Source organism: Brachyistius frenatus, unplaced genomic scaffold (genome assembly GCF_029030835.1).
Source record: "Brachyistius frenatus isolate BFR_SWC_R1_liver_20210118 unplaced genomic scaffold, ASM2903083v1 Contig_273, whole genome shotgun sequence".
In the NCBI taxonomy this organism is placed as follows: domain Eukaryota; kingdom Metazoa; phylum Chordata; class Actinopteri; family Embiotocidae; genus Brachyistius; species Brachyistius frenatus.
In genome coordinates this window covers 169239-241130 of record NW_027210872.1, presented here as the reverse complement: position 1 = coordinate 241130, position 71892 = coordinate 169239, and the positions used below count along the sequence as shown (strand labels likewise).

The window sequence follows — 71892 nt, the reverse complement described above, 5'->3', positions numbered from 1 at the left end:
AAGCTTCTCGATAGAAACCGTCGTCGTCGGAACGAGAGTTTAAGGAGCGCGCCGCCGCTCCGACTCCACCGAGCCCATCCTGGGAAAGAGTGAAGGGATGTTGTTCATTGTCACATGACATTAGATAGAAACTACTCCGCCTCCTCCGACCCCCCCTCCCCCATCACCCCCCCTCCACAACCCCGTATGCGCACATCTTGCCTGCAGATGTGGTGAAACCGCAAACACTTCAAAGTGCCTCCCTTCAGACCAACAGCGTTCCCTGACGCCAACTGTAAATGTCCTGGACACCGTGCATGGAAAATATTAAACCCCCTAACTCGCAGTGAGCAGCGGGGCTGGAGGAGGCGAGGGGGTGGGGGGGAGGGGGGAGGCCTCCTTAAAAACACTTAATGACTCATCATTCTGCAGCGCAACAACAAGGGAGAGTCATCTCTGCCAGAAACACGGCAACACAGCAGCTTCTGCTGCCGCCGGTCACATCTGCAGCTCAGTCATCGGGCGTCAGATGCTCACCTGGCGTCGCACGGAGGTGTGTCATCCCAACATGCAATAGGAGGGAGGAGGGGGGGAAGAGATGGGGGGGGGTGTGTGCAGGGAAAGGAGTGGGAGGAGAGCAAGAAAGAGCCGTGTTGATGAATGTTCGTGAGACGGCGTTCACAAAGAAGGAAAAAAAGGTCTCAAGGCCGCTTCTCGGCCAACTCGGTTAAGATAATGATGTAATTGGCCCCGGGCCCCTAAAGAGGTCCATCTCTCACACACACACACACACACACACACACACACACACACACACACACACACACACACACACACACACACACACACACACACACACACACACACACACACACACACACACACACACACACACACACACACAAAATCTGTGTTTTTGTAAAGTTGTGTCTCTGTAGATTTGGTCATTATTCTTATTGTATGAAAACATGTTAACGGCAGCTTCATGATCAAAAGTCTAATTTAACACCATTAAACACACACGGCTGATGAAACCTTCCAAACGCAGGCGGACACGAGATCATTTCATCCAGAACTGTCGGGATGTAACGAGGTCGGATCTGGTTCCTGCCATGAATGTTGTGCACGGCTGTGATTGACAGTTCTTAGTCCTGAGCTTCCGGTTAAAGTTTTTAAATTTAAATGCTTAGTTGAGTGTTTTTCTCTGAAGCTGAGGAGTAAAATAAAAAAAAGATCTAATTAACATTGTAAAAAATATGTTCCTTATTCCGTGTTTATCCGTGTGTGTGTGTGTGTGTGTGTGTGTGTGTGTGTGTGTGTGTGTGTGTGTGTGTGTGTGTGTGTGTGTGTGTGTGTGTGTGTGTGTGTGTGTGTGTGTGTGTGTGTGTGTGTGTGTGTGTGTGTGTGTGAAATCCTCTGCAGCAGCAACATGTGCTCGTATCCAAGCGCTGGGATGGCGTGTGTTCACGGACGTCTGCAGACCCACGCCGCCTTTTCTCATGGAAGATGAAATGTGCTGCTCGGATCTCCCGGAGGGGCTTCTGGGAAGGTTTTTGAAAAACGAGTGAGGGGGATGAGAGGGGGGGGGGCAGCGTCTCCTCTGATTCCACATCCCAGAGAACTTTGACCTCCAGCAGAGAAACCAAAATAAAAATCCCCTTCTTGCCGCCAAGCCAGCACAACAGGAAGATGGGGTCGTGGAGGAGAGGTGGAGGGGGAGGAGGAGGGAGGAAGGGGGAGGAGGGGGAGGAGGACAATGAAGCCTCTCTTTTTTGGGCTCCAGATGGGCGCTTTCTGACAGCTCAAAGCTTTTGTTCTGCTGAAATAAGCGGGCACCGCTGTGCTTTGCGAGGTTGCCAGACATTGTAGGTTTCTGGTGATGATGCACCACCGAGGTTTTAATATCCTCGAGAAGAAGATCCGCCGCAGAGGAACCGACCAACTCCCCACGGCGTGATGTATCACCGCTTCACTCCACGCCGGCACGCGATGCACGCCGACGTACGAACGTCGCTCACGTGTTCGGTTCAGGCGCTCCGTCGGATCAAACACTTCCTGAGATGATCTCCGATTGGTTTGGTTTGTTGTCGGACTTTTTGGATTGAAGGTAAAGTGACTGTTTTTGTTAAAGCAGTCTGGTGGCTTTGGAGAGAGCGATTAAAACCGAACCAAGTGTTCCTGAGCCCATGCAGTGATTTCCACTCTAGAATGGCGGCTGGAGCTTCACTCGGTACAAAATGTAGAAATCATCAACAGAGACCAGTGAAATGCTTCAGAAAGTCTACGGCGATGAAGCGACGAGCCGGGCGAGGTGTTTCTGAGTGATGGAGGGGGCGGAGCTTCACTGTCCAAGACCGAAAAAGACGCGTCAATGGGATGTTTCAATGCGTTGAAAACGGGCGGATTTCTTACCCTCAACGACTTTTGGATTGCACCTGTGCGATATTGTGGGAACTGTGTGTTGGAACAAGATTAAGGGACAATATCATAAAATGAAAATTTCATGTTTTATTAATGTTTTCATGCACTTGTTACCGTCTTCTTTTCTTCGCTGTACAAACTGTTAAAAAAAACCAAACTCGGACGTATTCCTGAACAGGCCTGTGAAGAGAGCACTTGTGTTGGTGAGTGTGTGTGTGTGTGTGTGTGTGTGTGTGTGTGTGTGTGTGTGTGTGTGTGTGTGTGTGTGTGTGTGTGTGTGTGTGTGTGTGTGTGTGTGTGTGTGTGTGTGTGTGTGGCAGCCGTCCAGCAGCAGAATGGATGGATGAGGTGCGATGTTGGCTTTATTCTCCCGTGACAGAGAACCAGCCAAGACATAGCGGGCAGCGACTCGCACGCCTCCATCTCACATGATCCTTCAGTCGGACTTCAGAGTGGAGGAGACACGCACTGACTTAACCTCATTACGGCGCCCAACAAAAAAAATACTACGCGGATTTGTTTTCAATTACAGCGTAATTTGGAAACCTACACACACACACACACACACACACACACACACACACACACACACACACACACACACACACACACACACACACACACACACACACACACACACACACACATCAACGTCCACTTTTCTCACACTGGAAATGAAATATCTGAGCAATCATAAATATTTTACAACACAAATGGGATCTGATTATGGCTTCAGAGTGTGTGTGGGTGTGTGTTTTGTGTGTGTGTGTGTGTGTGTGTGTGGGTGGGTGGGTGTTTTGTGTGTGTGTGTGTATGTGTGTGTGTGTGTGTGTGTGTGTGTGTGTGTGTGTGTGTGTGTGTGTGTGTGTGTGTGTGTGTGTGTGTGTGTGTGTTTGTGTGTGTCATGACCTTGGACATCGACAGGCCAACAGATCCTCCATTTATGAATCAAAGTGTCTCCATGTGTTTTTGTTTTGCCTCGTCCTCATAAAGCACATCACACATCTCGCTGGATGCTGTAATCTCCGTTGCAACTCGTTCCTTCCTGTGACGGCTTAATGTGTGCGTGTCTGTTTTCATTAAGCTAAATTCTTGTAATAATCTGCCTTCTGCAGGCCAGAAGTTTGAGTCAGCTTGTTGTACAGAAAGCTCGGCGGCGACGGTGGGAAATGGTTTCTCTCTCTCCCATAAGTCAGGCCGTGCTCAGTAACAGACGTGAATGTTAACAGGTGTCGAAGTTTGGTGTAATCGTTACTTCAATCATCGACGACCTTGTGGCAGCTTTCCGTGTCCATATGTATGTGTTTGTTTTTGTGTGTGTGCGTGTTGACGGGAGAAATATTGGACTGTTTGCTGAAGGAGCCTCGCGGGAAAACTTCTTTTTATATTGTGTCTTTGCTTCCTGATTCTCACGAAGCCAAGCGGCGTTCCAGGAGGACCGGACGCTCCTTCAGGTGCTCCTCTGGTCAGATGCCAGCAGCCCATTGGTCGGCAGATGCTCCCTGAGTTCAGTCTAAGTTCGACCCAAATGCCCCCTTTGATTGACCCGAGTGCCCGTCTGAATGGTCCCGGTGTCTCATTGGTTGACCGGACCACCCTCATTGACCCAGAAGTCCCCTAAATGGAAAAACATGACCGGTACACCTTCACTTGGCCTGAAGTTTGGTTTACACAGATGCCCCTCTGTTCTGCACTAGTGGCCCTCTAATTATCCCGAGTGGCCCTTCAACTGGAACAAGCACCCAGTAATCTCCGTTTCCACTGCCGGTACCAGTTTAGCCGGACTCTATTCATTTCATCAGTTTCTTATAATGCAGATAATGGCCCAGAGTCCGATAGGTGTCGTCTCCACTGCCAGCACCGGCTCTACTTGACTGCTCACTTTGTCTTTGTGCAAAAGATGTGGATAATAATCAGGTACTACTTTTGGTATCACTTCCGTTGAGGTTCCAGGCTGGCGGCGCCAACTCACGGAGACGATGTGAAAACACTGCAGAACACTTGGAGAGGATCGTAAACACTCGCTGGGACTCAGGACGTCCTGCACAAACTCACTGGACGACTCAAACACTGGCAACACACCAAACTGCTTGGTTTCCTACCAGATCATCCATTGTTCCTGTATATGTATGTCGTGTTGAAGACTGTCAGAGTTTCATGTAACGACGCAGCATTGGCGGCACGAAAACTAAATCCAGAGTCGTACTTCTCCGGTGACCAAGCAGCAACCAACTGTGAGTCAGATTTCGGTTTGTGAATTTTAAAGCCTCCAGTTTTGGCATTTCGTCCAGCACCATTTTATTATTTTGGAGCCAGAAGTCACCATATTTGGACAAGCTTGGGAGGAGCCAGGCGTTTGATCTGATTGGGAACCCGAGGACACTATGCCCCGCCCACCTATAACAGAAATCTGACTGCATCAATCAAACAGACACGCCCCCAAATATTAGCTGTTTGAAGCCTTAATATCTAGTTCAAGATAGAATTGTTTTCAGAGCTTATAAGGAAGTACTTAAGCAAATTACAGAGAAGTTGAATGGGAGTCTATGGAGCCAGAGTGTTTCAGGACGTCAATCCCTGGTGGCCCTCGGTGGTATTGCAGGTTAAGGCACTTCTCCATTGGCCTCACTCGTCAGCTACGTCCACTCTCTGCTGGTTCCACTCTGAATGAACCTTCCCTGTAACCTTGACCCAGAGTGTCTATAAGAGGTGGCCCTTCTCTTATTTCTGCCCTCTGGCCCTCAGAGGGACTGAACACACCTCTGCTGGCACAAGCACACACACACACACACACACACACACACACACACACACACACACACACACACACACACACACACACACACACACACACACACACACACACACACACACACACGGACCCGGTGATTGTCAGCCGTATCTATTACCAGTTCCATGGCCGTGGGTTTGATTTGCAGCAATAAGACAGTACGTGTAATGACAGCATTAAGGCTTGTTCTGCATATATAGAGTTTCAAGGAAAACGAAGACAGATGCCTCTCCCTCGCGGCTCTTACACATCAACAGAAATAAGGAAAAAAAAAACACATTCCTGGTGGCTGCGCTGGCTGAGAGCAGTGCCGGCTGTGTGTGTTCTGCCCCGGCACTTGAAGGGCCCAAATAACAGGCGATGCTGGATGTCTTGACTCGGAGCCGAGGCTTCTTGCCATCGTCAGCCGGTAACGTGAGTAATGAGCTCTGTCAGACGCTGGCGGCCGACTGATGTTTTCCACCGCAGACGAACCTCCCTGCGAGCTGACGGCCGCGTGCGAACGGCGGCGGTACGCGACCGGCCTCGGCAGAGGAAGGTGATGAGATGATCGGCGCGATACGCCCACTCGCTTCTCGGCTCTTTGGGGTCGTGACCCGGCGGAGCGCCGAGATCTGGTACAGTGTGTTCTTTGGTTGGGATTACAACACGGGGGAGCGAGGACGCCTCGAGGACAAGCAGCGAACACCGCAAGTTCACAGACTCGCTTTTTACCCAGAAGGCTTTCTGCGTCTGAACTTCTTCAACGGTTTTGTAAAATTTGATCCGTCAGACCCGGTTGTCACATCAATATGTGTTAATGGGACTTGAGTGCTTTGGAATGGCGTTTCGGGGGAAACCGAACCAGCTCAGAGGGAGAACGGTAGTGTTTCTGAACAATTTTAAGTCAAGAAAATGGGACCTGTTTATGTCCAATTACTTGACAAGAGAAGGAGCCTCGGTTTGATTCGTACACACCGAGTCCAGCATGTTTCCAATCTGTCGGTGAGGCTCTGAATTTCTCGCATTCACGAGTCGTCTTTCGGCATCTTCTGTTGAAACTAGTAAACGTCATCTCCCAGCCGGCTGCGACCCAAACCCTTTTCTGTTCCTGTCATGTGGTGAGCTGTCTGACACGAGACTAATGGGCCAGTTTCATCCTCACTTTAAGAAGTAATGACACAATAGAGGGGTAAAAATATGGCCTGGTTCACCCTGATGTTTCTGAATCGTTTTCTTTTTGACGGACAGCTCGGGTTTTAGAAAATTAAAAAGTGAAAAGAAAAAAAGAAAAGTGCTTCCCTGTTTGCTTTACGGTGAGTGATTGTTTCCCTTGTCGGGTTGCTGGAAATTTAAAGGGAAGAAACCAAACAAACAAAAAGAGCATTAAAGACCTCTGCTTTACAGGACACACCCTTTGTGTTTCTAACACATTAAGGAAACCTCGAGGCCACTCGTAAAATAAAACAACATCTTTCTCTCTCGCCCATAAAATAAAACAAGATTGGCTGCCTCCGCAAAAAAACACACAGGCAGCACTTTTCTCCCTGTTTTCCTCTGAGAAGAATGATTGTAAATGTGTAATTAAATTAATAAAATAGTCCGGGTAGTAAATCACTGCCCCCGAGGATTGCCTGATTGCGCAGCTGTGTGTGCGAGTGTGTTTGTGCATGGATGCATTTTTTTGCGTGAGGTGGGTGCGTGCAGGAGTGTGTGGTTTAGGGTGAGCATATTAAAAACAAAATGGCAACACAGACTTTTAAATGTTCCCCAACCCTGCGGGCAGGGCGCTCACTCAGCGTTACCTCTGGCGGTTAGTTAGCGAGCCGAGGTGGGGGCGGCGTGGCGTTCGGCCTCGGTACGCCGTGCCAGTTTCTGCCATAATAAAGGCATTAAAAAGCTTCTCATTAAACTATTTTGGGCGCTGAGGGTTTGGCGTGGCGGGGCGCCGAGGGTTGGGGGAGGGGGGAGGTGGGGGAGGGAGGGGGCGTAAACATGAAGGTAGAGTCGGTGGCTGCCAGGGAGTCGGTGCCAGGGCACCTCTGTGTCACCGGTGGCTGCAGGGATGTAATTACAAACACATGCTTATTAACGGGGCTCCGGAGGACCGGAGGGGCGACGGAGACTCGACTTTAAGGGTGTGAAGGAGAAAAAAATACAAATAAGGTTCACACGCCTGCAGATAAATGGAGGAACAAAGGTGTTTTTTTGGCCTCGCATCAACGCGAAGTCCAACACGGGCACACGATTAATCGTAATACTGCTTCAAAGGTTTAATAAGAGCTGATTGTTTTCATGTCGAGTGATTCGTTATATTAAAAGCAGAGAATCACCTTTCTGTTGTCCACAGTTGGCATGCAGGTATAATGACGAGTTCTGCCCGCGCGTTGAGAATGACATGCACCGCAGGACCGCGCACAGCTGAAGGGAAAACTACGGACATCGTAATAAATATCCTGCTGTTTAAATACGATGGAATCTTCGATGTCAGGTTCATCTATGGTGATAAATCAGCTGACGTCTGTCGTTTTTTTTTTTTTTTACATTTTGAGTCATCAGTAATTGCAAAGATTAACATCACAACACCCTGCTCCAATTATGATGACGCGAATTAACCACGAAGTGACAGATTTTTGTCGAGGGACATCAAACTTCTTTGGCACGCTCAGATGTTCTCAGTCCAACAGGTGTTCAGGTGGATTTCTCCACTTTGAGGTCGGAACTTTTTAACTTCCCAGTCGCTTATGAACGCACCACGACTCGACCGATGGCAACCAAAGATTTGCTAAATCCTCGTGTTCGTTGTTTTCTGATGGACTTTCAAAAACAAAACCCAAAGAAGTGATCAAATGAAGTGTTTCAATGACACAACACGTTGGATGAAGTTAAATGTGAGTTTGTGTCGAAGTGTGGACGCAGAAAACTGAGCTTTTACGATTGTCAACCGCAGACTTATCGGACACTTTTTGAGAACACTTTCTAAGTAGATGAACCTGCCGCATAAGAGGAAGAAAAATGGATGGATGGATGAAGAGTCGAAAGACACAGAATAAAGCTTCTTGATCCTGCTGAGAGACCAAGAAGAATAAACGGACGGCGGTGGTTGATGCTGGTAGAAGCTGAGGAGATTTAACTGCTTTTCAGATTCCGAGAAAACAATCTGAAAGTGTGGAAAACACATAAAAGACATCTTTAAATGTGTCAGTACTCACCATCTCTGCTGAGTCAGCGGGCACCGAGTTGAACATGATAACAGCAGAAGCAGCTTGGCGTTCGGGGGATTTTTTTGGTGTCTCCTGGATTTCAGAGTGTTGTTTCAGGAGGATCTGATGGACGTGAATAATGAGTGATGGTTGTGGAGCTCTGGCAGCAGCAGCGGTGGAAAAGTAGAGCGCGGTGGTGCCCGACGACGACGACGATGATGATGATAGGAAAGGAAAAACAAAAAAAGAAAAGGGCACGAACGGGCGGCCCTGCCAGCCTCCCCATGGCAACCACGGGTGTTTACGTTAAATGTGGGGCATGTGACGGCGGCGGGACTCTGATGTGGTGGCGTGGTAACCGTGTCACCAACAGACAGACAGACAGACAGACGGTGGGCGAAGCTCTGTGAGAAATGATCAACACCAACGAGAGCGCTGATGAAAGAGCTCGGCCGCAGATTCAAACGGCTCGTTTCATGAATAAATTTAGACGGGCGTGAAGACAAACCGCTGCGGTGGCGACAGCACATACATTTATGAGGCTGTAACTCCAATTAGATAAACAAACGGCGGTAATCACATGACTCAGCAGTCTATTGTGCTCGAAATGCTGATGTGTTTAAAGGTGATCACCATCACTTGTTGGCTTTTTGATTTCTGAAATGATAACTGAACAAGAGCTTAAAACTAATGCACACGAGAAGTCAAAAAATGTACCAATAAAATGATCAAAAATAGACCAAAAACCAATGAAACAGACTGAAGCTGTTTTTGTGTCTTCAATTTTTTTTATTCTGTTCATTATTTGTTGTTCTTTGGGAAAAGCCAGAGAACATGAGATTTCATGAAACCTGAAACTGAAGCAGAGACACTCAGATTTTGGGTCAAATTTTTGGGAAACAGAAAATGTTCAACACACCCTCAATACAGCCAAGTGTTCCTGAGCCCATGCAGTGATTTCCACTACATAATCATGGTTGTTTTTGAAGCAGTGGGCCCGAAGATCACAGACATCCAATAATGGTTTTCGCCCTTGTCTACTGCATCCTAAGTTTAGTAAAAGTTTTGAGGAGCAGGTGGTGTTTCAGTGAATGTTTTCCCCTCAGAAGGTTCCAGTGAAACTCGGTATTGACAGTCTGACTCTGGGGGACGAATTCACGGTGACACAAAGAAAACCCACCTGGTGTCTCCTGACCTGATGTTGATGAAGAGACGACACTCTGAATACTTCCTAGACATCTGAATACTTCCTAGATATCTGAATACTTCCTAGATATCTGAATACTTCCTAGATATCTGAATACTTCCTAGACATCTGAATACTTCCTAGACATCTGAATACTTCCTAGATATCTGAATATTTCCTAGATACTACTTTCGTATCCCTGACAAAAACATTTTTGTCACTAATTCACTAATTTCTACCATTTTATATCCAGTGAGCAAAAAAACTATTCGGACACATAAGACACAAAACTATTTGACAGATTTCACTTGACTTTAATTGTTAAGTTTCAATTAAATTAAAATTATCATTCCAAACTAGTACAGCTTTCCAGTTCATGTGCAGAAATACACCAGATAAACACATACCGAGCGCCTGCTGCAGTGTGTGTGTGTGTGTGTGTGTGTGTGTGTGTGTGTATTGTGTGCGGTATACATGTGTGTGTATTGTGTGCGGTATAAATGTGTGTATTGTGTGCTGTATACATGTGTGTATTGTGTGCTGTATAAATGTGTGTATTGTGTGCGGTATACATGTGTGTATTGTGTGCTGTATACATGTGTGTATTGTGTGCTGTATACATGTGTGTATTGTGTGCTGTATACATGTGTGTATTGTGTGCTGTATACATGTGTGTATTGTGTGTGCTGTATACATGTGTGTATTGTGTGCGGTATACATGTGTGTGTATTGTGTGCGGTATACATGTGTGTATTGTGTGCTGTATACATGTGTGTGTATTGTGTGCTGTATACATGTGTGTATTGTGTGCTGTATACATGTGTGTATTGTGTGCGGTATACATGTGTGTGTATTGTGTGCGGTATACATGTGTGTATTGTGTGCTGTATACATGTGTGTGTATTGTGTGCGGTATGTGTTGTGTGTGTGTGTGTGTATACATGTGTGTATTGTGTGCTGTATGTGTGTGTGTATTGTGTGCGGTATGTGTGTGTGTGTGTATTGTGTGCTGTATACATGTGTGTGTATTGTGTGCTGTATACATGTGTGTATATTGTGTGTGTGTTGTGTGCTGTGTGTGTATACATGTGTGTGTGTTGTGTGCGGTATACATGTGTGTATTGTGTGCGGTATACATGTGTGTGTGTATTGTGTGCAGTGTGTGTAAATGTGTGTGTATTGTGTATTGTGTGTGTATTGTGTGCGGTGTGTATACATGTGTGTATTGTGTGCTGTATACATGTGTGTATTGTGTGCTGTATACATGTGTGTATTGTGTGCGGTATACATGTGTGTGTATTGTGTGCGGTATACATGTGTGTATTGTGTGCTGTATACATGTGTGTATTGTGTGCTGTATACATGTGTGTATTGTGTGCGGTATACATGTGTGTGTATTGTGTGCGGTATACATGTGTGTGTATTGTGTGCTGTATACATGTGTGTATATTGTGTGCAGTATAAATGTGTGTGCTTTGTATCTGTGTAACTGGTTCCCATGGTGTCGCACCACCACGTTCCCAGTCTCCCAGTATCAGCTGGCCTGTTGTGGTTCCAGGATGCAGCTCAGGAATCTGTCAAGCGGAGCGAAATGCATCGTGATGTTTAGAATCAGGCCCACAAAATACGGAGGTGGTTTCTGAGGGGAAGAGCTTGGCGGCTCGGGTCCCTGGATCCCATTAACTGAGTGTTTGTGGGAGGATATCTTGATCAGCGTCTCAGTTCAGCATCTCCTCAGAGAGCCTTTTCTGGGTTTGTTCAGCAAGTGAAGCTCCAAGGAGCAACATGGCTGTAAAAGGAATTAAAAATACACTGTTGAACTTCTGTAAAAAAAAAAAAAAAAAAATGCAGCAGTAAAATGCACTAAAAATAAAATTACTTGTGAAAAATAAATTGCATGAAAGCACAACCTCCAGGATTTCATGGAGTTTCTTTCGTGATTGTTGCGATCAAAATTGTTTGATTTTTGCAGCAGATTTTCTCGAAAATTGCGATTGTAATTTGTACAATTTTAAGTGAGTTTTAAATGTAAAAAAACTAAAGTAAAGTTGCAGAAATTTGCAAAAAATGCGACTTTATGCTGGAATAGTTTCAGCGAAGCTTCTGTTCACCTGAATTTGGCAAAATATTTAAGAATTGAAATGAAAGAAGGGAATTGTTTTACCATGTAAACATCTTGAGGACTTTTATTGTAAAAGGTTTTAACATGCGAGGAAGTGAAGATGTTCTGGAAACGTACGGACTCAATGAAAATATCTCTGAAAGAAAAGATGGAAAGTTCAAAGAATCTTAAATTTTTGTGACTTTTTAAACGGAAATGGAAACGACCAGAACATTTAGGGACAAAGTTGGAAAAGTGGAGGTACGTTAGGAAATGAGGACATTTGGAGAACATGAGGACAAAGTGAGCAGAAAGTTTTGGAAAGTAAAGACTCATTATTGGTTTAAAGTTTTGACTCAGATTCAATAAAGGGCGAAGATCTGATCCAGGTTTTTACGGTTTATTAACATCTGTAAATCCATTCAGGTTTTTAATTTCCATCCACTCTGAGCTTCTCTCTAACGATGACATTTAAAGATCCAATCTGTCCTTGATTTGTGTTTCACAAACTCCTGTCCGTGACCTCACGAACTCACAAATCAGATCGAACAAGTGTAAAAAACCCTCTTTTTAAGCTTCAGTTCTTTTTACCAAATATTCCACCAACAATAAACAGAATTATTTTAATAATCTCATTATTGTTAATATTATTTCTAACAAGACAAAACTGGCTCTTTCATCCCAAGGATGTTTTTTGGAGAACAGCTGGATAACATTTCAGGAAAAGTGAGTTGAATTATTTTTGGGGACACTTTGAGGATATTTTGGGGAAGTAATGATGTTTTTTTGGAAAGCAGGGATAAAATATATTTTGGAAAATGTCAGAAAAGTATTTATGGAATGTGACAAGATTTTTTTTTTTCCCCGTGTTAAGGTTAACGTGGACGTTAGGTTAACTTCAGGGAATGCATTGTGTGTGTGTGACGGTGGTTGTGGTTTTGGTCGCGGTGGTGTCGGTGGGGGGTGGGGTGGGGGTGTGGGTGGGGGGGTTTAGAGTTCATCGCCGTTAAAAACGTGTCATTCTTTGGACTCGGTTCACGCCGTCGCCTCATCCTTTATTCGCAGTTCTGACGCTCTTTACGAGAAATCAACACAAGTTTAAATCAAATCACGGCAGATGTTCGAGAAACAAAACAGCTCCAGAGAATATTTACCGACCGGCTGCTACTTTTAATAAAAGTCTATTTGCAGGAATGCTTTTCTCTTCGTCTGCTTGGTGTTCGCTCTGAAATGCGTGACCTCGTGTTTCAGCCCACATTTTGTGCTGTTTTATGTCTCCGATCCAGTGAGCCTAATAAAATTAGATTTTCAAAATAATCAAATCAGTTTTATGTAATTGTTTATGAAGGGTATTAAAAATGCCCAACAAGGGCAGGTCGTAAATTTATGTAATTATCACAGCTTTTTTTTTTTTCCTCATTTGGAACAATAAGTCATTATTGCTTCGCATATCCACAAACACGACACATACTTTGGGTTTAATGTGATTAACTCAGCTGAGGGTTGACATCTTTGGTGCCATAAATCTATGGAATCTGGTCTCGGCGGGAGCTCGGTACCGCCGGCGCTGCCAGAACAAAAAAAAAAAACTCCCGTTTGTTTTGTTGCCCCCTCGTAATGAAATCAGGTAAATCGGGGCGTGGCGAGGCCGAGCGGGAGCTCGTGTACGGCGCCGGACTACCAGAAACTGCGGGGGAGATCGGGGCACCGCTGTTCACAGGGTCCACCGATTGCCAGAAGACGGCTAATGGGCATTCTCCCTCCCTCGGCCTGATCGAGTCCAGATGTGCGCGTTACACTCTGGGAAACGGCCGACAGGACAGACGGCGAGGCCGGCGGAGCCGCGGCGAATTCATGGAACGGCTAATGAATAAAACAACAGTGGATTAAATGTGCCATAGCTAAAAATAATTTGATTAAGAATCTAATTCTGCAGCCAAATTGTTGGGAGGCCATGCTGGAGACAGCTGTATCTTTATTTGAGCTCTGGTGTTGGAGACCACATTTTCCCTCCTAATGAGCTTCTTGCGATCGAGCGCCTTTTTATGGGGATTTTTCTGGGCAGAGCTGCAGGCCTGATGAATCAGTTGTCATCACGTGTGATTGCCTGTTTTAAAAAGCCCCAAACATTCTGCCTGTGTTTGAGTCGGGTTCAGCCGGGGTCAGCGGCGAGTCAAAACACTCCCCGGCTCAGCCAATAACCTGCCGGCGTCGGCGAGCGTGTCCAGCACGCCGTCACTTTGGTTAATCACACGTCTCGGGGAAGAAACGGGCCTTTTTTCTTTTTTCTTTTTCTGGGGGGGGGCAGGACGAGATGACCTCCTGAACCGCATACGTCACCTCGAAATGTGCAAGTGAAGAGCGTAGCAGTTATCTAGCTTAGCATAAAGACTGGAAGCAGCTAGCCGGCGTCGTCCAACATTAAAAATACACGTACTTCATTTTAGGAGGACTTTCATGTCGAACTGGCGTTTGGACAGAAAGTTTATCTACATCCTGATTTAAGAGTTCAAAACCGTCCTGCAGAAGTTTTTAATTTCAGTCCCACTGTGACGACGGGACGTCCAAAAAGCTGCAAGACATGTTTTCGTCAAATTTAGCTCAACTTGTTTTCTGGCAAATAATAAAAAATAAAAATACAGCACAGTTTTTACTTTGTCTCATTCAATTTCAGGTAAATAATCTTTAAAACATTTGCAGAGGACCTTGACTGTTCAATACTTTTTAATTTGATTGAATAATGCAGCTTTAAAAACAATAACGCGAGGCTTCGTGGTTGATGATGCAATACAAAAGTTTTGCTTTCGTAAGATAAATTCCAGTTAAACAATCTGCAAAAAACAGCAGATTTTTGTTGTTTTCAATCACATCAGTCCAGTAAAATCAAAAAATACGATGGACGTTGACGTAGTGACGTTTCTGTCAAAATTACAAGTGCAAACTAAACGCTGTCAGATTAATACTTTTAAAAAAATAAATAAAAAAAAGAGCACTAATCATCACTTTATCCTCATCTTTTATAGACGGATCAAATATTTCTTTGTCGCCATCGTTGGGCCGTTACTGCATCGGTGTATTCGATAAATGGCGAGAAAAACTTGTGCACCATATAATAGTATGAAAAGTATTAAATAATGAAATTTAAGAGCGTTCTTTGACCTCGTAATGGTCATTAATGTTTCAGCAGCAGAATAAAGTGTTAAAATCACGGACGCAGCTCGTGAAAAAGCGGAAAACAGTGTTTGTCCAGCAACTCGTCTGCAGGTCAGCTGGAAAAAAGTCTTCAGAAAAAGGCTCAACACGACTAAACACTTTAAAAAAAGTGTTTTTATTAATTACTGAAGGAAGGATTTAAAGGGGAAAACGTGAACATTCGAGAGCTTGAAAACGCAGAACTGTTGAGAGGCAGCAGATATAAAAAAAAAAAACAGTAAAAGTTGAGTTTTCTAGAGAAAACAAGAAGGTTGGTGGAAAATACTCCGAACCTGAGACACCGAGGGTGAAGAGGAAACGATAAAAGGGAAACAGCGTGCATGATGTCAGGCCGCCGGTTAGCGCTGCAAACCGGCTGCAGATGGCGGGACGAGAGGTCAGGGACGGAAATTAGAGAACAAATTCAGAACAGCAGCTCGAAGACGAGGCGCGCCAACCTGGACGGGAGGAAGGAGGCCGAAGGGTCAGCGTGGACTCACCGTCCTTTCAATTAGAAAAGAAGTTCCTCCAGCTTCCAGCTCAACAACTCGACCTCTAATCATCCTCAATCTCTTCCAGGCTTCGGCTCTCTCGACGCACGTCTCCTCCGACGGGCTGTTTATTTTTCACGTTGCTTCCTGTCGGATGGAACGAGCACCACGTTCAGCGTCTTTGAGGACGAGCGGTGAGGTCGAAGGTGACGACGAGCAGCCGACCTACTATTCAAAACAAATTAACGTTCCTTATGAAGCCGAATGTATTCAGACGCCCCGTCAACATGACGGTGGTTATTATCGCTACCGCAGATTCACATCATACTCCAGTTCAGATTCTGTCTGATTCTTTGGAGCAGGAAGTGACCATATTTGGACGAGCTGGAGGAGGAGCCAGCTGGCGGATCTGACCGATCTGATCGGAAACCTGACGATACTACGTCCCGCCCACCGATAGCTGTAACCTGACTGCACCACAGGCCTGTCAATCAAACAGACACGCCCCCAAAAACAGGTCTTCTTGAATCTTCTTTTCTAATGAATGAGGGATTATTTTCAGATGGACCTCCAGAAAACTAAGAAGAAGGAGTGACTTTAGCTAACAACACCGAGATAACTGATGGACACATTTTATTCACTTTGGATTTGATGAGAGAAGTTGAATGGGAGTCTATGGAGCCGGAGGCTTTTTGGAGCCGACCTCTAGTGGCACTCGCTGGTATTGCAGCTTAAGGCCTCATTTTGCAGACCTGGAAGCTACGAATACTTTTATATTCAGTCTGTGGGTCAAACCCAGAATCTGTTGAAGAAACAGATATCAATGAGAAGAAACCTGAACATCTGAAATAACTTTTGTCTACTTTGAGAAACGATTGGAAATAAAAACACAACTTATAAAAACACCAGTTAAAGACTTTTAAAGTGATTTCGAGGGCGGATGCTTTGATTAATTAGAGGAGCAGTTTGTGAAGTCACATCACTGGTCATCCAGCTAATGTTCCAAATGTTTTACACAATTGATCGCCATGGTTACCTCGCGTATAACTTCAGATTAAACAGTCGAAGAACTTTTTTTTCTGGTTCCTGGAAAAAACCGTGCCTCGACACACGTGGACGACAGATCTGAACTTCTGAACCGAGCCGAGTCGTCATGGTAACCTCCTCCTCTCCTATCGCCGTTACCCGTTCCTACGGAGGGGGAGGGGTATAACCCCCCCCCCCCCACACACACACACACACACACACACACACACACAAACCTCTGACCCCGCTAGGTCACCTCAGTAATGAGCCATGTGGTCCCTCTGGCTATCCGTCCCGTCCTCGGCACCAGAACACTCGGTGTCTCTCCCTCGCTGCCATCTGGCCTCCATGCCTTCCTCTGTCTCCACTCTGCCGGCGATTTATGCCCTCCTGAGGTGTTTTGCCTTTTAACTCGCACATAATTGGCCCCCAGATGCAAAAAAGATGTGGAGGCCACTTTTTTTTATTAGTTGCCAAGCAGAGGTCATTGTTTTTTTGGGTTTTTTTGGGCCGCTGCATGTCTTTACATCGAGCAATTACTGTGAGAAACAACGGCGTCGTGATGATGATGCAGGATGAGATGTGCAACACAAAAATAAATCAGATGGGACTGAAATATACCTTTCACGTCCTGTTTCCTGTCCACAGACCTCACCTTGACCTCCGACAGAGACGACAACAGTAGTGTGTGAACATGCAACTTTTAAATATTTCCTGTGGACAGAATTAGAAAAAAAGAGATGTAATCAATTATGTAAAAGCAGAAAGATATAAGTGAGAAATTTCAAGTTAATTTTAATCATAAAAAACACAAATTAAATCAGCCCCGCTCTGACGACAGGGCGTCTATCCCTCCACTTTGCAGAACAACCACTTAAATTTCATGCAGCTTTCCCATGAAGTGGTTCTTTAATTAACCTTTGATCCACCACCGGCCAGCAACCCTTTGAAGATCTGGTGGGGGGGCAGCGGATGGGGAATTAATGGAAACTATACCCATTGAAAAATGAAGTTAACACACTCAATAATTTGTCAGCCTCATCAAATATAAATATATACATATATATATATATATATATGTATATATTTTAATGATGCAGAATGCTAACAATTTTTTTATATCGTGATTACTCAGTTTATTTTTAAAGTATTATCTGATTTGAATCTGATTAAATAAAAATAAAACCATAATCTAAATCTCAGCCTTAAAAAGCCACAATCCTATTTACACCCAAGGAGATCTACGGAGCGCCTGTGTAGCACACCACAAATATGCCTTCTCTATTTTCATCTACAAAGTTATATTTTCTTTACCAAATAAAACAAATAAATGCGTCAACTTTTGTCTGTTCATATTTGTTTGTGATATTAGACTGTAAAATGTTATTATCTTTTTTGAACCTAATGTTAGTTTTCTTTTAGTTCAGGCCATATCCGGGACGACACCGGCGCCGGTCTCTTTTTATTTCGGGGTCCTTGACGTGGCAGTAATAAACAACAGAGATGGCGGCGTCGTTGAGAGTTTCATAAAGTCTGAAACTTTTTCAATCACCTGAAGGTTTCCCGCACGGATGAGCTCCGCCATCGGGTTCGGGGTGTTTTATCGGTGTGACGCCGGAGAAATGAGCGGCTGGGCGGGTTTTTCTGAAGCGGAGCTGCGGAGGATGCAGCAGACAGGTGACTCCGGTACCGGACCCGGTTCCGCGCTGTTTCCGGGCGACGTCTCGCTCCGCGGGACATGACCGCCTTGTATTTATTTTCCAGACGCAGCGCGCGGACGGAAGGCGGCTCCAGCCGGCCGGAATCGGCAGCAGTTCCAGCGGGAGAAAGCCCTGCAGGTCGCCGCAGCAGCCGCCGGGTCCGCTGGCCTTCCGCCGGACCAACAGCTCGCCGAACCGCCGCCGAAGGAAGAGCCTCGGCCCGCCGCCGGGCCGGCCGCCGGGCCCGCCGTCGGGCCCGGAGCTCCGGCCGCCACACCGGAGATGAGGCCGAATGGAAACCAGCAGCAGGCGGCTGCGGAGGAAGAGGAGCCCCCGCCTGTCAGAGAGCTGGAGAAGCAACAGGTGGAAATGTCAGTATGACTCCTTATTATATGAATAATATATTCATATATTAAACATGACGTGTTGTTGCACCTGGACCTGTTTCACAGGAGCAGAATTAAGACATCCAGGTCAGTTCATCCTGGTTTAATCTGTTTGATCAGGTGCTGCTAGTTCAAACCAATCGATAAACCACGAGGTGGATTACAGATTCACTGATGTGAGGAATGATGATGCTTAAATCACAGCGAGAAACAGACGAGGAGGAAAAAGGACAAAATGTGTAAATAAAGGAAACAAGGCTGCTTTAATTAAGGAGCATCAGCAGGTGTGTCAGACAGATAATAGATCACAAACATTCACAGAACACACATCTGAACTAAAACTGTCATAACTCTAATTCAAGGAGTTATCACTCATGATCATTCATGATCATTCTTGATCATTCATGATCATTCATGATCATTCATAATCATTCATGATCATTCTTGATCATTCTTGATCATTCATGATCATTCTTGATCATTCATGATCATTCTTGATCATTCTTGATCATTCTTGATCATTCATGATCATTCTTGATCATTCTTGATCATTCATGATCATTCTTGATCATTCATGATCATTCTTGATCATTCATGATCATTCATGATCATTCTTGATCATTCATGATCATTCTTGATCATTCATGATCATTCTTGATCATTCTTGATCATTCTTGATCATTCTTGATCATTCATGATCATTCTTGATCATTCATGATCATTCTTGATCATTCTTGATCATTCATGATCATTCATGATCATTCTTGATCATTCTTGATCATTCATGATCATTCTTGATCATTCATGATCATTCTTGATCATTCTTGATCATTCTTGATCATTCTTGATCATTCATGATCATTCATGATCATTCTTGATCATTCTTGATCATTCATGATCATTCTTGATCATTCATAATCATTCATGATCATTCATGATCATTCATGATCATTCTTGATCATTCATGATCATTCTTGATCATTCTTGATCATTCATGATCATTCATGATCATTCATGATCATTCTTGATCATTCATGATCATTCATGATCATGAATGATCATTCTTGATCATTCTTGATCATTCATGATCATTCTTGATCATTCTTGATCATTCATGCTTTTTATGAGTCAAAAACCCCAACAAAGTATAAATGCAGCACCGACTCCTCGTTGGAGGTTCAGTTGGTGGAAAAGTTGGATTTAAACTAACCAACTGGTTCATTTTTATCACTTTAGATCGAAGATGGAAAAACTGAGATCTGATATCAAAACATAATTTCTGCAGGAGTTAAATGATCTTCTAAAAAAAAGTTCCTTCCAGTTTGATGTGAATCGAAGCTTCTTCAAACAGAAGCAATGGAGGTAAAGTCTTTTTTTCTGTTGTCTTTTTTAAAATTTAAACCCATTGAATTGATTGTGCGTGTGATCGCAGGCGGGAGAAGACGCGTCTGGAGCAGCTGCAGCTCGAGCAGAAAGTCATCGAGGAGACCAACAAACGCAAGAAAGCTCTTCTGGCCAAAACCATCGCTGAGAAGTGAGCGAGCGATCGAAGAGCGACTCGTCGGCGGCTGGAAAAATGATCCTGACGGTGTTTCGTGTTCCCGCTCAGGTCCAAACAGACGCAGGCCGAAGCGGTGAAGCTCAGGAGGATCCAGAAGGAGCTGCAGGCCCTCGACGACATGGTGTCCAACGACATCGGCATCCTGAGGGGGCGGATCGAGCAGGCGAGCTGGGAATACACGGCCGCCAGGTAACAACTCGCTGCTTCTTAATGAAACCGTGAGGAGATGGAAGAGTTATTTTAACGCTCCTTTATTTGACTTTATTTAACCAGTCGCTTCGGGGTGAGACCAACTTTTATTAAACTGTTATTAAACTCTTAAAAAGGAGCAAATATGACATGATTGCGGTGTTTTCTGCAACATCCGCCGTCTGATTGGCCGTTTCTCTCGAGGTGTAACCAATCAGATAAAGCTATGTGGGCGGGGCTTCGCTCAATACCTCAGAGCGGCGGCTGCATCACAAACACAGCAGCACATTAATACACGAAATTATTCTATCGGTGATTGGATTTTTTTTTTAAAAAGCTCCTCTGAGGTTCGTTGACCTATGACCTCCTGAGCTGCTGTCAAACATTAAAACAGTCAGCAGGCATCATTCTGTTAATGTACCTTCAGTCCGGGGAAACAGCGCCCCCTGCAGCTGCTGTCTGACCCTCCAGGGAGCCGGATGATGGAGCTGCGACTCCTCCGCTGTCGTTACAGATGTTTGCGTGAAAATATTAAACGATTGTTCTCGTTTAGTCGGTCGTGGAGACGCAACCTGAAAACGAGACTTTAGAAAATGTTTGACGTGGTTCTGCTTTGTTCTCTCAGCGAGGATCCGGTTCTTCAGAGGATCCACGCAGACACACAAACTTTAATTCTTCAAGGAAATAGAGGTTTTCAGAAATTTAATATTTTAAGACACCAAATTTATCAACAGTAAAAAAAAAAAAGCAAGCTAACAATTATTACATCATCTATTCATCTGGAAATTCATGATAATTAATATTTTAATAATGAACTTCATAGTCCAAAATGTCAATATTACACTGAAACAATGAACTTTTGAGAGATTAGTGAATAACTATAAAAACATTTTAAAGAAATTAAAGTCCACAGCATCTTTTTCTGCATCATGTTCTGTTTTAATATCAGAGATGACTGCAGATACAGATTTATCTGTAAAACGTCATATTAACTGATTAAAATCAGCCACCAGTTGAGCTCTGCTTCAAAATATATTTAAAATAAATATCAAAAAATCAAATAAATCCTCCGACTAAAAAAAGCCCAAGCCGGAGAATATTGTGTATTTCTGATCTAAACGATGCAAAATGGACCGGAGTCGTCCAAAAATAGTCCTTAAAATAATCCCCCAAAAATACTTAAAACTGTCTCTAATTTTAAGGAACTTTTCAGGATTATTTCTCTCATGAAGAAAATAAATGTTCTGATTTAATTTACGACTCTTTAAGTGGATAAATTTAGACAAAAAGCGGGTGAAAATGTTTCCTAAAAGGAGCTGATGAATCTTTAATCAACAGACTTCTGTCACAGGAAGATGAAAAATACAACACGGCATAAAAACGATGAGTTTACTCTTTGTGTTCCTGATTGTTTTTGTTTGTTTGTTTGTTTGTTTGTAAACAGGAAGCGCTACGAGAAGGCGGAGGCCGAGTACGTGACGGCCAAACTGGACCTGCACAAGAAGACGGAGGTGAAGGAGCAGCTGACGGAGCACCTCTACGCCATCATCCAGCAGAACGAGCAGCGAAAGGCCCACAAGCTGGAGGAGCTGATGGAGCAGCTGCAGCTGCAGGCCACCGAGGAGGAGCTGGAGAAGCTGAGGGAGGAGGAGGAGGAGGAGGAGAAGAGGAGGAGGAGGAGGGACAAGGGAAACGGTTCGGTGGAGAATCAGGAGGAAGCGGTGCCATCGAGCAAAGACTGTGGAGGAGAGGAGGTTGAGGAGGAGGCTGTGAAGGAGGAGAAGGGAGGAGCCGTCCAGGAGGAGCAGCAGGAGGCGATCGGAGCGTCGGGGACCGAGCAGGAGGCTGAAACACCAGGAGACTGTCTGCAGGGAGGGACGGAGGCCTCCTGATCCACAGAGGAGCAACTCCTCAACATCAAACACTCCTGTTCTCAAAATCACTTTCTTATACAACTAAATGCTTTTATTTTGAAGGAAACAGGAAACAAACAGTTTCTCAGCTCTCCAGGCGTCACGGGTGGAGAATTAATCCTGCAGGAGATTCACGATTCAAAACTCAAAGACAAAACCTGATTTAAATCAGGTTTCTTTAGTCAGACTTGGTGTTTATTCTCAGTGACTTTACAAACAAACTATTTCCACATTTCCGTGATCTGATCTGATTTATCTCGATTCAGCATCTTTCTCATCAGAAACCTGAATCAGTCGAATGTTTCTCCGACAGGAAAACTTCTATAATGATGAAGTTAGAAAGAAATCTTTTCTTTTTTCTTTTCTTTTTTATACATGAATCAAGCCATAAAAATATTAAAACCATCGTTGTGTCGCTGACAGCCGGCGAAGATGCCGAGTTCAATCTACAGTTTCTAAAAAGCAGCTTTCTGTTTCCTCCAAACATCCGTTTCTGTAATTAGTCAAATTGTTCTGCAGGGTTTTTTTTTTTTATCAGTTTTACCAAAGAAGGTGTTCAGATGTGGAGTGATGGAAGGAAATCGTTTACTGAAGTCGAAGCAGCAACAACGCCAAGAAAAAATACTCGAGTACAAGTAGAAGTACATCAGAATGTACTGAAAGTTTCACAAGTTGAAGTACTCAAATACGATTTAAAATATTTATGAAATACAACCCTTTTTCAAACAAAAAAAGTTGGGACGCTGTTTAAAATATAAATAAAAAATCTAATTTAAATGACATTTAACTGAAAATAGACCAAAGACAAAATATCGAATGTTGAAACGGAGAAATTTTAATGTTTTATGAAAAATATCTGCTCATTTTGAATTTGATGGCAGCAACATGTTTTTTAAAAAGTTGGGACAAGAGCATGTTTACCACTGTGTTTTAACAACACTCTGTAAACATTTGGGAACTGAGGAGACCAGTTTCTGCAGTTTTGAAAGTGAAATGTGGTCCCGTTCTTGCCTGATGGAGGATTTCAGCCGCTCCTCGTGTGTCCTTTGTCGTATTTTTTCGTTTCATGATTGTGCAATTTTCTATGAATGGGACCACATTTCACTCTCAAAACTCTAGCAACTGGTCTCCTCAGTTCCCAAACGTTTACAGAGTGTTGCTAAAACACAGTGGTAAACATGACCCTGTCACAACTTTCTTTGAGGACGTGTTGCTGCCATCAAATTCAAAATGAGGAAATACTTTTCATAAAACAACAAAATTTCTTAATTTTGACATTTGTTATTTTATCTTTAGTCTATTTTCAATTAAATACGGGTTCAACATGATGTGCAAATCATCACATTCTGTTTTTTTTTTTTACATTTTACACAGCGTCCGAACTTTTTATTTTGGAAATGGGGTTATAGAAACGACTGAAATACGACTTCACGGAACATTTTAATGTTGGTTATGGATCATCTTTGTAAGCTGTCGTACTCGAGTAAACGTTCGGTTACGTTCCACCGCTGCAGGTTTGATCAGATGGTTTCAGACGGAGATCTGTGTTCGTCTGTTGAAAGCTTTCAGGGTAAAAAGCATTTGTAGTTTTGGTGTTTTTAAATGTCTCTGCAGCCGTGAGTGTTTGTGATCCTGCAGGACGGATCAGAACCAGAACGACATCTTCCATCTGTTCCCTCCGTCTGCTCCGTGAGCAGGAAAGATGTTTCTGATTGTCTGTTTTTGTGGTGAAGTTGTGAGCGATGGATCCCGTCGACTTCCCGAGGAGGGCGGCGGCGGCGGCGGCGGCGGGCCTCCCGGACGGTAAGACGATCACCGCCAACGTACGTACGGATGCTTCCAGAACGAGCTATCACAAATTACTCACAACTGTAATGTAGCGTAAAAACTCCGAAGTGTTTAAAGAGGTATTTAAATGGGGTAAATATTAAATCCGCTGATATTTGGATGTACACTACAGTGGGATATCTTACTAAAATAAAGTGTAAAGTATACGTTGGTGTGTTCTGTCCGGGATGAGTTATCTGCTCGTGGTCTGAGGAGGAATTTACACGGCGGGAGAGTTTTAAAAGTGCAGTAAGTGTTTCTGTAAACCGCTTTGAGAGTTTTTACGGCGCTCCGGTCACATCTGGCCGTCTGAAGGGGGGTGGGGGGTGGGGGGGCTGTAAAAGCAGGTTTTTTAATTAGTCGGGAGGTGGAAGCTGAGCGAGGCATTGGGACCGCCGGCCCGCCTGTCTGCCCCCCCCCCCCACCCACCACCACCACCACCACCACCACCACCACACCGGACCGCCAAGGTCAGCGTTTGATGTCCTCAGCAGAAGAGTTCACCTCCAAACGATCCGATTCAGCTCCGAAACACGAGACCAACTTCGCTTCCTGTGAGTTCTGACATCTTCTAGAAATAATGAAGTAAACTCTAAAGTATTTTTACTCCACTTTTATTGGTTTAAACTACGTTATTCTTCTTTTCACTGACATATTAAATCTTGATATTGTAGATATTTAACTGACTAGTTCTCCATAATTTAGCAATTTTTTTTAATAAATGATGAATTTAATGCACAAAATAAAGATATTTCAGATCATTTTCATTTGTAATTGATTCCTAAAAGCCTGAAAAATATTCCAGCATTGGATAATTTCTCAAATTAAATTTAAAGATTTTTCATATTTGTTTCAATCAGATTCTCATCTGAAGAACGTTATTGATTTGAATAAAAAATAATATGTTGAAATCTTCTCCACTGACTCGCTTATAAATTTTATGAAATCGGTTCCAACCTGAAAAACCTGCAAGCAGACTATTCTGAATAAAAATCCACAAATATAATTATATATTATTTCAGATTTAAAGTACATTTCTGTGCAATAAATACAGTTTTCTTTAGAATAAAGTCGCTTTAAATCTCTACTGACACAAAATCGTTGAGTTTATTCCAGATGATCCGTGTCACATGACCCTCTTGTTTTTAGGACCGAGAATTTTAAGTGGCGTTTTAAGTTAATTAAATTATATTTAATGGAAATAATACATTGGTTAAGATGAAAGAAAATGTTGCTGAATTTGTGTTAAAACAACATCATATTTGTGTTTTCATCAGAAAAGTATTCAATTGATTGAGTTTGATTAAATAACAAAGTTTTTCAGTTCAATTAAAAGTTATTTGAACAACAAACGAGACTCTTATCAGTTTTATAAATCTAATTTCAAACAACTAAAGTTGTTGCCTCAACTCAAAAGAATGATGTCATGTTCCCATGGAGGCGTTTTCACTCTTCTGATCTTTCATTTTATAAATTGGGCTTTTTAGTATATTTCTCATTGATTTCCAGCCGTTTCTACTTTAACAAAATTCTCCTTCCAACATTTTCCTTCGATATAAAACAATCGTTTAGTGACTCATCCTGAATAAAAACAACAATCTCAATCCTGCCAAACTGATATTTATCCAAATGGGATAAAAGGGTGTTTATTGTCTTCTGCATCTTCCCATCATGCACCTCGCTGCTGCAGCTTCCAATGGAAACGAGAAGACATTGATCCCTTCAGATAAACCGATCGGAGGCTCCTTTGTGAGAAGAAATGTGCTCCGGATTAAAGGACAAAGAAAGATGAGAAGACAGGCAGCGATGAAGGTTTCCAACCGGCTGCAAACTGCACGAAGCACATCTACATTAGAAACACTGTGTGTGTGTGTGTGTGTGTGTGTGTGTGTGTGTGTGTGGACTTCAGAGAACCCGGGTTTATAAAGTAAAGTGTGATTTATGTGGCGCTGGCGTCCCCCGACAGGTTCGACAGAGACCCTGAAACCCGAGAAGTCCGAGAGCCGAAGAGAAAAACCAAAAGAAACCAAATCAACTTCTTTCTTTTCTTTTCTTTTCCTGAAAGTCTCTGAGCCATCTGGAGAAGCCGAGCTTCACCTCCGCATCAGCTGAACTCTGAACTCCCACCTCGGTGAGTCTGAGGAGCGGCAGGAAGCGGAGAGTCCGAGAGGCGCGTTTGGACGCCTTTTTTTGGAGCGATAAATTATGTTTAATATTTAATAACCATTATCCCAAACCTCCCGTCTGATTTAAGCATCTATTATTGCAGCCGAATTATAGTCATTCACCATAAAAAGCCTCCACTGGATTCAAAATGTACAAATCCGCTAAATAAATAGGAAATTCTGCACTTTAAACAAAAATATGAACGAAATTTTAACGGAGTTCGTTTAACGACACAATTGTTTTAATATTTTTGAAGGAAAAAAAATTGAGGGTAAAAATAAAACAAAAATCACCTTTTTAAAAAAAAAAAAAAAAAAAAAAAAAAAGTGAAATAGTTACATAGGCCTTTATTTCTATTTAAAGAAAGTTGATTTACCCTAACGATCAAATATGTGACCCCAAACGTAAGAAGACGGAGCAGCTCTCCCCCGGGTTGTGCTGATGAGCTGTAAAGAGCCCCGGTTGCGGTTCTCTGCTGGATTTCGGGGTTTTGTAATAATGAGTCAGCGCGGCTGAATTAATCTCACACGGCCACTTGCTCTGTAAACTCTCCGTGTTGTTTTAATCAGGAGCAGATTGGTGTTTTATGTCGGAGCACCACAGAACCGTTTACAGTCACAGCGGAGCAACAATAGAAACAACACGACGAGTCGTTAAAACGTGCGGAGGGACACAGACACACAACACACAACACACACAACACACAACACAACACACACAACACAACACAACACAACACAACACAACACAACACAACACAACACAACACACTCCCACAACGAGACACACGTCAACACACACATTAAACCATCACGTTTTAGTTTTATTATTGCGATATTTCAACTTTTTTAAAGAGGCTGTTTTTCAACTGCCTTCATTTTAATATTTATATTTGGTTTAATTTGATTAATTGTTTAATTAAGCACCTTAAATTCTGTTTAAGACTTTTATTTTATTTATTTTTTTTACCTCTGGGAGGGAATTAAATAAAAGTCAGACGTCAAAGTGCAACCAGAATAAATAGAAAGTGTTTTACTTTAAAAGCAGAGGTCTTAGATGTAGTGCCCTAAACAGATCCACGTAAAGGTAACAGCACCGTGAAAATATAAAGAGCTTTATTACATGTAAAAGTTCACTGAAGCAGAGCGACTTAATGAGCATTTTTTTACAACGTAAAATTCATTATTTCAGCTTTAGAGTCACTGAATTATTATGAGAACTGCCGTGTGTGACCTGTAATCATGCACGTGCTTCCTTTAGGTCATCATTTTATTAACTGCAAAAAACCGACTCTACAAAGCAACTCTGACTGTCTGGTGCTGTAAAAAAATTAAAAACAATATTGATCTATAAAAAGTGCATAAATATAAATATGAAATAATCAACCTCAAGATAGTATTAATTGCACGTTGCCCTGCACGTGCAGATTTATTTACATGTTTAAGAGATTATTATTTTTCTGCATGTTTAACGCGTCCTCAGCCCGCAGCAGGTCACGTGACCTCTGCGGTTGTTGTCTCGTGACGTGGTGCCTGCAATCAGCTCAGGGTCGTCTGAAGGAGAGACCTGCAGCGTGTCTGCAACATGCCCCCCCCCCCCCATCCGGATGTGGAGCGTCAACAAGGGGGGCATTTACTCCCCAATTAGGGAAATAAAACAGGACGCTGCTCCAATCAGCATGGGGGGGGGGGGGCGGTAAGGCGGCCCGGGACCGTCACCATCACCATCATCATCATCCTCAACACCGGGGGCCCAACACTGCACCGAGAAAACACATTAAGGCCAAGAAGGGACCTTTTATTTTAATTTGATTGACGGCTGGTATTTGTGGTATTTTCAAATTAAAATACCACAAAGTCCAAATCTTGCATTTAAAAGTGGAGGAAACTCCAGAAGATTGATCAGAATCAACATTTAGAGCGTGAAGCGGCATTTTAATGCAGCTGGAAGACTAGGAGCAGTTTTCACGTCACATTTTAGAAGATGTTCGTGTTTCATCAGATAAACGGAGAAAGTTGAGTTTGTTTTCGAGGAGCAGAAAGTTTGCAACTTTTGAAAGGAATTAAAAAAAAGAAAAGAAAAGGAGATGAGATGTTAAATGTAAAGTCTGAGTCTGCAGAAAGGATGTTTATTTACAAGTGTGCACGTGTCACACCTGCGTCCGTCCGTGTCTGCCGTGCACATGTATGTACAGTAAATACAGCCATAACTGATGTTTACGAGCAGCCTGAGTTTCGGAGACATCAGAAGAAATCAGTGCAGACGTCGTTAATCTCTGTCTGACGCTGATTTATGATTCTGCAGCTCGTCGTTATTTATTCGGACACAAATGAATCAAAACGTCTCCGATTCGCTCCAAACGTCACGTGTACGACTGAAGAGGCCCAAACCGAAGTCCAGCTGAGGGTTTAATTAATAGAAGATTAAAAAAAACAACACATGAAGACAGAAAGCTGCCGACCTCGTTAGTATTTAAACGTCACCTCGGAGGCCCGGTGGTTGTAGGTTTTTTTTGCTGCCACCCACCGTCTCCTCGAGCTGGACCCACGACAAACCCCAATTATCCCGGAGCAGGCCGGGAGTCCTGACGTGTGCAGTTTCACGACTCTGATCGGGTTCCACTTCAAACCGGGCCGAGCAGCTCGCGCTCATTTAGGATCTCTGCTGTTCAAAGCTGCATCAGAGACGAGGATCAGATTTATGATGCGCTTTACTGGAGTTAATACAGAGACTCAGACAGACCATCAAACACTTCAGTGAACTCTCCAGGAATTAAAATATGTCATGCTGCAGATCAGAAATACAACTCGGCCTCAGAACCATGTTTACATGTTGAAAGATGACACTTACATCATGCAATCTGACATCAAACCAATTCTTCTTACATATAAACACAGAAAAACAGCTGATGTTTCACTCCCACTTTGTTTTGAGTGATTTAATTCATTACATCAGCGTTTACTTTTTTTTAATATTAAATATGACACTACAGCTTCAACTTTTATCAGAAATAAGGCAGAATAACTGCAGATGTTGTTGTTTTTCAAAAAGTCTGCGAGTTTTATTTTGAAAATGTAAAGATTGAAATTTCTTGCAAATCAGTAAAAAAAGTGAAACTGAGTCCTTAATTTGAATACTGAGTTTACTACGAGACCGAACAGACACTCGAGACTCCGCCTCTGTTTCTGTTTTTCTTAATAAATATATTTTTTGAAAGATAATCGTGGACATTTGTTTGTTCATCTCCTGCAGAGCTTTTCTCAGTTTGATCCACATTCAGAGTTTCTAGATTTTAAGATGCTTGAATGAGAATGAACTTTTTTTCTTTTTATTATTTCGGTCTGTGTGTCTTTATTGATCTGTCTGCTGTCTCCGTAAAGATCTTTAAATCTGTTGGATGGAGGCTCCAACAACGAGGCCTTTCATTTCATCATCATGTGAACTCAGAAAAGAAGCCCAGATGTAATAACTGCAAATCAGAACTGGATTTCTGAGTCATTTGTAAAACCACTTTTTTGTGTTTCTCAGCTCCTTCCTGTGAACATCAGCGCAGCGGGACGCCGTTTGTTCTCCCTCTCCTCTCCGGAGATGTTTCCCGTCCGCCGCAGACAAACCGGAGGAACCGGGCGCGTTCACATGGAGCTCCGAACAAAGACGGAGACTCGGGGAGGCCCGCTTTCCCTTTTTTCTTTCTTTCTCTCTCTCTTTTTTTTTTTTTTTTTTTTTTTTTTGCCCTAGCTGGCACCAGAATGGACTTGTAGGCAGGAAAAGAGAATCTGGGGGGAAAACTAATGATGAAAAAGTCTACTCTATCCGTGTGCCTTCATTAAATACATGGAAAGAACCAGAGAGGCACATCTGGATTCAATCGGCGTCCCTTTGATGGCATCAAGTGTTCTTTTCCCAGATCAGGGGGCTGGAAGCTACGGGATGTCTATGGCAGCTCGGAGCCCGCAGTCGACTCCTGACATTTCAATGCATCCCCCCACGCCCCCGTCCACCTCCACCCCTCCCCCAACATCACCTCCACCGTCCCTCCAATTCCTTCATCCCTTCGCCTCCAACCTTTCCGACCGAACTAACCTGCAGCTCGTTTTGCATCTTCAGAGAAAAGCTGCTGAACTTTAAACACGACTTCCAGCAGAATAATTTATTTTTGAGGATTTCTTTCTTTTGAAACCTTTTTTATGACCTAAAGATTCAAACTAATTTCAGTAGTTTGCAAAAATCAGGCAAATATAAATATTTCAGATCAGTATTTTCTGCCCAGCATCTCGTCACAGCGTGTAAATACACCTCAGTCCACTAGAGGGCAGCGTGTCCGTGTCACGCTTTGTCTCAGCTGAAGGCGCAAAAAGCAACGGCACGTAATGGCCGGGGTCAAAGGTCATGTGACGAAGTACAAAAGTGACAAAATCCTAACAGAGTCTGGTTGAAACAAACTTTATCACCTCTCAGACTCGAGCTACGTTGTCGGGAAAAGTCGTGATTTACGCCTCCAACCTTCTTACTGCCTTTTCGTCACATGACCTCCATCCGCCCCTGCTGGACGTGCAGGTTCTTCACCAGACATATCAAACACACGCTTCCCTCTAGTGGACGTCCGGGTGTACGACACACTTTGGTTGCTCTCTCGTGTTTCTCATTTCTCTTCTTCTTCCATCTTTATCTGATTTAACACATATGAAAGTCATTCAAAAACTTCAGTCTCACATTATGTCCTTTATGTAAACACTATTTTGGATGTTAACTGTGAGAATAACGTTGTCGGTTGGGTTTCAGGACCGTTTTAGAACCCGTTGGAGGGGGCGGGGCGGTCCTGACGCTCCACCGGCTGTGATTGGCCGAGAAGTGAAGTACCTGACTCACCTGTGGGCGGATCCACCTGCTGCTGGATGAACGTCAGGTGAGCAGATAAAGGAAGTTTGAGGAGGATAAATGAAGTCGCATGTTGAAACACAGTGTGTGAAAAGTACCGGATGTCCGACATGCTCTGGCATGTGCTCTTCAGATGTATTGGATTGGGGTCAAAGGTCAAGGTGCATTTTTAATGACAAGGTCTCAGCTGGACGCATGCTGCATTGCACTGCTGCAGTCCTGATCTGATGCACTGCATGTTTCTATACTGTCAGTATGTTTTGCACCTATGCACTAAAAAATAGTGACTTTTATTACGCAAATTTGCAGCAATAGTTCCAAACAAGAAGAACAGCTGATCTGGTCACATGATGGCAGGTTAGAACACTGAAATCATTGTTTTGTGAATGTGGAGTTAAACCTGCGTTTCACTTTCATTCTCATACATTTTTATTAAATGCTTCTTTTTTTTTAAAAACCAAAACCAACAAAAACTAAAAACAAAAACAAATTTTTTTTTTTAAGCTGTTTAAATAGTTTCTACTTTTCTCTCTTTTTGGACTCCATGTTTTCTCTGTATTATTTTTAAAGTGTCTCACTGAGCACACACACACACACACACACACACACACACACACACACACACACACACACACACACACACACACACACACACACACACACACACACACACACACACACACACACACACACACACACACACACACACACACACACACACACACACACACACACACACAGGTTTGTTGATGGTGTTGATGTTGGTGCTTCTGCTGAGGAGGAGGAGGAGGTGAGGAAGAGGAGGGTGGGGGCCTGTGAAACGTCAGACACAGCATAAAGGCACTGCCACGTAATTACGGCGCTCCTATTAAGAGTGTGTTAGAGTGTGTGTTCAGAGAGAGAGAGGGAGGGAGGGAGGGAGAGAGAGAGAGAGAGAGAGAGAGAGGGAGGGAGGGAGCGAGAGAGAGAGAGAGAGAGAGAGAGAGAGGAGGGAGAGAGAGAGAGAGAGAGAGAGAGAGAGAGAGAGAGGGAGGGAGGGAGGGAGAGAGAGAGAGAGAGAGACTGGGGGCGCGGCAGGAATGTCCTGCCTCCTCGCGCCCTGCAGCCGCTGAGCAGTCTTTGCGCACCCACGGAGCTCTGCGCATCTGGTCGTCATCAGCAGCAGCAGCAGCAGCTCTTCCTGCTCAGATGTGACTCCGCCAGAGTGGGAAGACAACTTCTTCTTCTTCTTCTTCTTCTTCTTCTTTTTCTTCTTCTTCTCCTTCTTCTTCTTCTATGAGTCCTTAGAAAAAGCTCGCGAGAGAGTCTCGGTCAGGCAGCAGGACGCGCAGTGAGGCTCTGATGTTTGTTCCGTTTGTCGCGCGCCGCCGGATGGATTGGCTGTAAAAAACAACAACAACAACAACAACAAAAAGACTTGGGAGAACTGTGCTGAAGTTTTGTCTGAGCTGCCTCGCGGCTCACCCGGAGGTGGACATCTCGGAGCTGCCGGGTTTCTGCCGGTCTGCTGTGGACACGCGGCTCGTGCGCTCTGCATGCACGGATCTACTCGGCTCGCTCGTGATCCTTCTCCTTCTCCTTCTCCTTCTCCTTCTCCTTCTCCTCTCGTGTTTTCCGCTGCTCCCCAACTCTCGTCATGACTTCTAGCTATGCACATGTAATGGACCGGCAAGCTACGATAGGAAACCGCCTGGAGAGCCCGATCACGTCGAACCTGGACAACCTGCAGGCCAAAAAGAACTTCTCGGTCAGCCACCTGTTGGACCTGGAGGAGGCCGGGGAGATGGTCGGCAGCCAGGCGGACGAGGGCGTCGGGGAGGCGGGGAGGAGTATGCTGGAGTCCCCGGGGCTGACCAGCGGGAGCGACACGACCCAGCAGGAGAGTAAGTGAAGGGGGCCGAACCGAACCGAACCGAACCGAACCGGGACAGAACAGAGGAAACGACCTGCAAACCTTTTTTTCCTTCTTTTTGCCAGCTTGTATCTGTTTCGTGTGTTTTAGAGGGTGTGTGGATGAATTCTGGAAATCAATCAAACCTCAAACAGGCGTAGTCGTAACGACGCACTGAAAACTCAACTCATTTGTTTTCATTACGTTTGTGGCGCGTGTCCGCGTGCGGAGAGCCGCCGCCGCCGCGCGCGCACGGAAGGAATCCTTTAGTGAGTTTTGGCAATGCATCATCCCTGACGACCCCCAACCCCCCACCCCCACCCCGAAACCTCCAAACGGCCATTAATTCACCATTAACACTTTGATGTCTGGTGGTGTTGGTGGACATGGTCAGTGGAGGGAACCTGACGAGGCGAGCTCGCGCCTCATAAATCTCTGTCTCGTGACTGTTGACCTCCGCGAGGCCACAGTTTTTGATCTTTTGAATTTAAGAGAGGAAACTGATGATACTTTATTTTGAAAGTACTTTAAAGTGAGTTAGAGTTTAATGTGTATCTGCAAAAAATTATCACGAAATAATGATGAAAAAAAAAAGCCGCGTTTTTCCAGCCACCTCTCCTTCCTCCGCGCGGTGGGCGTAAACTGAGGCCGTGTTTGGTGATTCCTGAGGCGGGTACTGCTCTCTGAGCTGCTCGCTGACGACCCAACCTGAGAACCAGCCTTATTTCTCCAAACTTTTCTCTCAATTTAAATGTGCCATTGCGTGCAGGGAAGTCGAGTCTTAACTCGGATAAATCCCCGTGAAGAGAAGCTCGCGCTCTCCGCTGAGAGAGTAAATAAACTCCTTCCTCCTTCCTCCTCCTCCTCCTCCTCCTCTTCTTCTCAGAGGGCCATTTGCAGAAGTTGACAGAACCGTTATGGGCTTTAATGAGTGTTATTGTTATTTTTTTTAAAGGCTTTAAAAAAATGGCTGTGAGAACCGTTTGTGGAGGAAGTGGCGGGGTCACGCCGTTAATTCACGCTTATTTTCAGCCTGTCAAACACTTTCAGAGCACCGGAGCACGCTCATTTGTCACAATTAGCGCGCGTGCTCTCCTTCAGACAATTAAGGAATCAAATAACAGCATCTGATTGGATCTTTTTTTTTTTTTTTTTTAGTGGCGAGATGATTTGAACAAACAGCTGGAAAGGATTAATAAATCCGATTTGAAATGTGAGTCTGAGGAGAAACTTCACAAATAAGGACATATTGCAGTTTTTATTACTCAGCTAACATTTTATTTTCTACTTTTCTGACAGAAACATGAAAGCAGCAGAAGCCACAAACATTTAAAATCTATTTTTAAAAACCACTTCTGTGCCACACAGAAACTTTTTTTTAATGAGTCCATAAAATAAAATGTCATTTTAAAATAGTAAAAAGTGAAATTGTCTGCTGTTTTATGATTTGAGGAATCAGTGAGTGTTTCCCTGAATTAGTTGTGGCAGGAGGACTAATTGACTTTCACTGATAGCTGCTAATGAGATCAGTCTAATCACACGTGTTGACCACACTTGGAGCTGCAGAGCGATGCTGATGATGATGATGGTGATGATGATGATGGTGATGGTGATGATGGTGGTGGTGGTGGTGGTGGTTGGTGGCGGGCATGGCTTTGATTTGCTGTTTTAAATTTCACCCTGCAGCCTTAATTAAAAGCTTTTCGGGGGCCAAACCGCCGCTCAGTCACCGCGCGCGCTTCAAAGACACGAGCTCTCCGTGTTTGGATTTGATTTGGACGTTTATTCCCATTTTAAATAATACAAAAAAATAAATCAAAGTGAAAAGATTTGGAACCGTCGAGCAAAAAGGAAATGAAGAGAATTGTAATTGTTTTTAGAAACTATTTTAGATTTCTTTTTTAAAAGTAGGCAACAAAAACAGATTTATTTGAGTTCTTTACGCACAATTTTTCTCTTCAGTCTCACCTGCTTTGACAAATTTGTAGTGGTTAATAATAATAAATAAATAAAATAAGTACAACCTGATTTTATTTTGACATATAAGCTAAAAAAAAAACATTTTTTTTTTATTTTGGACTAAATTCCGTCTTAAAGTGACATTAAACCGTTAAAAACTGCTTCATTTCTTTCGGTTGTAACGTCATCAGTGTGGCGGGAGGACGACCGGAGCGCGTGCCGCTTTTTCTTCTTCGACCTGCAGCCGGTGAAGCGGCCGTTTTTACCGGGATGAAGTGCTGAGCTTCATCCGCCTTTAACGCCTCTGAACTCGGTCTGTTTTTTACTTCTTTACCGAACCGAGTTTAAACTGTGGAGCTGCTGCACGGATTTATGACAAAGATGGAAAATAAGAAGCAAAGGAGAGTCTGTTATTACTTCAAATACGTCCTCACAAACTCCACATGCTCCTTCCAGAATAATAATAACATTTAAAACGTCACATCTTTATGAGAAAACAAAGAAATCATTTTATTTTCAGCTAAAATAAGTGATTTTTTTTTTTTAGTGCTGAATTAAAGCAGCAAATTCAGAAGAAAAATCAACATAAACTTCCTGTAAACTTTAGAATTCGTCCATGTTTTGCAAATTTTACATTTTTCTTATAGAAAAACCTAAAAATAAGACAAACGTTGTATTTTGTATTTTATCGGTTTAATGTGTTGGTTTTGAGGCCGGGGGCCCCGGACCCCCACACGGGGGTCCCAGCATAAATCTGAGCGGTCACATGGAGATTAACTGGATCATAAAGAAGAAGAAGAAGAAGAAAGTAGTTTTCTTTTAGACCGGGTTAATTCATTTAACGTATTTAATCTATTTAAGATGAAGCTGATACACAAAAAAAACAAAGATCAAAACAAAACGAATGAACTGAGCAGAAAAACGTATTTAAAAGTTGAGATAAACTTCTACTTTCCTCAAGAGAAACTAACTGAACTCACTGTGTTTTTGTTTAATTAAAGGTCAAAGGTCAAAGACATTGAAGCAGCTTTTGTAACACCTGATATGAACGGGACCCCGAACGCATCAGGACTTTATTTAACGGACTAAAAGAAACCAGAATTAACACTAAAAGTACAAATTTCAAACCCGAGACTTTTGACTTTTGTCATCTTTAAAATATGAAATTTAACGTAAAATAGTTTAAATATTTGAGTTTTGTTTGCACATCTGCTCTGCTGGACATTTAATGCAGTGGTTTTCCAACCTCTGGGTCTGGATCCACGCAGAGGTCCTGAGATGAATGTGAAGGGTCGCAATGTTATTAAATTCACATTACAAGCATCTTTTATTAGTGCTGATTCAGCAGATCTGAAAAAAATACTTAAAATGAAACAATGAGAAGTAAACAGCTCGAAATACACATAAATCAGATAATATTTTATTTGAATATGTGAACAACTGAGAATCGTTGTTGTGTTTTTTACATTTTAAACCTGCAGATAATCAGTTTGTTTTCCTCTCAGCTGTCTTCTGATTGGCTGCAACTCAGAAGACATGTTGACGGGAAAACAAACAGGCAGCTGGATGACAGATTGTGTGTGTGTGTGTGTGTGTGTGTGTGTGTGTGTGTGTGTGTGTGTGTGTGTGTGTGTGTGTGTGTGTGTGTGTGTGTGTGTGTGGCGACAGTTTAATCTTTTAGCAGGAAATAAGTATTAATATCACCTGAGATCTGTCTTCCTTCATTTCACATCAGGTCTTCAAAAAAAAGTCTAAATTTAATGTTTAAAAACCTCGTGGAACCTCCATAAAATGTTCAGCTGTAACATGTTGAACAGGAAAAGTTCAATAAGAGATCACATAATTTTAAATTAAAATGTAAAACAATTAAAATAGTTATTCAGCTGAAAATGAAATCAAACGTCTGATTTTTGTAGATTTCTTTTACGTGTTAATGTTTCAGCTCTCAGCTCGTCCTCCACAGGTTCGGTAGATTATCTGAAACGATGAAGACCGTGAGATGTGACTGAAAACTCTGGAAAAGACTTAAAGTAAAAATATTTCTACTTTCAGATTTTTATTTTAAATAAACGAGGACGTTTCTCTGAAAAATGTGCAAATATTTGTCATTTTGCTTCGTCTAGAGACTCATTCATTTTAAATCTGTAAACATTTTTGTTTTCTCCGTACAGCATTTAGGCCCAATATATATTAATTTCATGTTATATTAAAAAATAAGAACTAAAAAGTAAACACAGCTGGAGGTGTGTTGATGCCGTATTTGTTGTCAAATTACAAATATTTTAAATCAGATCACATTTATGTAAAAATATTTGACATTATACGGTTTAAATTCTATCCAGCTGCCAAATCTCTTTTACAAAATATTATCAATTGTATAAAAGGTTGTAATGTTATTCACCGCCAGATTAATAACAATAAGGACACAAAATAAAAAACAAACAAATAGACTACTAGAATAAATAAATACATATTTATTGGCATCACTGAATGTTCGGTATGAAATCAGCCACAGCTTTGTTACATGGACATTTTTAAATGTGATAAATAAAGACATTTATTTTCAGAATCTCAAGTAAGTCGTAACTGTAGCTGCAAAAAAAAAAAAAAAGCCAGTATTTGTTAAACTGAGTTTTTTCAGGTGAAATACTGAATATTTGTACGTTTAACTGAGCAATAAAAATCAGTCAAGTTAAAAAAAAAAGTAAGACGTCACTTTTTAATCAAACTGCTCAAACTATAGAAAATAAATTAGAAATCAAAGTAGATTTTTCTTTAATTTAACAGATCACAACAAAAATATATTAAAGTTTAATAATTTTACTACAAACAGATTAACTTTCTCCTGTAAAGTACCAGGAAACTGTGTGTGTGTGTGTGTGTGTGTGTGTGTGTGTGTGTGTGTGTGTGTGTGTGTGTGTGTGTGTGTGTGTGTGTGTGTGTGTGTGTGTGTGTGTGTGTGTGAGAGTGTGTATGTGTGTCTGTGTGTGTGTGTGTGTTGTTTTGAGTATAAAGTCACCTTCACGAACAGCCTGTTTGTTTTCCTGTTGTCTGTCTGTCTGTTTGTTTGTTTGTTTGTTTGTTTGTGAGTCGTCCTTCTACAGCTTCACATTCAGGGATTATTTAAAAGTTAGTTCATTAAAATTTAAAAAATTTAAAAAAAAAATCATCTTTTAGTGTCATTTTGAAAAGTCACTGAGAACTTCCTGCAGAGAAACGATGTTTCAGACATTTTTCAAAGCTGTAAACACCAAAACATGTTGTTGTTTTTATTTTGGGTGAATCGGCCCTTTAACGCTGCACGACTTGTGACTTGTGCACATTTAATTAAACAGCCTTTAATTTGTAGTATATTGGAATAAAGACAGGAAATACATGAAGAGGAAGAAGGTTGTTTGTCTTTGAGGTTTTAGATGCAGATTAAATATTTTAGTTGCAGCTGTTATTTCACTATCAAATTATGATAATTCATATAAATATATGCTGATAAATAAAAGTTCTGTCTTTAAGGTTTCTCTCGGTGCAGCTGAGGTTTAGTTGTGAGGTTGAACTCCCAGTTTATGTGAAAACATGAAACAGCATCTTCTCACTGGACTCATGTAGGAGAGGGTTTGAAAAAAAAAAAATCTGCTTTTTAGGATTTGTGAGGCTTTAAAATAAGTTGCCAGAAACACATGAAATATTGCATTTTTTTTTTTTATATTTAAAGTTTGATACAGTTTTGAAGCTGCTGTGACTTTACAGCAAAAGTGTGCCACAAATATTTGAAGTTATTTTCCTTCTCTGCAGATTTTTTAAGCTGAAAAACTATTTTAAAAGATAAAAACTGTGACTTGGATCCAAGTCAGCGTGTTTTTTTATTTGACTTTCTGAGAGAAACTGAAACTATTCTGACTCGTCTTCCTGCAGACGAGCAGATGAACACGGAGGAGAAGAAGAAGAGGAAGCAGCGCCGGAACCGGACCACCTTCAACAGCAGCCAGCTGCAGGCGCTGGAGAGGGTGTTCGAGAGGACGCACTACCCCGACGCCTTCGTCAGGGAGGACCTGGCCCGCCGGGTCAACCTCACCGAGGCCCGAGTCCAGGTAGGAGAACCGAGAACCGTCACAACGGTCACGCTCGTCTCATCTAAACATCCTTCAAAACACATTCACACACTTTTATTTTGACATCGCCTCCTCCCCTTCAAAATAAGAGCGTTTTTTTTATCCTCTGATTTCTGGACGTCTGAGCAGTGATTTATTGACACCGGTTCGGCTCGGCTCAGCTCGGTTCAGCTCGGCTCAGCTCAGTTCAGCTCGGCTCGGCTCGGTTCAGCTCGGCTCGGTTCTGCAGCAGAACGAGGCCGCTGGAACCTTTTTCTTTTTTTTTTACAGCTCCGGGACACAAAACAAAGAGATTTAGAAAAACACTGAGATCCTTTGAGGAACGCTCAGATCTTAAAATGATTTATGATGAATGATCATTTCAGAGAGAAGCAGGAGTTTTGTTTTTTATGAGAAGAAGCAGCTTCAGATCATCTGAGAGCTCCTAAACTCACAGATTTAGTTCATAATCTGAATAATCTGTCTGGTTAACGTGTTCGGATCGAAGCAGCCGGTTAGAAGTTGTCACGTGACCTCTGCGATGGTTCCTGAAGTTCTGGAGGTCTGGAGGAGGACTGATGTGACCGGGTCACAGATCGTGTGCAGCTCGGTGGGACGCTGTGATTGGTCGGAGGAGTGATGTCACAAACACAGATCTTCAGTTTGTCTTTGAGATGTTCATAAAATTTCTGTATTAAAACTGAAAATTACACTGAATTTCTGTCAGGAAAAACACCCAAATACAAATGACGAAGTGTTTACGTCTTTAACCACAGAAACAAACGGGATAAATAACGTCAGCGTTAACGGTCCAACAGCACCACAAACTACAGTCTGTACAATAAAACAACGCGTCTCAATCTGACTGAACAACAGCTGATTATGATTCTTATAAAACGAAGATTTATTGCTGGACTGTTGTATTAAACTTTATTCTTCACCCGTCAGACGTTTTAATGTTTTAGCAGATTTACTGTAAATGTTTTTCTCTCAACCTCTGAATCAGTCGACTCAGTAAAAACTAGAGTTTTAATGTGCAAAAATAAACATCAATCAAAGCAGAATTAATGACAGATGGACTGATTTTAGGAAACTAAAACGCTGTTTTTACTTCGCTCTTCTCAGGATGTATTTAATGTTTGTTTTTGTGCTTAAAGACGGGAACACTTTGCCAGCATCAGGTTTCTATTTAACACAGTTCGCTGTCATTTTCAGAAAAGTTGGTGCAGAAACTATCGCAGCATTTCTGATTCTTCTGTTGGACTTCATGAACGAATCACGTTGGGACATGAAATCACTTCAGGAACCCAAATATTCACCTGCAACTTCAACAAGAATGAATTCCATATTTCAGATAAGATAAGATAAGATAAGATAAGATAAGATAAGAAGTAAGTAGACACTGCAAAACTATCAAGAGCAATAACCAAAATATAAAATGTAAAAATGCATAAAAATATTCAAACAAAAGATAAAATAACTTAAAAAAAAATTAAAAAAAATAGACTGCAGTTGAATTTTTACAAATAGAAATAAGCATTTATTTCTGGGATGTTGTGTTGAATTTTAGCCTTCATCTGTCACTTGTTTTAATATTTCTTCAATCTTAAATTCAACATCTCCAGTTTAATTCTTCGGTTGCACGTTACTTTTTTCTCATTTTTGCATTTCTGATCTGCAGGATGAGAAAATAACGTTTTCAAATGTGTCGATAGAAAATCATTATTTTGGGTTGAAAATCTGCCGGACGCTTCTAGTCTGTGTCTCTATTTACAGAAATATAAGTAGGAACAAAAAGCAGAGGAAAAAAATGGCCTGATTTACACTGCAAATTCATTGTTTTTCAAAAGCATGCAAGATGTGCAGCAGAGCAGCAAACGCAGGTGATCGTCGTCAAGGTAACGAGTCTCACACCTGGTGAGGCTGCAGGATTCCTCCTGTCAGTCAGATGAGCACTGAGGAGACGTTGTGGGAGAACGACCGCTCCATCCTCCGGTTGTTAAGGCAGCAACGCTCTGCTGCTTTTATCTGGATCTCTGGATGTTTGATGAATTTAGTTTCAGACGGCTGCTGATGAAAACAGGAGGTCGTTCCGGTGAAGGTCTCGGACGGTTGCCGGTGACGATTCTCTGACCAATCAGACGTCTGCAGTGTTTTAGTAGATATTTCTTTATTTGAGATGTTTACAGTTTAGTTTGTATCGATGAACTCTTCCCAGTTTTATTTGGAGCTTCGGGGAAGTGCAGCTTTAATCTCAACGAGTTTTACTACCAAAGTCAAGCAAAGTATGACAAGCATGATTTTTGATTACATCGAATATCTACTAGTCGCATATTTAACTCGGTTGACTTGTTGTTTTTTTAAATTGCAAAAGATTGAGGGCATGCTGGGAAATGGAAGGGGCGGAGCCAAGACGATCGGTTCTGCCAGAGGGAGAGATGGATTCATGTTGTTTTTGCACAAAAGTTACCGTAAAACTGTGATCAGCACGTCAGCATCATAACGAGTGAGAGGACGCCGCGGAAACACGAGACGGGTCGGCCGATGTCACAGTTTGATTGACAAGAATTTATATTTATAAAAAACAAAAATCATACAAAAGAATAGAAGAACAGGGCGTCTTCAAGTTTCCTCTGAGCTCGCAAAAAAAAAGAAGCAGGTACCAGGAACTAAGCACAACTTCTTCCTGATGGAAACGTGACCTGAAAGCAACCCAAGAAAAAGCTGGTGTAGTTTTTAAAAGCACACAGGCCTCATTTGAACTCACGAAATAATGAAACATCCAGTTTCCTGCAGGGTTATCACGCTTTAAAAAAAATAAAAATACAAATAAATCAGCGCTCTCTTCAAACGACACAATGAGCGTGTTTGTTCTGCGGGCGGAGAGGAAACGCTGATGTTGGAGCGAGAGCAGCAGCACATCTGTGATTAATGTGCAGCGCCGAGCGATGCAGAAATCCTTTGATAGATGAGACTCGGGGCTCATTCCTGAGGCCCGACGTCAGCGGACGGCGCTCGAATAATGGATCTGATTTCACAGCGAGGAACAACATTAGCACCCCCCAAGTCATCATCATCATCATCCTCTGTTTCGGGAGGAGGGGTGGAGGGGGCGGGGGGTGATGAGGTGGACTCTAGATGAAGGAGGTGTGGTTGTATGACATGACGGTTTAAAGGCTCTACAGAGACGTTTTGAGTTTATTCTTATTTTTATGCTCCTTTGTTCACGAATTCTTTCCAACGAGGAGAGAAAACTCAGTCGGGACCACAAACTGTTTATAAAAGAGTTTGGAGCTGCAATACCAGCGAGTGCCACTAGAGGTCGGCTCCAAAAAGCCTCCGGCTCCATAGACTCCCATTCAACTTCTCTCATCAAATCCAAAGTGAATAAAATGTGTCCATCAGTTATCTCGGTGTTGTTAGCTAAAGTCACTCCTTCTTCTTAGTTTTCTGGAGGTCCATCTGAAAATAATCCCTCATTCATTAGAAAAGAAGATTCAAGAAGACCTGTTTTTGGGGGCGTGTCTGTTTGATTGACAGGCCTGTGGTGCAGTCAGGTTACAGCTATCGGTGGGCGGGACGTAGTATCGTCAGGTTTCCAATCGGATCGGTCAGATCCACCGCTGGCTCCTCCCCCCAGCTCAGGTCCGAGGTCGTGGAAGTTCATGTGTTTTGGATGTTAAGTTAATATATTTAAATATTAGTCTAACTCAGATGATAGCCGACGTCTGAGGAAGATGTTGATCTTCCCAACGACTTCATGAGTTTCATTCACTAACAACTGAGACTGAGGTGCGTTTGAGAGCTCAGATGAAATTGGAATTTGGAGTCGAAACGTTTTTCAGTTTATTTGGCACCAAAATGTAAAACAGACGAACATTCAAAGCTTCTCTTTCATCTGTTAGAGGAAATTCAGTTTTTTTTTTTCCTGTTTTTACTTCAGAGTCACTGATTAAAAGGAGAAATATCAGGTTCTGTCAATGAAACAAAACTATTATTTTTCATTTTAATCTTATAGTTTTGCAGTTTTAATGACTGTTTTGGACAAATATTGTCTTTAATTTCTGTCTTTTAATTGGTTTTAATTCTGCCTCAACTTGGTGTGTTTAAAGGAGACGTATTAAAGAACAGACTTCACTCATGTTCTTCAGTGAAATGTGTAAAATCAACTTCATGTTTTTCTTTCTGTCATTTCAACAAATAGAAATTAGATCTCGAGAATCGTTTCTGACACTTTTACCTCCAAACTGTCTGTAATTTTGGAAACTTTAAAGCAGGTTTGAACACTCAGGGTCAGGTTTCATTTCACTGTTGTGTTCTCTGAGGTTCTCTGAGGTTCTCTGTGGTTCTCTGTGGTTCCTGGTTTGATTATTTTTCTGTGGTTCTCTGAGGTTCTCTGTGGTTCCTGGTTTGATTATTTTTCTGTGGTTCTCTGAGGTTCTCTGTGGTTCCTGGTTTGGTTATTTCATTTGTTGTGTTCTTTATGTTTCCAGGTTTGGTTCCAGAACCGGAGAGCTAAGTTCCGCCGGAACGAGCGGGCCATGCTGGCCAGTAAAAACGCCTCCCTGCTCAAGTCGTACTCCGGAGACGTGACGGCGGTGGAGCAGCCCATCGTGCCCCGCCCAGCGCCCCGCCCCAACGACTACCTGTCCTGGGGCAGCGCTGCCCCCTACAGGTAGAGACCGCTGACGTCACAGTCACATTACAGACACACTGACAGGTGGAGGTCGTCCTCTTATGAACTGCAGTCAGACGGAGAGAACATCATTTATTTGCATGTAAATGGAGAAAAAAGACTTCAGAAAGTGAATGAATTATGTTTTCAGTTTTTGATGTGCTTATAAATATTATAATGTTTGTATGTGAAGGAAAAAGAAGGATGAAAGAAATAGAGAATAAACTGAAGAAATTTGTTCAGGAAGATAAAAATAAGGAGAGGAGATGAGGAAAGAAGGAAAAGGAAACAGGAAGCAACAACTGAAGGAAAGAAAAGAGGAAAGAAAAAAGGGAGGAAGGAACGAAGAAATTCAAGAACTGAGACAAAAGACAGAAAACAAGAATAAACAGAGAAGAAAAGAGTTCAGGAAGAGAAAAATAAACAATGAAAGACTTAAAGAAAGAAGGAAAAGACTGAAGGAAAGAAAGAAAGGATGTAAATAAAGAGCTGGACAGGTGAAGAAATCAGAAAACCAAATAATTAAGACAGAAATGAATAAATGAGGAAAGAAATCAAGGATAGAAAGAGGAAAGGAAAGAAAAGAATCAACAGATAAAAAAAGGTAAATAAAGTAAGGAGAGAGAATTAAAGGAAGAAGGAAGGAAACAAGGAAAGAGTTGATATATAAAAAAAGGAAACCCAGAAGGTGAGAAATGAGTCGAGAAAGTAGAGAAACGACCAAAACAAGAAGGAAATGAAATGAAGGAAGACACAACATTTATTTTGAAAGTCAGAAAATAAAAAGTACTTTAATAAATACTGCAGGACTGCAGAGTCTCAACGCTGCTCTTCTCCCCTGCTGCAGAACATCACACACACACACACACACACACACACACACACACACACACACACACACACACACACACACACACACACACACACACACACACACACACACACACACACACACACACACACACACACACACACACACACACACACACACACACACACACACACACACACACACACACACACACACACACACACACACACACACACACACACACACACACACACACACACACACACACACACACACACACACACACACACACACACACACACACACACACACACACACACACACACACACACACACACACACACACACACACACACACACACACACACACACACACACACACACACACACACACACACACACACACACACACACACACACACACACACACACACACACACACACACACACACACACACACACACACACACACACACACACACACACACACACACACACACACACACACACACACACACACACACACACACACACACACACACACACACACACACACACACACACACACACACACACACACACACACACACACACACACACACACACACACTGCTGTGTTATTGTTTCATTTCCTCCACCTGCACATTCTCCTCATAGCTGCTCTGAGAGTTTTCATCTCCTCTGATCCACCTGAACTCAGCCTGACTCAGGGAGGCGGCGGCATGTCGGAGCTCCGCCCCCCAGGACAGTGACATCACACCTCTTCATCAACAAATCTTCTGAGAAAAGACTCAAAACCAGCAAACAAACACGTTTGTGTAAATCTTGTAACAAAAAAAATGTTTCAATAGATCGGCGTCAGCTCAGAAAAATGATGATTCAGCATCATCCAGAGATCAGAAATCTTACCAGGAAATCACTTTGGTCAACCAAAGTATTTGATGTTCACTGAACCTATAAGTATCAAAAGTCATATATATATTAAATTTCGAGTGTTAAAAGTAGATGTTCTTAAAAAAGTTGAAGCTGCTGCATTTGTGTGCATTTTTACTGCTGTAGTTATTTATATTTGTGTGCATTTTTAAAGTATGTCTCTAAAAAGTCAACAAATTTAGAAAAATAATGTGTTTTCCACCGAATCAAAGTCGATTTTTAAACAGTTTATTCATCTTAAAATGTAGATTTGTTTTCTAAGTCCATAAACGAACATTTAAACCTGCGGTTTATCGGAAAAATTCCGATTTAAAATCCCCACATCTGGAGAAACATGGTGTTTACTGGACAGGAAGTGGATGAAAAACTGGAATCTTTCACACAATCTGATTGGCTGACGGCTTCATTCACAACGATGATAAAGAACACAGCCGGATATTTTTGAGTTTTGTGTGGAAGTCCTGATAAAAACAGCAGTTAGAAAACTATATTGACCTGTGAATAAACCGCTCCATCCATGTGTGAAGTTTTATATATATATATTTTATATATAAAACTATATATATAAAAAATATATATATATAAATATATATATACGTTGCTGGTTTTGATCTTTTCATGGGATTTATTGAAAAATGAGGAAAATAAAACTGTAAAACAGTGAATCCATCAGTTTTCATCCATTTACTGTGTTCTGTCTGACCTGCAGACGTTCCTGAAGATCCTCTCCAACCAGCTGACTTTCATTTTCTCTGTCTTCAACTAATCTCGCTTTGATGTCTTCAGTCGGAGACATTTTTCTGCTTCGCTGTGTGACGAGCTGAAACTGAGGCTGGGAAGAGTTTTTTTAAAAAAAATTTTTACTGCTGAGTTTGTGAGAAAACTTCTTATTCACAGAAGTCCATTAAAAAAAAATCACACGTTTTGTCCTGAATGAAAGTAGAATTTAAATGGAAAGACAATTTAAAAAAAAAAAAACATTTTTGAGGAAATAACTGTAGCAACGACGAGGATAAGTTACCGTTGGACAAACTTTTATTTTGAAATGCACGACTTTTATTTGGAAAAACAGGAGCTTTAGTCCAAAAATTTGGACCAGAATCTTTTTTTTTGGTGTGCATTGAAACTCTTTTGTGAAAATTGATCCAAAGTCACCACCAAATATCAGAGGTTTGATCTGAGTGACATTTTTCTGTCATCACCGCCGCGTTTACGATTTTTAATCTTCTGCTTTTCACCACAAACATCAAACCTGTCTGACTTTCTCTTTTTTTTCTGTCTCTGCTCTCTTCCTCCGCTGCATGTTTCACCATCTCACTACACACTAATTGTGTTGAATGAAAACAGCCATGTCCTCACCCTCCGTCGGGGGAGGGGGGGAGGGGGGTGGTGGTAAGGGGCGGGGCCAGATCCTGTGACCCTCCTGACGAGGTGATAATGTGAAAACAAACCGTATTAAATCCACCGTTGACCCCTGTGACCTGCCACACACACACACACACACACACACACACACACACACACACACACACACACACACACACACACACACACACACACACACACACACACACACAGCTCTACTGGGCAACATTTTTTGTGCCTCTGTTGGTCGTGATTCACAGTAAATCCTCCGTTACGAGATCAAATGTGAGAGCAAAAACATCTTTTCTTTATTTTGCTTGATCTTCTGTGTGCTGCTAACGTTTTATTATCTACATTATCCCCCAAGCTGGTACCCGATGGCGGAGGGGGGGCCGGTGCGAGTGCCACAGAAAATGCTGCCCTCAGAGAACAAGTACGCCTCCACTTTACTACATCCACTTCTCCCTCCGGTTGCCTGTAAAGGAGCAGTTCGCTGTTTCTGCACGTTCCTCTCAGTTTTACTTTTTGCATATTTTTCTATTTTTGAAGCATCAAGTGAGAGTGTCAGACTTCCCTCCTTCTCTCTCTCCTCCAGGCAGCATTTGGTTTCTGTTCTTCTAATTATCTCAAATCAATGTGCAGCGTTTAAAACCTGCACGAGTCAGCAGATAATCAGTCGGCATCACATCTGCTTTTATTTCCGTAAAGGTAACGAAGTGCAGCCGTGAATGCAGCGCAGGCTGCCGGAGCACCACGATCACCTGATTCACACCAGCACACTGAAAACACAGCGAGGTTCATTTAAAGAAAGTCATCTAAAAGAACTCAAGAAGAAGAAAACCAAAATACCAATGATCAATCACTGAATAAAAGTAAAACAAAATGTCTTTTATAAAAATCCAAAACATTTTGTCCTGTTTTCTGTCTGAAGACGAACCTGTAAGAAAAAAATAAAAGCAGACGTGATGACTATCAAAATAAAATACATTCTGCAGATCGACTAAAAGCAAAAAGCTGCAGTTTGTTTCCTGTTATTTAAGATATTTTGGTAAAAAAACAAACAGAGACAAGCAAATAATTTCCAGCACAAAGAGAAAGTTTAAGAAAAGTCAAAATAAGGGAAAAAGACAAGAAAAAAACTCTATATTCTTTTATTTGATCTGTTGAAGATTCAGTTTTGACCTCAGAAACAAAAAATCTTAGTGAGTGAAAACTGTGATCTCGCTGAGCTCTGTGGGTTTTTTCTGCTTCATTCTGACATTTGTTTTAGATTATTCATTAAACTGCTGAAGAACTCTGAGCTCAGAAGATACCAGCGGAGCGTTCAGCTTCTTGGCGGCTGCAGACTCTAAAAAAAATATTCATGTTTGACTGTCAGATTTTACTCTGAACTGTCACTCATAAACAGATTAGAGGTATTTTCTTCTCTGAAGTTACAGATGAAAAACGTTGAAGTTGATATATTTGATCATGTTCATCCTCAAACTGCAGCCGGATGACCATCTGACCTGAAAATGAACTTTTTCTGTTTAAATTATGGAGAATTCACATTATAATATATTATATATATATAATATAATATAATATAATATAATTACAGGAGGATTTTAGTAAAGTTGATGTCGTGCAGAAACGTTGGAAATGTTCCTTTACAGATTTAACTTCATTTTAGTTTGAATCTGTTTTCACGTATTTCCACGGCTGCTGCTCACGCTCAGCTCTCTGCTGCAGGTGATGTAACCCTCTCCTCCTCCTCCTCCTCCTCCTCCTCCTCTCCCTCCTCTCGTCTCTCAGCGCCATGGCAACCTACCCGCCCACCTGCTCCAACACCAACACGTCCCAGGGAATGAACATGGCCAACAGCATCGCCAACCTGCGGCTCAAAGCCAAGGAGTACAGCTTGAACCAGGTGCCCACGGTCAACTGAGGGGAGGAGGAGGAGGAGGAGGAGGAGGAGGAGGAGAGAGGGGGGAGGGAGGGGACCCCCGCAGACGGGACGCCGTCTCCGGGACAACATCATCTCACCTGGGCCGTCCCGGAGCAGCTGCCATGCTGCGCCGCTCCCACCCGTCTTCAGAATGTCGGACAGCGACGGCAGGACTTTCTCTCTTTTTTTTTTGGGACGTGTCGCTGAATATCTGCGTCGTTTTACATTTCGTGACTGAATCGGAGGGTTTGTTCTTCACGGAGACTCGAACACGGACGACGTGGAACCGCCCCCACCCCCTTTTTATTTTACTTTTTTTTCCTGTGGTGTTGGATAAAATTACACCAAAACTGGGATCAACTCCTTCCTTTGTTGTTTTTTTTGTTTTTTTTTTACAACAAACCGACTTCCTCTGACATTTATCCAATTTTTTTTTTCAAAACGATATTTTTGATTTCTTCCCATGTTATACCACTGACAAGCAAACATTTTCAACGCGTTTTGATTTTCATGTAATAGTCCAATATAAAGGAGAGGCTAATGTATTTCTGAATCCAAAAATCAGTAGATAATTTCCTATGATATCCTTTATTTGTAACAGAACTTGTATATTAAATAAAAAATGCCTTTCAAGCAATGCAAATGGCACGGTGTCCAACTCAACCGCTCTTTAAGATTTGTAACTCCGTACAACATAAATATGATTCCTGCAGCGCCGTCAGACTTAAATCATGCTGCAGAAACTAGAAGTAAGAAGTCTGTTTATAGCAGAGACCATTTGGAAAGCAAAACTGATCCCGGAGCTCGTGCACGCTCCATAAAAGAGAGATTTATGACCCGAGAACAGAATCTCCTTCACGCAAACCTCAAGCTGTTCCTGCTTTGTGTGTTTTTCCCTGATTACCACAACCTGAAATTTCCATCTTAAAAACAGGATATTTATGAGCAGGGAAATCCTCTCCTTAATACGGAGGGCCCCGGGGCCTCGTTTAACTCGGCGGCTGTCGTACAAGGTGTTTCTTCTCCGTGGCCCCTCGTAACCTTCACCGTCAACAAACACATGTCGACACTCGTCCTCGGACGGCGCGCTCTGGCCGTAAAAAAAAAAAGAGAGAGAGGAGAGGGGGGGGGGGGTCGAATGAAACCGAAGCCGATGAGGTAGTGTTTCAATTTTTGCAAGATTTTGAGGGAAAAGTGCTTAAAAAAGGAGCCGGAAATGTTATTCTCAGACATTTATTATTTACAAGTCACAAAAACCCACAAAATGCCTGATTTACTTTTTTTTTTTTTTTTTCACCAAACTCCTTTGAAAAACTCTGACATTAAAATTTGTGTTGAGGCTACATATATTTATAACTTTTTGTGAAACATATTCCTAATTTATTTTACTAGTTCGGAGTCTTCTGCTAAATTCGGCATAAAAGCAACACATTTAATATCATTTATTTCAGCAAAAATTGAAGTTTAAAGTTGTTTGTGTTGCTTGCTTCCTGTTCTCAGTGTTTTCTCCTCCTATTATAACACTTTTACTTCATTACAGAGTGTTTCCACTTTACCCTCACAGTTGGAGATAACTTTGCAAATTAAGATTCAATGTTTTGAATATGTGATGTGGTCATTTTACATCCGTGCTGCTTTTAAAACTTTCAAAAACTATTAGAAACCAGCTTGTTGTGGCTTTAGGAATGACTTCCTGACACCGCAAACAGAACAGGAAGGAGTGACACAAACAACTTCAAAGATCATTTCTTGCTCAAATAACTCACATTAGACGTGTTGCTTTTATGCCGAATTTAGCAGAAGACTCCTAACTAGTAAAAAAATTAAGAAAATATGGCAAACAAAGTAAAAAATATAGGTTGCCTCAACACAAATCTAAATACTCGATTTTTTTTTAAGGGGCTTTGGTGAAGGAAAAAAACGAGGTTATGATGTTTCCGGCTCCTTTTTTTAAGCAGGTCTGAGAACTCTTTATAATAATTTCATTATCTTTTAATTACTGCTGTGATTTCTCTTTATTTTGAATGCAGGACTTTAACTTGAAATATAAGTGCAGTTTTGTTGTTTTTAATCAGAACTTTTCAGGCTTTTTCTTTTTGTGTGTTTCGTTTTTAGAAGGAGGGATTCACTCATGGGACTTTTTTTTTAATATTTGTTTTATTTTCCTGCCTCGTAAGCAACATTTAAAAACTGGGGATATTTCTGTTTTCTCTGCAGCCGTTTCATTTCATGCTGTTGGTTGTTTTCCTGCTCGCTGATCCCTGACTGTGGTATGTCCAGTGTCAGACCTCCTGCCCCCCCCCCCCCCACTGCCCCAACCCTCCACCCACCACCCCCACCCCGTCCCCTGCCAGGCGCCCGGTCTCACCTTTCACGGCCAGGGCCTGAGCTGACCTGAAGTGATTCCAGATGTGGGGATCTTTGTGACCCCCCCCCCCCCCCCCCGTTCTCGCCCCCAGGCCTCTACCAGCCACTCCATCAGGGCTTGACAGCGTCCCCTCGGACAGCGTCTCTCCTCGCCTGAGCACATGACATACAGGGCAGCCACCACCTCCCCCCTCCTCCCTCCCCACCCACCCACCCCCATCTTCAGCAGCACATCTGGAGCTCATTACAGCGGAGACAGTGCGAGCGAGGGAGGGGCGGGGAGTCTGCGTGCAGAGTGTGCAAAGAGAGCGTTTCTTCACCCTTCTCTCAAACATCCACCTTTTTTCTCCCCTTTATCCCCATTTTTTTTTCCTCTTTGTTTTCTTTCCTCCTTAAACTTTTGCTTCCCTCCCCCCTTCTCCGCCTGCAGTGATCTCGCTGTCAGTGCCACATGATCACAAATACTTTATTAATGAGTGGTTTTGGAAAAGAGCTCAGCACCAAAAAAAAAAAAGAGAGAGCAGAAAATGTCGGAGTGAAATACGGCGCAGCTGTTAACAGTGTGCGGTTTGGGGTGAACAACCAAAAGAATGTCCCGAGATGTGGAGTTTCCACGCGAGTGGAGTTGACGGAGAGGTTGCACTGTTTGTGTGATTAAGTCACTATTATTACACACTTTTCATAAACACAGATGCCGGCCGGAGCGCGCGCCCTCCGCTGGACGCCGCAATCAGCTCCGAGCTGCCGTCCCGAGGTCAGCGCTGATCACCACGTGGAGCCACGCTGCTTGGCTTTTTCTTTTTCTGCAGGAAGTGAGCTTTTCCCCCCATAAAAAAAAAGATGCTTTTTCTGATTAACACAGACTATCTCTGAACCTGCAGCCAAGACTGAGAACCTGGAGGGTTTGTTTGAAACTACAGGTCTTGTTTTCTGTCGGTTACATTCGGAGGTTTTTGCAGTTTGTGTCTTATGCAACAAAAGAGGGAAGTCAAGTTTGGGTCCGGTCAAACGGATGTCTTTGATCCAAACTGTTTAAATGTTTGAGTTGCATAAAGTGTAATTTTTTTCTTAAAACATGATGTCAGAAGTGGAACGTACCAAGAAAATTGAAATTCTTCCATCATTCTTCGTTTGACCGCTGTTTTCCACATTTATAGATTCGTGGCATCAACATTTCAAAGACACGCATGCACAAAGAAGGAAGCAGTGGGATGGAGAGAGGAAGCTTTTCTTTTTTCTTACCTTCAAGTGTTGACTTTCAGACGTGGTTGGACGTTGGTACGTTTCCCTGGACGTCCCGTCGAGTACCGTCTGTGATTGGCACTAAATCTTCTCTTTTTGGGGAACAGAAAGGAGTCGCGGGGAACCAAATCTAATGAGTAAAGGTGGAACGATGATTGCGTTGTCATGTTGAAGAACCCTGTTGCCATGGCGACAGTTCAGGTGGTTTAACAGTGAATGTTTTCCCCTTCGGACGCCTCAGAAGGTCCCAGTAGAACTCGGTGTTGACAGTCTGACTCTGGGGGACGAATTCAAGAAAACCCACCTGGTGTCTCCTGACCTGACACGCCTTCTTCTTCGGACAGTGAAGCTCCGCCCCCTCTTGAAACATTGACTGTCACTCAGAACACCTCGGCCGGCTCGTCGCTTCATCGCCGTAGACTTTCTGAAGGATTTCAAGGGTCTCTGTTGACCAATTCCTGTTGTGGAAATCACCGCATGGGCTAAGGAACAGTCGGCTGTAAGCGGACGTGTTGCAGATTTTCTGTTCCCCAAAAATTTGACCAGATGTTTCTGTGCTCCGGTTTCAGGTTTCCACGGTGACATCACTAATGTTCACGTACCAGCGGTCACGTTAACGTCTGATGTTGATGAAGAGAGAGTTTGTGCTACAAACTAGTTTGTGTCAGATTTACCGAACTCGGCAGAGATGAATGACACGTTTGGTTCTCGACCAATCATAGCTTATCATCTTTCACAACCGGTGTGATGTCATTGAGGAGGTGGAGCCAAGGACTGACTACCAGACGTAAGAACGTAGACAAACAGAGGCGTTCGAAGCAACTTACTGGGGATCGTTTCATCGGTCGCACCGAGAGGATGGTTGTTTGTCCTTCAGTCCGTCTTTCACTCTGTGCTACGATTGGTTAACGTCACTTTTGGAAGTTGTCACATGATCCTAGAGAGACGAGTCCGTAGCTGGTTGGGTTGTTGTGATAATTAACTTTTTAAAATCTTTGGTCATCGAACGTGATCCGGGACGTTGAGCGATGAAGTGAAACTGTTCGGTAAAAGGTTTAATGTTTGTCGCATTTTCTACTAAATGAATGAAAAGTCAAACTAAAAGTCAAGCATCAACCCACCGGTTGGTTTGTTGGTATTTTGGTCGTCGCCATCTTGCTTTTTTGGTGCCAGAAGTGACCATGTTTGGATTTCATGTGAGAACTTGATGCTTTTTGAATGGGAGTCTATTGGAGGTTTTGTTTGCCCCCTAGTGGTCCTCGGTGGTACTGCAGTTTAAGGCACTTGTGGATTGGTTTTACTTTTTCAGAGACTACATTCATTCTAATGTATATAGAATACAATCCAACCACTAAAACTCACATTAACAGCTGTGGATAGAAACATGCATTAATTTGCATTTTATTTGGTAAATTGTTCTTGCAAATTTGGAGACTAAGAACACTTTTATATGCAGTTTGTGCTAAAAGCTGCAGCTGAATTGTTGCTAGTAATTCCTCATTGATGCTGCAGGTCAAAGCTGAAACAGGAAGTGAGTCTGCAACAGGTTTTCTATTTTCATTTTTGAGTTATTCGAGTTTGCTGGTTTGTTTCCGACCTCTCGCCAGCGTTTCCATGTTTTTCAGCTGCTAGTGTCACCTTATTATTCCTGATGGGACTGATGGCTATAAAAACTTTACAGGGTCAAACTTGTAAGAAAATACACGTTAACCTTTAAATCCTGAGCTCCAAATGACAGGCTGCGTCTGCTGGGATTAGAAGCGCAGGAAGTCTGTGCAAACCGAAATGTCACATGCTGTATTTTCCCATGCTGAATGTAAAACGCAGTGACAAAGATAGTTTTTTTTTTTTGCTCTCGTCCTGGAAGTAACGTAATTATGGTGCGATGGAACAATTCTGGCTCGACTTTAAACGCTCTGGTCCTGGATGAATTAGCATTTTAATTCTCTGGGCCCGCTGAGGTCCTGCAGGGAAACGAGCGAAAACAACAATTATGGTGAGTGACGTGACGCGCTGCCTCGGAGACGTCGTCGCCGTGTAATCACCGCCGCAGCTCGCGCTCCCTCGTGGCACACGAAAACTATTTAAAGTTTTTTTTTTTCTGTCGATGTCTTTTACAGGAAGTTCAGCCTCTCGAACACGTGGACGACCTGAGAAATATGTTTACAGACGTTTACTGACCGCAGGGAGTCTGATCATCCGGGTGCTTCCAGATCTTTAAATCTGTCTGAAACAAAGCAGTAAGAAAAGATGATCAGCCTGCAGGTCACATGAACCCGTCAGCTGGTGTCCAAAACCTTCACATCACTGTGAACACTCCTGAGTCCGTGTGTCACCTCCACAGGAAGACGTGTTGCTCCCCCTGCTGGACGCCGACCAAACATACAGCTGCAGGTCAGAAACAGGAAGGAGTCACCGACCTCATCAGATGCTCCTCAAATCATCAATCAAATCAGGTCAGTTCTGAATATAAAAAGTGTAATAGATAAAAACTTCACATATTGAATCATGTTCTCTGTAAAGCAATTAAATTTTGTTAGATTATTGTTGATCAGATTATTCCAGACGTGTGTTTTATTTGATTGATGTGGCTCAGACCATTTCAAAGTAAAGGTTTTAAAGTATGCAAATAATCATACAAGAAAAGTCAACAGCTTCATAACAAAAGAATATAAACATTTAATCTCCTGATATAAGCTAAATAAATCATTAAAATAAAAAGAGTCGGTCATTAAAAAGAGTTTCCAATCAAAAGATTTATTTTTTGCCTGAGAATTATACAAATCTTTCTGCAAAAGCCCTCTTTTTTATTTCAGAGTAAAACTAATTAGTATAATTAAGATTAAATCTGGCAAAATAATAAGTTGGCTACAAATCTGAGCAAGAAATTCAGGACAATTTAAAGTATTTAAATTCAACACAGAGCTGTGATTAAAGCTCATCATGTAGAGAATGAACAGACACAAACACAAAGAATGACATCTCTATCGCGCGCACACACACACACACACACACACACACACACACACACACACACACACACACACACACACACACACACACACACACACACACACAGAGGAAGTGGTCTCCTCTGTTGGACAGTTGGAGATGATTACTCGGAGAAACACGACACTTCAGGCTCGGTTCTGATCAGCCAAATGTGGGCACATGTTACAGGTCCGAGGACGTCCCAACAAGTGTGTGTGTGTGTGTGTGTGTGTGTGTGTGTGTGTGTGTGTGTGTGTGTGTGTGTGTGTGTGTGTGTGTGTGTGTGTGTGTGTCTTTTGATCAGGGTCTAAACTCGAGGCTACGAGGAATGTTTCTTTTTCTCCTTTGAAGGCAGTTTTAGTTTTCTGTAATAGTTTTGGTTCAGCCCTAGAGTGTGTGTGTGTGTGTGTGTGTGTGTGTGTGTGTGTGTGTGTGTGTGTGTGTGTGTGTGTGTGTGTGTGTGTGTGTGTGCGTGTGTGTGCGTGTGTGTGTGTGTGTAAATGGGAGGGAGAGCTCTGAAATGAATATCATTGTCACATCTCGTGCCAGAGCAAATCTCCCCGTCCAAAACGAGCAATTTGGAGCTGACGCCTGCCGTGGAAAATCTGCCTTCAATTTTCCCCCCGCTGGTGGCTGTGTGAGACACACACACACACACACACACACACACACACACACACACACACACACACACACACACACACACACACACACACACACACACACACACGCTGCAAACCGAAGGTCGAGTACCCTCTGGCCTGCAGCAAGTGGACCCCAGAGTTTATTTTTTTTCTCAATTATCCATTTAGTGTAAGTGGCAGCCGCCTGATGGGCTCCATGCCGAGAGGAAATGTTTGTATTGTCCTTATTTAACAATGGCGTTTAAGTTAAGACCTGATTAGTGGGAGTGAGTCACCTCTGGGGAATAGATGTGTGATGTCGCTGCACTTCTTTGTTTGTCTGGTTCCAGTAATCGCCTCCGGCCATCGCAGCTTCTTCACACCGTTTTCTCTTTAATTATCTTCAGCAGAGACACAACTTTTCAGAGATTCAGGTTCAGAGCACAGACTGGATATAAAAGAGTTCGTAGCTTCAGGTCTGTAAAATGGTTCTGATCCAGAAGTGTCTTCAGCTGCAATACCAGCGAGTGCCACTAGAGGTCGGCTCCAAAAAGCCTCCGGCTCCATAGACTCCCATTCAACTTCTCTCATCAAATCCAAAGTGAATAAAATGTCTCCCGGAAGCTACGAACACTTTTATATCCAGTAAATGATTCAACCTTATAAAGTGAGCTGTAGTTATTTGTTTTTATTTCCTTGTACTTGACAGAACTTGAACTTTAATACTTCATATATTTTTGTCTTGATTTATTGCTAAAAGCTGTCGAACTTAAAAAGATATTTGACTTTAGATTGAACAGTGTTTGACTTGTTCCTCCACAGACCGACTATCTGGACTTTATGCCATGTGATCCCTCCTCCGCTCGAGTTTCAGGCTCAGCCAATCAGCCATACAAAAAGCGCTGACTCTGCAATTTCCAAAATGTGTCTGCTCTGGAAATCACAAGTTTCCACGACAGCGACCGTGTTTGGCAGCGAGGAGCGCTGAATCTGATCCCAAACTCTGCCGCAGCAACACATCAGAACCGCTGACTCGTCATCGTTCAGACGGGTCGTCCGGACCTGCTGCTCAGCTCTTTCCTTTCTGAGGAATCCTGCTTTCTGTGACTCATCGTCGGTCTGAACGGGCCTCGTGAAATCCTGCTGACGCCTGACTCCCCCTGACTCCTCTTCGTCCTTTATTTTCCCCTCTTGTCATTATGTTGGACTATTGTGCAGCGGAGGATCTTTTTTTTTTCCTTTTTCTAAGTGAGGCCGGCAAACATCGTCAAACTCCAGAGACGGCAGGGATGATGTTACAGCGAGAGGAAATGAAACTCTGACCCACGAGACGGGGAATATTTCAGAAATGACTGTAACTCTGGTTGATATTTTTTTCTACTGAAACTAGAAAAAAAACCGAAAAACAGATGTTGTGAAAAACCACAAGAGGGCGCCGTTCATACGGACTCTCCTCGCATGCACGGAAAATACGGCCGCATTTGAACGCAGCGTCAGTCACGTGACTTCCCTCCTGAGGTGCTTTTGGACAGTTCATCCTCTGATTGGTCGACCCTCGTTCACTCAGAACCTTCTCACGCTCCCATTTTTTTTTTTTTTACCAAGTATATAAAACTACCTCCATCATCATCATCATCATCATCGCCACGGTGACGTCGGCACTATTAAACCGTGAGTAACCAAACAACCAGAACATGCTAAGAACACGCGGCGCTCTCCGAGGAGGCGATCGCCGTCTTTGTGATGAATATCAGCAGATTTGTGGAATCTGATCTGTGCAACATGTGTTTGTGATGACGGAGCCGCCTGCGGCCGCGTGATGGATGTCGGTGCCGGCCCGGGACCGCGATGAAGCTTTTTGATCACTCCATCAGGAGGGGAGGGGGGCAGAGAGAGGGGGAGGGAGGGGGCAGGAATGAGCTAATATTAACAGTCATGTGAAACGTCCGGACTGCAGTCGTGACAAATTCAAACAAACAGGGCGCCGAACATTCGAACACGTCACTCAGCGACACGTCGAACACGCACACGCGTGTTCAGAGGACTCACGCAGACACGCATGTCGTCTCGGTTAAATAAACCCCGAAGCGGGTTTTTAAAGGTCCAGAAAACAACCGGTCTGAAAAACCACAAGAAATATTTCCAACACGCAACTCACACATCTCCCTCCGTCTCATCGGCTGTCAATCACTTCGGACTCCTCCGGCCCGCCCGTCGGCCCGTGTGGTCCAAACACCAGCACCTCAACCACAGATTTGACAACAATCTGTAGTTTTATTTTTGTCTCGGAGCCCAGAAGGTCCGACTGGAAGAGACGTTTCGTTTGCAGGCTGAAAAAGAGTTTTTAAGAAGGTTCTGAGAGAATCTGGAGAACCTCCAACCTCCATTTCTCTCTATTCAAACGATGACATCACAATCACGCCGTCTGCAAACCAATCGAAGTCAAGTAGAGGCGGCGACGACGGGACGGAGGCGTGTCACGCAAAGTTCAGGATCCGGTCCTGGACTCCCACCTTCGTCCGGTCTTTGACGATCTTCACTAAACATCATCTGTTTAATCGTTGAAAACCTGCAGCAGCAACGAGCTCAGTTTGTCAGAATTATTCATATATTTATTAATATACAATTTAGTAATTATTTCTTGCATTAATTTGTTTCATAAGCAGCCTGTGTGTGTGTGTGTGTGTGTGTGTGTGTGTGTGTGTGTGTGTGTGTGTGTGTGTGTGTGTGTGTGTGTGTGTGTGTGTGTGTGTGTGTGTGTGTGTGTGTCTCTATGACTGTGTATACACACTGTTTTTTGGTGGTGACTGAAGCAGGGCTTTAACAGATGAGGGTGCAGTTCGGCGTTTGTCCACCAGGGGACATGAAAGCGATGGCTGGCACCGACTCAGCAGGAGGAAGAGGCCGGTTTACTGTTGGATGAAGAGGAGTAATGAAGAGGAGTGATGAAGAGGAGTGATGAAGGAAGTAGAGCAGGTTGTTATCGTCACATCACAGCTCCTCATCATGTTATAATTTTATGAAACTTATATTTACTTTTTACTGGAGGGGTGAAAACACCTGTTTGTTATAGAGGTGAGAGTGTGTGGTGTTGGATTTATATTCTTATTGTTATATTGTATAACAACAATAGAAACCTGCACACATAAACAAAAACTACATGTATGTGAGATTCAGCGAATTTAGTTTGAGGGACCTTTTGAATTAAAATCTACTTCTGAAGCAAATTAAAAGCAGAAGAAACCAAAAACAGATCTCCTCCTCAACCATGTGACCTGATGACACTCAATACATGTATTTATTAATAGATTGTTTTTACAAAAGAAGAGTGGTGCATTATTCTAGAATGACTTTATCATGTTGAAATGTGTTTTTAAGACTGCGCCTTTAAAATGTATTTTGCTTTATTCAATATTTTTTAACCGTTTCATTTTATTTCTTTTTTATATTTTTAAATCACATTTTAACATGTTTTTATGTCCCTTTATTAATATCTGCATGTCATCTTCTGGCTGGAAAACACTTAGAGCTGCATTTCTTTCATAAAAGGTTCTATAAAAATAAAGTTTATTATTAATTGATGAGCTGAATATTTTCGTGTTAAGCTTCTTGTTCTGGTTGGATGAGGTCACATCCAGGAAGCTGTTCACTTATTCTTTTGCAAACTTTTGGCACCTTTTGGTTCTTTTTTGATCCACCATCAATAAATAATATCTCCTGTTGAACTGAGGACGTGTCACGTGTCCTCCCCCCTTCCACTCCCCCTCCCCACGGTTCAGGATCAGATCATGTCATTGATCTCTTGTCCTCACAACCGATGATGATGATGATGATGATGATGATCTCACACTAACTGGAGCACGAACCCGTTTCCCTTTGATGTGTGTGTGTGTGTGTGTGTGTGTGTGTGTGTGTGTGTGTGTGTGTGTGTGTGTGTGTGTGTGTGTGTGTGTGTGTGTGTGTGTGTGTGTGTGTCGGGGGAGGAGGGGGAGGGGGAGGACATCTCACGCATGAAAAAAAAAATCCAGTCTGCCCTTTATTGGGTCGCGGAAGTGGAGGAAGGGGGGGGGGATCTCTGCTACCGACCAATGAGCTGTAACGGGAGCAGCGGCGCCGTCTGACAACCCCCCCCCCCCCCCTCCTCCACTCCGAGGTGATCATCCGGGATGCTGCACGGACGGACGGACGGATGCTGCACCGCTCTAACTGGTACCGGACGGATCATTAACGGACGCGCGCGGTGGATCCCGTCGACGTGATGATGATGATGTTGATGAAGATGATGATGATGGAGAGGAGACCGCTGCTGTCAGCGCTACACGCGACACTAGTGAGACACTGAGAAGGTAACCGGACATCATCAGTCAGTGTTTTATCACAGATGATGATGATGATGATGATGATGATGATGATGATGGAGCTGCTGTTTACCCTGCACGCGCTCAGTGTTGTGTTGTGTGTCAGCTGTGTGACGGGCCTGCAGGAGGTGTCTGACTCCTCTGAGTCAACAACTGTTTCCTGTTCAACATTGATTCCTTGATTTCGGAGCTCTGCAGCTACTGTTCCCATTTTAAAGGGAAAAAAACCGTCTTTTTGTTTTTTTTATTGGATTATTTCTCTCATGCAAGTTTCAAGTCTTCTCTTTGATCAACAGAGCAGAGTGAAAGTAAGAGGTCTGTATGTTGGTCACATGTTTGCTGGGACCAAAGACTGTTTCTAAAAGAGTTCGTAGCTTCAGGTCTGTAAAATGGTTCCGATCCAGAAGTGTCTTCAGCTGCAATACCAGCGAGTGCCACTAGAGGTCGGCTCCAAAAAGCCTCCGGCTCCATAGACTCCCATTCAACTTCTCTCATCAAATCCAAAGTGAATAAAATGTGTCCATCAGTTATCTCGGTGTTGTTAGCTAAAGTCACTCCTTCTTATTAGTTTTCTGGAGGTCCATCTGAAAATAATCCCTCATTCATTAGAAAAGAAGATTCAAGAAGACCTGTTTTTGGGGGCGTGTCTGTTTGATTGACAGGTCTGTGGTGCAGTCAGGTTACAGCTATCGGTGGGCTTCATAATGTTCAAGAACCAATGGGTGACGTCACTGCTGGTCGCCGCTTGTTTTAAACACACATAATGGATGTTTGATTGACAGCCGTCTCAGCCAATGTTCTCCCTCCATCTGTTTACATCAGTAAGAGTTAGTGTGGGTGCTGATCTGGGATCAGCTGCAGCAGCTGAAGTTCAGGTCTGTTTACCGTCGTCTCTCCACCGGACTTCGACCTCGTCGGTCTTCTTTTACACTTTAAACTCAGTGGAAACATACAAACACATTTATCTGGACCGTCTGCTTGTTGAACTGAATTTGTTTCTGATTTTCAGGCTCGACAAAAACGTAATGAGGTTCTGGGACTTTAAGGAAACGTGCTCATTTAGTTCTCATTTAGTTTGAGGACGAGAAAAGCTTGGAAAAGTAGTATTTTTATTTCCTGCTTCAACTTGAAGTATCTTAACTTGGATGCACTTTTTTTTTGTACATTTTATTATTAAGATCTGCTTTAAATTGCATCCAACATAGAAACAGGAAAAAAAACTATCTTTAATCCTTCTGATCCTGATGATGCAAAAGTTTCATTCATTGTTGAGATTAAATTTGAATTCAGTATTTCTACATTGTGGTGTTGCTGCTTTAGATGATTTTAAATCTTTGTCCTCTGCAGATTTCTGTAATTTGAGCTATAACATGACACCGAGTTATTGATTCTTATTAAAAGTGGTGTTCAGTAATATGAACCTCGGAGGGGCGTCGGCCTGACGCTCATTAATAATAAATGCATCCGATTGTTGACTGGATGGGAGTCACACGGGACAACATTAAGTTCGGAGCGGTTTGGAGCAGGAAGTGACCATATTTGGACGAGCTGGGGGAGGAGCCAGCAGTGGATCTGACCGATCTGATTGGAAACCTGACGATACTACGTCCCGCCCACCAATAGCTGTAACCTGACTGCACCACAGGCCTGTCAATCAAACAGACACGCCCACAAAAACAGATGAGAGAAGTTGAATGGGAGTCTTTGGAGCCGGAGGCTTTTTGGAGCCGACCTCTAGTGGCACTCGCTGGTATTGCAGACTAAGGCCTCATTTTTCAGACGTGGAAGCTACGAACTCTTTTATAAACAATCTGCGGTGATAATCACAGATGGTTGCAGATTAGCAGATGCTGTTTCTTCACCTCCTGGATGGAGGATGTCTCTCAGGTTTTATTTTTTGCACAAGTGAGTAAAACTTGAATCTGATTTGAAGCTCGACACACAGAAGTAAGAAAACACAACAACGGGAGCAATAAATCTCAGAGTGAAAGCTCGTTGTTTGGACTGATTGCATAATGTGTTTGGCTGAGAAGAAGGAAGCCTGTCTGCCCCCCCTCCTTCCTCCTCCTCCTCCTTCAGACCTGCAGCGCCTCATCACTCCTCAGTGAGCCGGCTGCATGTGAGGAATGTGAGGCAAGTGTGTGAGGAGAGGGAGGACAGCCAGGGGGGAGATGGTGGTGGTGGTGGGGGTGGGGGGGGATTCCTCGAATGTTATCAGCAGCCAACAGGACGTTGTGTATCTGCAGGTCGCTCTGAATCAGGAGTTTTACAGAAACCTCGTCAGGCTGCAGGTGTTTGTGTTCAGAAATGTTTTTAATTTACATACTCGGCTCTGATTGGCCGGTTATTGGGGTGTTGAAGGACGTGTGAATCACCTCCTGGTTTTTAACTCACTTCAAGATTGAAGTTCAGAACTATTTCTGGTGTAAATATTGGAAAACAAAACATGTCAGACTTTCTGGTGAGAATAAATCAATAAAAACCTCTAAAATTATCAGATGATTATCAGAATAATGTGATTTCTTGACAATTTTTTACAATTTGAGAAGCTGTAAAGCAGTTTGAAAGTAGATAATAAACAAGATATTGTGACTTGATATATTAAAGAGTCAATAAAACTCATCCAACTACATTTGACCTTCTTGTTAATGAAACTCAACTTCCTGTAGATGTTTCAGAATAAAAGCCTGCTCCAGAATTAAAAGAATGTTCTCCTCCGAACCGTCAGAAAGTGAAGTTAAGTTCAGAAATCAGACATCTTACTGCAGTATGATCACAGAGGAGGTCACACGGAGGTGACGGAGGAAAGCGTTCTGATGTGGAAGCAGCCTGATGAGAAGATCATGCATGACATCATTTAGTCAGGTGGGATATGAGATTACTTTAAAACTCTTTCTGGCGCCACTAGTTTCAAATAAAAGTTTGTTTCTCAGGTAAATAAAAACACTTGTGCTCCCAAAAACCACAGAAATCACTTCAGATCAGATTTTTTTTCTTTTTTTTTTTCTTTCCCACATTCTTCAACCGTCCGTCCTGTTTGGAGAAGACGGTTGATTCAGTCCTCCGAGTCCGGCTTTGATCCGCCAGCTCGTCCAGCAGCTTCAGAGAGCTGCTGTCTGCTCCAATCACATCAGCTGCTCTGTTCCCACACACACAATAATAACACACCAGCACTTCATCCTACTTTATATCTTTATATGACACATATTTAAAATCCTTTGTGTGTTTGTGTTTATGTGTTTATGTGTGTGTGTGTTTATGTGTTTATGTGTGTGTGTGTGTGTGTTTATGTGTTTATGTGTGTGTGTGTGTCTGTGTTTATATGTTTGTGTGTGTGTTTATGTGTGTGTGTGTGTATGTGTGTGTGTCTATATGTGTGTGTGTGTGTGTGTGTGTGTGTGTGTGTATGACTTCCAGAAGAAAACAGTGAAGCAGTTGAGTGAGTGTTTTCTGTTGCAGGAGATTAGAAAGTCATACCTGGTTTTACCTGCTTCAACATGTCACATGGGGGGTGCATAAACACACACACACACACACACACACACACACACACACACACACACACACACACACACACACACACACACACACACACACACACACACAACGTGCTCCACCCTGCCTTCAAAAACTACCAGAGGCAAATAGTTGATTGACAGTTTAACAAGCAGAGCCTGGTGCGGTTTGCGCGCACGCGCGCGCATACACACACACACACACACACACACACACATACACACACACACACACTGCAGCGTGCTGAGACAGATCTGTCTTTCATGCAGCACCTTTGCTCCCCTCGGCGGGTGTTCACCTCCTCTCCCTCCCGCGCGGCTGCCACGTCAGAGCAGCCTGCCGGTGCTCCGCGCGCTCCTCCGGGAGCCTCGTGGCCGGACGAACCCTGACTGTGGTCACTCTGCTCGGAGACACGCAGCAGCTGCAGGGAGGAGTGACATCACACACACACACACACACACACACACACACACACACACACACACACACACACACGGTCTCTCTCTGGGGCTTCGGTGCGAACGGTTGACTCGGAGGTGAACAGAGGTGCTCAGGTGGAGCAGGGGGTGGGGGAGGAAGGGCGAGGAAGGGGGGAGGGGAGGACTCCTCCTCACCTGACAGCTGAGGAGGCGCTCGGAGAGTCCGGCGGCTTTTTATTCAGCTGAGAGATGAGCGGGTTCCTTTACAGAGGAAGGTAAGAGGTCTCCTGTCAGTGTGTGTGTGTGTGTGTGTGTGTGTGTGTGTGTGTGTGTGTGTGTGTGTTTTCATGACTGTAATGTGAAGAGAAAAGCGCAGATAAAAAAGTGAAAAGTAAAGAAAGAGGAGCTTTGTGCTGGCGTTACATAACGAGGATGGATGTCAGGCTCCTCCAGCTGGTCCAGGATCAGCTCCTCCAGCTGGTCCCGGAGCAGCTCCTCCAGCTGGTCCCGGAGCTCCTCCAGCTGGTCCAGGATCAGCTCCTCCAGCTGGTCCTGGATCAGCTCCTCCAGCTGGTCCCGGATCAGCTCCTCCAGCTGCTCCAGGATCAGCTCCTCCAGCTGGTCCCGGAGCAGCCTGGCAGCCTTAACCTCCTCCAGCCCGTCAGAAGAGTCACACCTGCTGAGTCATGTTTTATTTTGGGAGGATTTAGGGTTCATCTGATTTTCAGGATGGAAATAATTCTTCATGTTATTGTCAGTGTTGTTGGTGTCCTTGGAGACTCCAGCAGGGTTCCTGTGTGTGTGTGTGTGTGTGTGTGTGTGTGTGTGTGTGTGTGTGTGTGTGTGTGTGTGTGTGTGTGTGTGTGTGTGTGTGTGTGTGTGTGTGTGGGGGGGGATCAGTGGGCCGTTATTGGATTAAAAATTCAGTATTTTTCGGACTTGTCTGCTGCATCTCAGTGTTGGAAAAGAAGTGGAAACCGTGTTTAAGATCTCAACTATTGTTTAAAATGAACTTATGTGGATTTAAACTCAGTTTTTCTACGATTCTGGTGTTTTCACCTCATGTAACTTTTGTTTTTGTGTAACATCGGCCCTCTATAATGTTTTATAGTGTATAGGAGTGCAGAGAAGATTTAACATTTATATGCATATATAAAGTGTGTATTGTCTCTTTTCTCTGTTGTGACTAAACTCTTCCAGCTGTTATGCTACCTGGCTAGCCCGCCAGTTTACCCAGCATGCCGTTCAGCTTCAGGGGATCGTGTGATTGGTTGTTCATTCGTGATTTTTATCTTTTTATTTCTTGTCTTTAACTCTTCTAAAATCCAACCAGCGCTTCTTCATCCTGTTGTTGTAAAAATGAATCGTTTGCCATGGTGCGTTCAGGTGCAGCTACAGGCGTCATTTTTATTTGTTGGAGTTTCTTTTAAGTGTTAGAAGTTTTAACCGGCTTGTTACTTTGATGAATTTTCCAAATCGTGTCAGGGTCATTTCAGGACGAAGTTTACGGCCGTCTGAAGGAAAAATCTGTTGACTTTCACTCATTTTTTCCGCAGAATATAAAAAGCATGAGATTATTACAGAGTGTGTCCTGTGGGAGGCTCAGAGCCGGGTGGGGAGCTGGATGATTCACTGACAGGGAGCTGATCGGAGGACGAGCGTGAACACCAGACAAACAAATGTTGTTGCTCTGAAGCTGCTGAGGAGGAGGAGGAGGTGACGTCATCTCACAGGACGCATTCACTGTCACACACACACACACACACACACACACACACACACACACACACACACACACACACACACACACACACACACACCGAGGTGGTGGTAAAACACTGCCACCCTGACGTGAAGCTCCTCCCCTCTGATGTTCACTTCAGCTGATAAACGGAGGTGTTGACAGTTAATCACCCTCATCGATCCCCCCCCCCCCTCTGATCAATAAATCCGCTCATCGAACAACTTTAGGCCGCTTTTTAAAAAAGTCTTTTGAAGCAGAGAAACATGGAAAATGCCATTTTATGAGGCAATAAAACAAATGTGAGTCTGTAATAAGTAGAGATCTCTCAAGGTTTCCACGTGTGCGGTGGAAGGACTTCGTGGCTGCCCCCCCCCCCCCCCGTCTGTGTTTACTGTGTCTGCTGCTGAGTGATGGCTGCGTGACCTGAAGCATGCGCTGACTCAGTGTCCTGCAGCAGCAGCAGCAGTGTGTGAGTGTGTGAGTGTGTCCACCACAGTTTCAGCTCTGACGGGACAGTGTTGGGTCTGAATGGGTCTGAATGGGTCTGAATGGGTCTGAATGGGTCTGAATGGGTCTGAAGAGCTGCTTCTTCTTTCAGGCACTGCGGTGCAGAGAGACGCGCGAGGCCGAAGAGCACCGGACCGACGATGGGTGAGTTTCTCCTCAGACCTCTTTTAAAACTCTGATTTTGATCTCCATCCAGGAAGCTGCTAGTCTGATTTAACAAAAACAACTTTCTCCTGGTGTGTTTCCTTCTGCAGCATCGACACCTCGTACTGTGTTGACTAATTAGTTTTATGAAGAGGCTGCAGTGTGACTCTATGAATGACCCTCTGTTTATCGGTGTGTGTGTGTGTGTGTGTGTGTGTGTGTGTGTGTGTGTGTGTGTGTGTGTGTGTGTGTGTGTGTGTGTGTGTGTGTGTGTGTGTGTGCGCGTGTTGTTCTGTCTTTGAGGTCCACTATAAGAGGTCATTTTAAATCTTGGATGTTTGGTTACAGTCAGAAGGAGGTAAAACTGTTATTTATGCTGATTTTATTGAGCTGGTCCCATCATTTCCCATGATGCACTTCTTGACCTACACAACTAGGCTTTTGTTTTTGTTTTGTTTTGTTTTTTCACCCTCAGCCGACCTGGTCAGATGGCAATAAATGAGAATTCATCAATTTAAACGGTACTAGTTGAATTGATTTCACTTTAAAAAAAATATATAATTAGAAACTTTTTCTGTCAATGATGCTTCCTAAGAATCCACAGTTCATTGAATCATCTGGAAACTGTTGATTTATATCCTTACTTTATGTATACAGATGTTGTTTTTAATGAAAGTGTGAATTTAAGGATGTTTTTATTCATAATTTGATCCGTTCTAATATCCGATAATGTGTATACCTGAATTGGTGATTTGCGATAACGGCTGCAGCCCTGATCTTCAAGGGAATAGTTTAATATTTCTAATCTCATGACTGTGTCACATCCAGAATGGGAGTAGCTAGCCTAGCTCAGCATCAAGACTGGCAGCAGGAGGACCGGATAGCCTGCCTCTAAAAAACAACACCTATCAAAACCTGTAAATCAAACAAATCATCATGTTTTATCTCATCTGTTAAACCCACGTGTTAATTATGATTGCTCATTTACAGATGAATCAAACATCTCTTCCTTTCTGCTACTTCTCTTTCCCGCCTTTGTGATTGATAATCCCACACGGATTAGTTTCACCTGTCCCTCGTTGTTCTCCTCTCCCTGGTTGTATTTAACACTGTGTGCTTCTCTCCTGTTCTTGAGTAAGTCCACGTCCTTCTCCACGTTCGTTTCTTGTCCTTTACGTCACGCTTAACATCTTTTTTCTCGCCTGTTTTTGACTTTTGTTTCTCGGATTTTAGCCTCAATCTGCTCGCCGCGTGTTTTTGTTTTTCCATCTGGTGCTTTTTGTTCCACCTCCTTTGATTTTGGTGTTTATTATATCTGGAGTTTCTGGAGGTCCTCACAAACACAGTAAAACATAATGTGAGTGTTTGTGTGCTCGTCACTCGTATCGGAGTTGTGTGATAATTTGTCCGCTGGCCGGCCGCCTCGGGACTCCGTCCAGAATACCTTCTGCCTTCATGCTACAGAGCAGCTTTTTTATAATAATGTTTAATGTGCCTCAGTTTTAAAGAACCGTCAGGAACCTGAACTCGGCCAAAGCCGGCTTGATTACACCCCTCGGGATCCCGGCAGGCTTTTTCTAAAAAACCCAAACTGCTGCACAGATCTGCGTCCCGAGCGGAGGTTTCTGGGAACGCTCCCGGCCTCTCGGAGAGGAGAAGTTTGGCTTTGGGACGTCTTAAGACCTCCTGGAAGACTTTCAGCTGGACGACAATACACCGTGTGGACACACAGCCCGTATACATCCCGGTTTAATGGCTTTATAACGAGCTGAGGGCGGATCACAACATCTCTGAGACGGAGCTCCGACAGCCGCGACCCGTTAGACTGATGACTCTTTGTAACGGTGGAACAACTTCGCTCTAAGTAGCATTTTATGAGGAAATTTAAACCGCAGTTTACAGATGAGATGCTTTAATTTGCATTAAACGTGAACTACAAGACAAACCTGTTCTGTGTTTCTGCTCCCACATCTTCCAGTGGGAATAAATTGGTCAACTAAACCGCTTCTAACTCGAGATTTTTTCAACATTTTTTAAAGGACGTTCAATCATAAAAGTCTCAAAATGTATCTGCAAGTAAAAGGCACCAAAAGGCAGCTTCGCCTGCTGATGAAGACCAAGTCAAATGGTCAAAAGCTGTGAAAATGAGTTTGAAGAAAACTAAATATGGTACTGAATTCTTAACTTCGCCTTGAGGTAAAAAAAAAAAATTACAACAAACACAACGGCAACAAGCTTTGTTTCCAGCTGCATCTGTTTCCTCGGACGTAATTTCATCTGTGAGAACGCTCACCGGAAAAATTTGTTTCCAAAGCGACGGAGGCGGTTTGAGGCGATGAAGCCGCTGGCGACGGCCTCAGCTGGAGGTTCGGTGGTTTTTAGAACAGCTTCCTTCCCATTAGTTGGTCACTGGGTTGAAATTGGCTGAAGGTGAAGAGATGGGGACCGAACTTTTTGTTATTTTTATGGAGCCGGTCGTGTTGCTTCGATAGTTGCTGTTAGCAATAAATCAAGACAAAAATATATAAAGTATCAAAGTTCAAGTGAATAAAAACAAATAACTACAGCTCACATTATATGGTTTAATAATTTACCGTATATAAAATTGTTCGTAGCTTCTGGGTCTGAAAAACCGATCCAGAAGTGTCTTCAGCTGCAATACCAGCGAGTGCCACTAGAGGTCGACTCCAAAAAGCCTCCATAGACTCCCATTCAACTTCTCTCATCTGTTTTTGTGAGCGTGTCTGTTTGATTGACAGGCCTGTGGTGCAGTCAGGTTACAGCTATCGGTGGGCGGGACGTAGTATCGTCAGGTTTCCAATCAGATCGGTCAGATCCACCGCTGGCTCCTCCCCCAGCTCGTCCAAATATGGTCACTTCCTGCTCCAAACCGCTCCGAACTTAATGTTGTCCCGTGTGACTCCCATCCAGTCAACAGTCGGATGCATTTATTATTAATGAGCGTCAGGCCGACGCCCCTCCGAGGTTCATATTACTGAACACCACTTTTAATAAGAATCAATAACTCGGTGTCATGTTATAGCTCAAATTACAGAAATCTGCAGAGGACAAAGATTTAAAATCATCTAAAGCAGCAACACCACAATGTAGAAATACTGAATTCAAACCTACAAAGAACGTCCAAAGTCATCGGTTGTTTGGTTTGATCCGTTTACATCCTCCTTTTTTTTGTCTGCAGATTTCTCGTGTGATGAAACAGACAAAGGCCCGCCGCTACAGATGCACAGCCTCCGAGAGTTCGAACAGGTAAGGACGTGTTCTCTCTTTGATCGTCCAGATTAAACGTTGTCATCCGGTGGCGGTTTGATTGCGATGAGAGGAAGAGCTCGCCACAAACACTCGTCTGTGACGAAAACCCAGAAGCAGCTGTGAGGTGTTTGTGTGAGTTGGTCTGTGATGTCGGCCTGCTGAGGTGTCTGAGCTTGTCTCGGCTCTCTGGTAATGACTAGGTAGGTGTGTTTGGGAAGATGAAGATGATGATGATGATGATGATGATGATGATGTGGCAACAGAAACTGCATGAGTCAAACTCTGTCACTTCGTCTCTCGTGCATACTGCGATCCTATTTCCACATTATGAACCCACCTACATGATAATAAGGACTCTGACTCAAGTCATAAAAAATCCTACATTTCCCCAAAAAACTCATTCTGACCTCATGTTTGTATTTCCTGCTAATTTACAGCTGAAACGCTCTGAATTGATCAACATCAGCATGTCAGCATCCTTTAAAGTTTCCTGGTGGAAAAGTTGTCCTAAAACATTTCATCTGCATCAGGAGTATCGCTGTGAACCGGGCGCAGCAGGAATTCTTCCTTTCACCTTTTTATTTCTGCAGTTTTGTCGACACAAACATCATCTGAGTTTTTTCCTTTTGACGACCAAACAGCAGAAAAGTTTCTCACAAAGACAGAATCCGACAAAAAAAAGGAGACGGATGAATAAATTAAAGGAAGCCTGCAAAAGCAGGAATATTTTTAGAGGCTCTGCTCTCTCTGGCTCTGTGCCGCAGTAATGGATTCTGGGAGCTCTGCCAGGTGCATTATGGGTCTGATATAACTCTGGAGGTGCTCGCTGCAATTACCCTGCTCCCCGTTTAGTGAAGGACAGAGCTGTGGACGGAGGCTGCTGGTTAGAATAACGCTGAATGAATGTGGAGGGGAAAAGATCAAATGATGTGAAATATGAACCTCCAGCAGGAACAGATCGAATCATCTCGCTCCTGATGCATTCTGGGAAACGGAGAGTGCTCACTCCTCTCATTTAAGGCTTTTCAAACAGAATCTGGAGGAAATATTTCTCCACAAACTTGCAAATGTATTGGCCGAGCTCAAGATCCTCTCATTTGTACGTTGCAGAGGCATAAATATGTTTATAATAAAAAGAAAAGATCTTTTTTTATCTCTTGTAATATTTGTGTTTTTTGTGATTTGATTTATTAGGCCTCAAACACAGCTGTGTTTGGTGGGCATGTCTGTTTGATTGGTCTGCCTGGTGTGCAGTCATAGACTGGCCTCGAAGCTGCAATACCAGCGAGTGCCACTAGAGGTCGGCTCCAAAAAGCCTCCGGCTCCATAGACTCCCATTCAACTTCTCTCATCAAATCCAAAGTGAATAAAATGTGTCCATCAGTTATCTCGGTGTTGTTAGCTAAAGTCACTCCTTCTTCTTAGTTTTCTGGAGGTCCATCTGAAAATAATCCCTCATTCATTAGAAAAGAAGATTCAAGAAGACCTGTTTTTGGGGGCGTGTCTGTTTGATTGTAGTTTAGAAGTACAGTAAATATGCTGCTGAAGTTTCTGTGGTATAAAAATGATTTTTCTCCAACTGCTGCTGAGGTAAATCGTGTCGCTCTGCTTCTGGAGGACATGAATCCATTTTTCAGTGGTGCAGGTGTGACGTTTTAATCGCGGAGAAACTCTCCGGCTTCGTGTTGATTTTCCTTTCAGCAGTAAACCGAGCAGATAAAATGCAGCTTTGAAGTGCTGTGAAAGCTCGTTATTCTCCGAGCGAAGACGTGTTTTCCTGCGAAGTGTCGTGTCGTTACGGAGAGCGGCCGGCTTCTCCTTTTGAAGTTTTCCACCGACGGGATGAAAGGATGAGTCACGCTGCCGACCGGGAGGCGACCTCGACGGCGGCTCCGTCCGGGAGGCCGACGGGGAAACGGGAACGAGGCCGCTGCTCACGCTGGCCGTTTGAATTACAGCCGACGCGCTGCAGACCTGCACAACATCCTTTAAAGGAGCAAACCGCCATTTCTTTCTTTGATTTCAGACCGCTGATTACTGCTCAGCGACCGCTGCGGGGTTTTACATGTTCGGATA

At 43.1% G+C, this 71892-nt stretch overlaps 3 protein-coding genes across 4 annotated transcripts in view; all 3 read left to right on the top strand.

Moving 5' to 3' along the window:
- Positions 1-17873: 17873 nt before the first annotated feature.
- Positions 17874-24745, top strand: gorab (golgin, rab6-interacting). 2 transcript variants are annotated; one of them, XM_069721825.1, is made up of 5 exons: positions 17874-18055; positions 18134-18440; positions 19888-19989; positions 20065-20205; positions 21650-24745. In XM_069721825.1, exons 1-5 carry the CDS (start codon positions 17941-17943, stop codon positions 22095-22097), a joined length of 1113 nt encoding a protein of 370 aa, XP_069577926.1. In that variant the 5' UTR covers positions 17874-17940; the 3' UTR covers positions 22098-24745. The 2 variants fall into 2 exon arrangements, with proteins under 2 accessions (XP_069577926.1, XP_069577927.1); XM_069721826.1 differs by having other exon boundaries at positions 17877-18046.
- Positions 24746-32148: 7403 nt separating this feature from the next.
- On the top strand, positions 32149-49255 carry prrx1b (paired related homeobox 1b). The gene is made up of 5 exons (XM_069721810.1): positions 32149-32872; positions 38749-38924; positions 43418-43599; positions 47076-47141; positions 48503-49255. Exons 1-5 carry the CDS (start codon positions 32626-32628, stop codon positions 48633-48635), a joined length of 804 nt encoding a protein of 267 aa, XP_069577911.1. The 5' UTR covers positions 32149-32625; the 3' UTR covers positions 48636-49255.
- Positions 49256-64370: 15115 nt separating this feature from the next.
- The window catches only part of pde4dip (phosphodiesterase 4D interacting protein), a 78379-nt gene continuing 70857 nt past the window's right edge, over positions 64371-71892 (top strand). The window contains exons 1-3 of the mRNA XM_069721797.1: positions 64371-64426; positions 66494-66546; positions 69746-69813. Coding sequence (XP_069577898.1) covers positions 64401-64426; positions 66494-66546; positions 69746-69813 — 147 coding nt within the window. The 5' untranslated portion in view covers positions 64371-64400. The remainder of the gene's footprint in view (positions 64427-66493; positions 66547-69745; positions 69814-71892) is intronic.

Excerpts from the sequence above, each read along its gene's own strand:
- gorab (XM_069721825.1), top strand. The coding sequence starts at position 17,941 with ATGAGCTCCGCCATCGGGTTCGGGGTGTTTTATCGGTGTGACGCCGGA. Across the intron at positions 18,056-18,133 it reads GCAGCAGACAGGTGACTCCG|ACGCAGCGCGCGGACGGAAG; the intron begins GTACCGGACCCG and ends TTTATTTTCCAG. Across the intron at positions 20,206-21,649 it reads TGGGAATACACGGCCGCCAG|GAAGCGCTACGAGAAGGCGG; the intron begins GTAACAACTCGC and ends GTTTGTAAACAG.
- prrx1b (XM_069721810.1), top strand. The coding sequence starts at position 32,626 with ATGACTTCTAGCTATGCACATGTAATGGACCGGCAAGCTACGATAGGA. Across the intron at positions 38,925-43,417 it reads TCACCGAGGCCCGAGTCCAG|GTTTGGTTCCAGAACCGGAG; the intron begins GTAGGAGAACCG and ends TTATGTTTCCAG. Across the intron at positions 43,600-47,075 it reads GGCAGCGCTGCCCCCTACAG|CTGGTACCCGATGGCGGAGG; the intron begins GTAGAGACCGCT and ends TTATCCCCCAAG.